At 34.6% G+C, this 65,083-nt stretch overlaps 2 protein-coding genes, 1 long non-coding RNA gene and 2 pseudogenes across 3 annotated transcripts; 3 read left to right on the forward strand and 2 right to left on the reverse strand.

Moving 5' to 3' along the window:
- Positions 1-8,752: 8,752 nt before the first annotated feature.
- LOC147299379 (early nodulin-like protein 18) lies at positions 8,753-11,196 on the forward strand. The gene is made up of 2 exons (XM_086252093.1): positions 8,753-9,117; positions 10,628-11,196. The coding sequence occupies exons 1-2, from the start codon at positions 8,880-8,882 to the stop codon at positions 11,137-11,139; spliced, it is 750 nt and encodes a 249-aa protein (XP_086108219.1). The 5' UTR covers positions 8,753-8,879; the 3' UTR covers positions 11,140-11,196.
- Positions 11,197-17,809: 6,613 nt separating this feature from the next.
- Positions 17,810-21,063, forward strand: LOC147299380 (uncharacterized). Its single transcript, XR_015119958.1, has 4 exons — positions 17,810-17,982; positions 18,950-19,012; positions 19,556-19,638; positions 20,775-21,063. It is a non-coding gene; the product is annotated as an uncharacterized LOC147299380 (long non-coding RNA).
- Positions 21,064-25,397: 4,334 nt separating this feature from the next.
- On the forward strand, positions 25,398-25,823 carry LOC147299381 (feruloyl CoA ortho-hydroxylase F6H1-3 pseudogene; annotated as a pseudogene).
- Positions 25,824-25,957: 134 nt separating this feature from the next.
- Positions 25,958-49,161, reverse strand: LOC147299382 (Rho GTPase activation protein (RhoGAP) with PH domain-containing protein). The gene is made up of 22 exons (XM_086241466.1): positions 48,590-49,161; positions 47,856-47,892; positions 45,466-45,542; positions 41,484-41,554; positions 41,329-41,407; positions 41,064-41,208; positions 40,855-40,974; positions 39,503-39,580; positions 39,243-39,298; positions 39,084-39,153; positions 38,631-38,718; positions 36,579-36,822; positions 34,687-34,908; positions 32,780-33,127; positions 30,005-30,054; positions 29,472-29,532; positions 29,301-29,384; positions 28,510-28,623; positions 28,247-28,416; positions 27,315-27,384; positions 26,734-26,943; positions 25,958-26,471 (listed from the first exon to the last, which is right to left on the reverse strand). Exons 1-22 carry the CDS (start codon positions 48,641-48,643, stop codon positions 26,286-26,288), a joined length of 2,634 nt encoding a protein of 877 aa, XP_086097592.1. The 5' UTR covers positions 48,644-49,161; the 3' UTR covers positions 25,958-26,285.
- A 3,637-nt stretch (positions 49,162-52,798) lies between these two features.
- Positions 52,799-55,148, reverse strand: LOC147299383 (uncharacterized; annotated as a pseudogene).
- Between the last annotated feature and the right edge of the window lie 9,935 nt (positions 55,149-65,083).

The raw sequence follows: 65,083 nt of genomic DNA on the forward strand, positions 1-65,083 counted from the left end.
AGTAATTTTTTGTGTTTTTTTTCGTGTTTTTCATTTTCTGTTCGCGGTTTGTTACGCAAACCAGTACTGAACTTTTCTCAATTGTTCGATAGATATGTACCGAACAAAGTTAAGATATTCACTAGTTACCCACCGAATGAAATTACAAAATAAATTTTTTAAAAATCCATTCGATGACTATTCGCCGAATAAACTTACAAAGTTCAATAATAATCCGCCGAAATATTTCAATATGTTCGGAAGACATCTATCGAATGAATTTTTTTATTTATGTAAAATCAATCTTGTTCGGTATTCAACTGTCGAACTATGGTTATTTGTTCAATAGATTACTACCGAACAGATACATTTTGTTCGGAAACCTTCTACCAAACACACTGTTTTAACATCATTTCCATGTTTTATGTGTAGGACGACGAACAATATGAACAATATGGTGGTGCTTCTACTCGAAACAATAAGATTAAGGACTACATTGGGGCTGAGGTCGAGGTTTTGATCGAATACTCACATGACTATAGTAATGAATTCACAACGAACAAGGAATTCACAACGAACGATGAATTCACAACGAACGAGGAATCTATTTGTTATTTAGAAAATGTATGTTGTATATATAGTTGAAATATGAATAATATAAATTATATGTGCAGATATTTCATTCGAGTGATACATTGGTTAATTGGGCATGTGCAGCAGGGGTGGGGACGCACAACATAGTCATTGTCATTATGAGGTCTAATGCAGCAGGGGTGAGGAAGAAGAAAGCTATAGTGTTCGTTGGTTGAGAACGAAGTGATCGCCATAGGCCATCCAAGTCTGATGTTTATAATTGTATGGTAAAACGTCATAAGGATGGTAGAGACTCTATTATGAAAAGATGTTGATGCCCATTCTCATTAAAGGGTGTGCAAACTAGTAATGAGAATGAATGGAAGCTAAGTGTGGTATGTGGAGTGCATAACCATAGGGTTTTAGTTAGTGGTGAAGGACATTCATTTATGGAGAGATTATATGAAAGAGAAAATTCTTTATTGGCGGATATGTTCAAGAGTCTAGTGAAATTAAAGCAAATTTTGACCATCTTAAAGGAAAGAGATTATTCGAATACAACAACAATCAAAACAATATACAATGTTAGACACCGTCATAGGGTGAAAGAGAAGGCTGGAAAAACCAAAATGCAGTGTTTGCTAAGTAAGTTATCTGAAAACAAATATTTTGAGTGGTATAGATGTTTTGTTGGTGATGATATTGTGACTGATTTGTTTTGGAGCCACCCTGGGTGTGTTGATCTCTTACGTGCATTTCCACATGTATTGATCATGGATTGCACGTATAAAACTAATAGATATCGTTTGTCACTTTTTGAGATTGTTGGGGTCACATCCACAAACATGACTTTCTCAGTTGCATTTACTTACATTAGTTATAAGAAGGAAGACAATTACATTTGAGATTTGACTAAATTGAGGTCGTTACTCAGCGATGATTGTTACAAACCGAGATCTAGCACTCATGAATGCAATCTATGTTGTTTTTGCTAGTACTAGACATTTATTGTGTATGTGGCACATTAGTAAAAATGTTATGACAAATTGCAAAAAAAAGTTTGGAACCAAGGATAATTGGGATAAGTTTTATAGTTCGTGGTATTCCTTGGTAAATTCAACGTCAGAAGATGTGTATTTAAGAGATTTATAGCAAATTGAATCTAAGTTTGGTTGGGTTTCTAGAGTTATTGACTATTTGAAGGACACTTAGTTGATACTTGTCAAGGAGAAGTTTGTGGCTGTATGGACAGACACGTGTATACATTTTGGTAATATAACTTCCAATAAATAAACATTTTCTCATATTTGGCATTATTGATTAATTTTTGTATTGTGTTGCATATAAATTAACTTGACTCTATTAATAGGGCGGAAAGTGTACACGCAAAGCTAAGAAGGGAACTTAGCTCTAGCCAACTTCCCATTGATACTTCTTGGGCACATTTTCACTCATTATTAGTATTACAGCATACACACATTAAGGCATCATTTGAAAAAAGTCGAACGTTTGTTCAAGTCAAAATAAGACAGCAGAAATTGAAAGATTTGATTGGTTATGTATTTATGGCGGCATTGACTATAATTGCTTGTGAGATTGACCGATAATTTGGATACTAAGGATTTGACATTACTATCTTTAACACTTCATTAATGTCATGCTCACTTACTAATTTAATTCTTTTCTTTTTGTAGGGCCGATTCAAATCCGACCAGAACATTACCATGTGATTCCACCATCCGCCAAACACACTGTTTGCCGTGTGCACATAAGATTTTGTCATATAGATGACGTAAGATGCATATTCCACTTGATTCAGTGCAACCCCGTTGGAGAAAGTTGGATACACTTCACAAACCACAAGTCATAGTGTCAAATCCACTGATTCAATCAACACTTGATAGACTAGCAATATGGATGGAAGAACATGTACACATTAAACTATATGGTTTATTTTATTAGATATTTAAATTATCTTTAAGACTCATGTCTAATGCTATTTAATAGGTACACTTAGTACCGGATGTCACCTGTTCCAACTATGTGGACCATGTATGCCACCAAAAGCACAAAAATGTGATATACTAGATACCAACATCGCCTTGAGCAATTCAAAGAACTTGTATGCTATAGTGATCTTTCCACACAAGAACCCGTGTATCTTGATAATGATTAATTATGTTATGGACTTGATGCACTATTCGTATTTACTTATCATAGTCTTGAACTTGATGCACTATTTGTATTTAATTATGATGAAATTATTGTATTATTTAAAGATATATAAATAGGTGAATTTATTCATGGCAGATATATTCAGGGCGTTCGGTAGTGAGCTGTCGAATATATTCGATAGTGAACTGTCGAACAAATTGAATATGTTCAATAGCTGACTGTCGAATAAGTTGAAAACGTTTAGTAGTGTACTGTCGAATGAATTGTTTGACAAAAGATTATTATTATTTTTTTGTGCAATTTGTGCGAAAATTATATAAATTAACTATAGTATTCCACATAAATAAAACCATAATCGAATTATAAATAAAATCATAGTCAACACGCAAAGCTAAAACCGTAGTGGAATGTCAAATTATAAAAAGTTCAAACATAGTCACTCTAACTATCCCGCCATAGTTAAAATCTTAGTCAAGTTACACAAACTACAAAACCATCAACACATAATCATTGGGGGGCACAACGTCTCGAACCGCATTGGTACGTCATAGTATTTTGCAAGTGTGTCCCCTCTAGAGTATATATGTTGCAAACTCTGAACCGACTGATAAAGGTGAGTAGGACGTGTGACAACAACTTCTTCGCCCATGTAAACAATCAGCTGGGTAATCCGTAGCATACGAGTCTTGCGCTTCTAAAAGCCAAAATATGCCAACATTAGCAGATGCAGTCGGACAATAAGGAAATTTAAAATTTAAAATTACGTACCCGGTAGTATGTAATATCCAATGTGACATGTGAGTTAAATACACCTTTACGAGTAGGGTTATGGACAATTGAATGTGATATAACGGTGAACCAATCAATATACCCTCTCATAATATCTGATGGCCGCCTCACCAATATACTGCGAACCTTCTCGAACAATACGTGATTTCCCTATGCCTCCCACATACCAGCCAAATAATTATACATGGGTTTATACGAGTGTGCATTCGAACCTCGAATCCCTTAAAAAACCGCACGTGGTGCAGGAGGATCATTTGTACCCTCCCAAACTGCCTAAATACTCTCTCGGGATAATAAGACTCAACAACATCAAAACACCTTATCATTCTTGTGAAGAATGCTATAGCTGACAATGAGTGTACTTGTCTTTGGGATTTGTATGGTTCCCAAATAACTTGAAAAAAACAATAACACAATAAATTTGAAAACAATAACATAATAGATTTGTAAAATAATAAAATATAATCCTAAATTTATAAAAAAGAATTCTAAATTACAAATATACCTCATCAGCCGACAGAACATCAAGTCGTGTTCGTATTCTCTGAACTACTTCAAGATCACTCCTACTATCCCGTCTTGGAGTCCAGCAAAGCACACGAGGTGAATTCTCAAAATAATTCATGTCGTATGATGGACCAAAAATAGTGTGCATGTGCTCGTACACCCAAACCTCTAAAAGTGTCATATAACTATTAATTTGCTTAACACCAGCTTGAGAGGCAAATCCAAACTGCTTAAATAACCAAGCTAAGCATCCAGCACTCCATGAATAATGGCTAACAGTATCAAAATTAGTAAGCAGTCTGAGATATTAGACTTGTACCCTTGTGCCAGTCTTACAAAAAAAAAAGATACAACCCAATAGATACAACAAATAGACTCGGGCTGCATACTGGATTTCATGCTCAGAGTTGCTATCAGATACACTACTAAAGCACGTACGTAACCACTCTAATCGTATGTACTCACCACCAAAATCCATCAACTGCTCGAATGTCTGATCCCCACTAACTCCTAAAAATGCAGTTAATAGATATTCAGAATCAATGTTATCCTCAACAAGTGTAGCCACTGGTGCACCACCAACAGAAATGTCTAAAATGTTGGCAATGTAATCTAGTGTGATGGTCATCTCACCAACACTTTATCAATTGTACGATAAGAACACTGAACCAATGATATCAACTCAGAATTTATAACATATCCTTTCAACCGGTCGTTATATGTTCTAGCCCACAACTTCCACTCACGGAGCTTGGTAGTTTTGGACATGTACCTTAAAGGATCACGTTCCTAATTCAAACATAACCAAAAAAAGTATGATTGCTGCAAGTTACACAAGCATTTAATACCAACTGTTAAAGATTATACCTCGTCATTCCAAATGGCAGCAGCTACATGAGTTTTATAGCTCCTCAACACGGATGTGTCCATGAGACCTCCATGGAAAGGCTCAACTAGCTCGTTGGGATTATCCTCATCACCAATCTCAACCTTAGCTTCTTCAGAAACCGCTTGACGATTAGCTCGTGCTTCTACTAGCTTTTTTTCTCTCAGAAGTTATGGGTCGTGTTCTTCCAACATCGGCATCATTGGCAACATCGGGGACTTCTCCTCTAGACAAAGATGAAGCATGTTTTCCTCTTCTTATCATACCTATATTTTCAAACAAGAAATTGAAAATTGCTTTTGCAAATATAAGATTTTTCAAAAGCTGAAAAAAAAAAAATTGAAAAACAACATAGGTGGTTCGGCAGATAACCACCGAACCATTGTCCATTGTTCGGTAGATGTCTGTCGAACCATTATCTATTTTTCGACAGATGGCTATCAAATCATTATCTATTGTTCGACAGATGACAGTTGAACCAAAATATAAAAACATAAACTTTGGATTCGTTCGGTAGAGTACTGCCGAACAAATTCATTTTATTCGGCACATGACTGTCATAAACTATGAGATGTCCTTTAGAGTATTTTCCTATTAGGTCAAATGTGTTTTTTCACTTTTTAATGAGAGAGGTGTGTAGAGATCATTTTTTCTCACCACCCTCAAGGGTGGTGAACTCCACTCCAAAGTTGACATGTGCAACATAAGATAAGTATAATTAAGGGTTAAATACATTTTTGATCCACGAACTTTGAGCGGTTTCTCAATTTGGTCCACCAATTTTTAAATATGACAAAAATAACCTCGAATTATCCAATTTGTGTCAATCCAGGATCTTCCGTCCAAAAATCTAACGGAAGCTGACGTGGCCGTTAAACGCTGACGTGACACACTGAATGTGCGCCACATGTCACCTCTTTTATTTTATTTTCGGATTTTTTCTATTTTCTTATTTTTATAAACTTTAAAAATTAATTAAAAATAGCTCCGGACTCATAAAAATACACGGAAAATTCCTACAACCTCGTCTTAACTAGTACTAATTTATTATAGGGCCAAATTACCAATTTGCCCTTTAAGAGTTTCCATAAAATTTGGGAAGTCCAAATTTATTTTATAGAGGAAAATTTATTTTCTTCTAAGACCGAGAGGTCTTTTGGGTAGCAAGTGTTCACGAGAAAGGTAGTGTTAGTTTTTAGAAGACCAACGGTGCAAACTTCATATTTTTTGGAGCTTGGGAGATTATTCTATAAATTTCCAAAGAGTCTAGAGTATTTTAATTTTTTAGAAATAAATTTGGACTTCCCAAATTTTCTGGAAACTCTCAGAGGGCAAATTGGTAATTTAGCCCCATAATAAATTAGTACTAGTCAAGACGAGGTCGTAGGAATTTTTCGTGTATTTTTATGAGTCCGGAGCTATTTTTAATTAATTTTTAAAGTTTATAAAAATAGAAAAATAGAAAAAATCTGAAAATAAAATAAAAGAGGTGACACGTGGCGCACATTCAGTGCGCCACGTCAACGTTTAACAGCCACGTCTGCCTCCGTTAGATATTTGGACGGATGATCCTGAATTGACACAAATTGGATAATTCGAGGTTATTTTTGTCACGTTTTAAAATTGGTGGACCAAATTGAGAAACCGCCCAAAGTTCGTGGATCAAAAATGTATTTAACCCTATAATTAATTATTTCAAATTATAAATTTTTGATAATATAATGAGGAGAGAGAAAAATCATTTAATAATAAAATATTACTTTAAACAACTAAATCACACGAATACCCCTACCCCCATCGTCATCCATCCCTTTCCTCCCAAAGCCATGGCAGCTCTTCTCCTCCTTCCCCATGAATCTCCTTCACGTCTCATCTCTCTCCTTAGTCCTCACCCAAACAAATCTTCAAGAATCAATACATTTCTATTTCATATTTAAAACTCAAAATAATAATCCTAATAAACATTTGTCAAACCCAAAAAAATACATAAATCTCAGTTTCAAAATATGAATGGAGAATGAATCACCTTATTGGTGAAGGCATGCCTCTCCAAATAGGAAAAGGTTCCTGAATTGATTTGTAGAAAAGCAAGCTTAAACTAGTACTTAAAACCTAATATAAGTCGTCAAAGAAGAAAAATAAAAGAACTTAATTAAAAACCTTAAATCACTACCGGTCTTAATCTAAGAAAGCCTCATAAAATGGACTTGGCTCTAAGTCTCTTTTATATTCATGCAGAATGCGTGATCCAATTTCTAGATGACCAATAACAAAGTCAATGACCTAGAAACAATAATGTAATACATAATAGACACAAATTCAGCATCTACAAAGCTCATTTTACACCCTAAAAGGAAAAATACCCTTTAAATAGGGGGAAATATCCTTCCAATTAAGGAATGACTTTATTATGAATTAAAATGATTTTCTTATAAATTAAAAGAACTTTATTATGAATTAAAAAAATTTCTTATAAATTTTAAAACACCCCCGGTCTCTATCTAAAAACTATTTTTCTAAAAGACCTAAGCTTAATTATCTCTTAATATAATATACTAAAATCTTTAACGTAATTTTGAAGTTTCAATTTCTTTTTAACAAAACATGTTGGTCATTTGTTATAAAAATACCAATATCCTAAATTTGTCCTCCCCAACTATCTCCCTCTCATTCCTAATTGCTTCAACTACTTTCTTTTACCACATATAATTTCATATTCATGCGCGCGCAAAGGGTGTATGAGTCTAATTTGATGAATGAATTGGTGCTATTAAACCAAAAGTTGTCCTTTTAATTTTTTAATTTCTTGGAATTTGGGGGATCAGAATCATTACCAATATGGACAATTCTAATCAAAGATATGGAAACTATTATCAATATGAGCTTGTTGTAGATTAAATAGTCTAACCCTAGCAAACTAGTTGCAAAAAAGTATACCTTCATTTCTGCTCTAGAGTCTGAATCGAGAACATCAGCAGAAAGCCCATGCCAAGAGGAGAAGAACGGGACCAGAATCGATTCGATCCGTTGCTGGCCTTTGGAGGCTTGATCCTCTGTAGTGAAACATCGTTTGCACAAGTGAGTGGCACAAAGAGACTCTCCATGGCGAGGGGAATGAAGCCCAAGTGGTTGGGCTTGACGACGTCGTCGAGAACGGCGAGTCAACGCCGATGAACCCACATTGGTCTGAACTTGGTTCTCGGGTTGGCTGGGTTCTGGGGAAAATGAAGGGTATGTGGAGGAAGAGGATGAAGAGACGAAGAATATGGGCCAAAGACGACCCTCATATGCCGCCGGACGCGCCCCCACGCGCTGGAGATAGTAACGTTGAGGGAGATAGACCGAGAGGGAAGAGAGAGACAAAGTGTCAGGGGAGAGAAGAGAGAAGAGAAAAGAGAGAGAAGAGAAAAGAGAGTGAGGAGAGAGAGCAAGTCATCCAAAAAGAAAAGATAACTCATCCAAAAAGCAAGTCAAGGTGAAAGACAAAAAAGGGCACACTAAACCCCACAATTTTACAATGGCAAACAGATGCGGAAAAAAAAAAAAACATGTGAGACAAAACCAAAGAAATGACACAACTATAAAACAAAGGAAAAGACAATGGCAAAAAGTAAGAGACGGTGAATGACCAAAACAGGCCAAACTAACCCCACTAATTACATTGCCAAGCAACTAAAAAAAAGACAAAAGAGGGAGAACACTCCCACTAATTACACTGCCCTAAAAAAAAAAGACAAAAGAGGGAGAACACTGTTCCTAAGCTGCAGTAACACCTCTAAACGCACAGTAACACCTCTCACCGCGTTTAGTATATATAGAATTATAGCTAGACAGGTACGTCCGACAGTAGCTAGCTGGCAGCATTACAGGTGATGCCTTTCATTCCTGACCTGAAGTACTTAATATCCCCTGATCCACATCCACTAAAGTGATCCATCATCCACCATTAGTTTCACACACTTGAAGAACAATGCAAGGCACCAACTACTACCTCTACTACAATTCTTCTTCTTCTTCTTCTTCTTCTTTCATCATCCTCTGTTTTCTTCTTCTGGTTTCATTGTCAACAACAACAACATCTGTTGAAGCTTACAAGAACTACACAGTGGGTGACTCATTGGGTTGGTATGATACCACTGAAAAGCTCAATCTTAGTTACCAGAAATGGGCTTCTTCCATTAACAACTTCAGCTTGGGAGATTTCCTCAGTAAGCAATTAATTGGATCCATCCATCCATCAATTCATTCATTTACTTTTCAGTTTTCATAATATATATTGCTGCCTATACTTATCTTCACTTAATTTCCTGTTTCATTCATGTCAATTTCCATAAAAGAAAATAAAAAGAATTCTTTAAATTAGTGTATGCAACCAAATTTGATATGATAAGTTTGATCTTCTTTTTTTTTTGGGTAGGGTGATCTATCTTAACTTCTGTTCTTTAGTTAATTAGGCTCTAGCTTGTTTATAGTCCTTGAATTAAAATGCTTAATTGATTTACATCCAGAACCATAATTAACTAACTGGACTTCAAGCATGTTCAATTCGGTCGAACTACGCAACTTCCATTTATGCTGCGTTGATTTTCTACATTAATTAATTTTGTCACAGATTATTTTATTAAATTAAGAAAAGACTTTTAGAGCCAGAGCCTTCATATATTAAAGCTTTAAAAATAGATGTGATCATCAAATTATCTTTGATTCTAGTTTTGTTTTCTTGCATGTTACTTTTTGTCTCTACAATTAATAAAATCATTAATATATATATGAGCTAATGATTTCTTGGGCATCCTTTTAGCATCTATTTTGTGGTTTAATTTGTTGAAATTTGGACTGTCTAAACTAAAGAATTTGGGGTGTACAATATTAATTTTTCCTCTTTTTTGGGTTCTTGAAACTATTCTATTCTATGCTGTATGTTGGGTTTGGTAGTTAAATTCAACTTCAAAGTACATAATTCACTTACCCAAAAAAAAAAAAGTACATAATTCACATTATCATGTAATGCTTTTCCCAGAATAGCATAACACTTTAGTGGAAAAAGCTAAGTTCAAAGAGAGAAGCATTAAGAAAGAAAAAAGCACATGTGAGTTAGCTGCACTTACAATCAAAGCACTTTTCTATGAAACCATGTGTACTTCACGTGTAGCCAAAACTACTACCGACACCTACTATTATTTATATAAATACAGCTCATATATAGTCATATGCAACTAATGCAACCACCCTTAATTTTTTTTTGTTTTTTAATTGTCTACCTCATGAATAAAGACACAAATGCATTTGATTTAATTTCTGTCTATATTGTTGTTTTGTTATCTCAGTCAAAGATTGGTTGGTGCCAATCATTTTGGTATATGTGCTTATTTATAATATATTAGTATATACCGTGCAACAATTATCATATTGTAAATATGCCCAAATGACGAAATGAATTTCAATTTAATTGACTCTTTTTTGAAAAGATGAATTTTTTAGTGGGATTTAGAAAATAAATAATTTCGATCTTAGAATATAGTATAGTGCAGAATATAAAAAACATAAAAGAAAATATAGAAATGAGAAACTGAGAAAGCAACTAACGCTCCTCTTTCTCTCTATTATGAATAGTATCCCTGCAACAGCTATTATTTTAATAATTAAGACTAATCTTTGAATTATTAATGTGGTTAGTTTAATTATTATGCATTAATTTGATTGAATTAATGATTGCAGTTTTCAACACTAATACCAACCACTCAGTTGTCCAAACATACAACTTGACAACATACAAGGCATGCGATTACGATGACGCTCAGGAAAAAGACACAATCGAATGGTCGGCAGGAAACCCATCCAACACTGCCCCACTGCCAGTGTCGGTGGCAGTGCCTTTGGTGAAGGAGGGAATGAACTATTTCTTTTCTGGCGACTACGATGGGGACCAATGCAAGAGTGGGCAGCACTTCAAGATCAACGTGACTCATGGGCAAGGCTTGCCCAAGAGTTTACAGAACAATCCCACTCCCGGGATCAACTCACCACCATCTCCAGGCCCGGCAAATAGTCCTGAGTCTGGAGATGGTGATGATTCGATCCCGGACACAATTGTCCCATCCAATTTCAATAATCCCAAAGAGGAGAGTGCTGATGGTGATGATAAAGACCTATCTGGATCGGCTTCGTTGTCAATTTATGTCAACTTTAGGAGTGTCATTTTGTTAGGGCTTGTCTGCTTGTTATCATAAGCAAATATATAGTTATGTCTTTATATCCCATTCTTTTAATTTTTCACTTTTCACTTTCTTTTATTTTGGTTGTGTGGTTTGTTTGTTTAGGCATGAGTTTATTATTTTTATTATAACAAATAATTTATTTGAAAATATTGCTATATTTGTAATTTATGTGTATTAATGCACTTTTCTAGCTTATACTATAGAAAAAAGAATAAGGGGTCAATGATCACATACCAAGTCAATAATGATTGATGAGTTACTTTTTCAATCAGTTATTTTTTCTAGTGATGATAATTTGGATATGGATGAGGATAGTTGGGTGTTGACGTAGCCCAATAACACCACTCAGAAAAAAGAAACAAAATAAACGGGTTTGGTATAATCATATTTTTGTCAGTCCATTAATTTGTGTTTCAACCCGCTTAATTTGAAAATTAATCACACAAATTGACACATTTAATGATTGTATTGTGTTATCAAGTTTAATAATCGTCACTTGGCACGCGTTTAAGTGCATACCCAACAATGTTAGGGAGACTACATTTGGGTATCACATCATGTACCACCTCTTTAATAGAGGTGAGACATACTTATAATGATATGTCACATCTCTATTATAAAGGGGGAACGCATGTGATACTAAAATTTGGTCTCCTTAATATTACTCTGTGCATGCCAATATACTTTTTCTATTGTGCATATATAGGCATCGCAAACATGTATTTTTTATGAAAAATCATACAATTAGCATGATTTTTTTTCTTTCACACTAAAATTGTTTTGTGATGTTGTGGTCACATTTATATGAAAGCTATACTTAAGTAAGAATGAGAGATTCCTATTAAGACATTATAATATATCTTAAAAATTGCATAGAAGTGAGATATTGGGAGAAATTAAATCAAGCGAGGAATTCATTTTTGAATTTTCTTAATAGATTAACATTTGTATCTCTTAGGTTTTTCTAAATTTTATTTATTATTTCATTTGTGTATACCACCTGACTTACTACGCAAGAATTCTAGAACTCGACAAACTTTTAGGGTTTTTTTAGCTACTTGTTCTTGTATATTCCAATTATTTTACTATTGGGTTTCCTATTTCTTGTAGGCTAAGTCATAGACATGACTTGTATAATATTTACATCACATAATTAATGAATTAGTTGAGAATCCTAAATTCTACAATTTGACTATTTTAATTTTATTTTACTAGATTGTTTAATTTGTTGTGATTTTTATTTTAATAGATGGCAATTTCAAGTTACTTTTTATAGCAAATTACAAATAAAACAACAAATAATTTGTAACTTTCATATTAGTTAATACAAAATTTTCTATCCCTTAATAGTCGATTGGATATTATGACAAATTTACATTTTAATCAATAGTTCAACCCACTACCGAATTTACTTGAAATATTGATTGCGTTCATTTACTTTTTTGCCTTTATATTCATTTTAGTCAATTGGATATTATGACAAACTGCATTTTAGTCAATGGCCTAACCCATTACGATTGTACGATTTATTTAGGCCAAACTGCATTTTTGGTCCCTGTACTTTAACGAAGTTTCCACTTTGGTCCTTTCTTTCAATTTTAGAAAATTTAGTCTCGTACTTTCATTACGTTTGCAATTGGGTCTAAATCATTAATTAGGATTAAATTGTTGATGGAAATATGACGCAGCAAAGATATTTTGGACATTTTAAATAACATATGCGTGAAACTCATTTAACCTAGTGACGTTGCCCAATCACATTTGGACACATGTATTTTTTTTCTTAATTATTTAAGTTTTTGTTTTTTTCTTTCTTTCTTAATTATAGTTTATTTAACCTTTTAAATTTTTTATTTAGACCGTATTAATCAAAAAATGTCTAAAATATTCATTCATACTGTTGTCACATCATATTTTCGTCTAAAAAATAAATTGAGTTAACTGTTTGGACCTAATTGCAAATAGAATGAAAGTACGGGACTGAAATTGCTAAAATTGAAAGAACATGAAGCAAAGTGGAAACTTCGTTAAAGTACAGGGACCAAAAATGTACTTTGGCCATTTATTTATGTTTCCTTTTTTGGCAGTTTTTCAGTTGTACCTGGACTCATCTTTCTTTTTTTGGCCTTTGCTCTGGTTTTCCTTTTCAATTTTCCAAACAAGTTCGACTTGATCTATCTGTTTCTTGATTTTTCTTTGAGTTTTATCCAAACAAGTTTGAAATATTGCTCTTTAGTTTTTTTTTTTTTTTAAGTTTTTGCTTTTCAATCTTTGAGCATTGTTCTTCAAATTTCGCTTTTTGATTTTGATTTTCACCTATTTTTTTCCTTTGTTTTGGTGAAATTTGTTTGACATTATGTTCTACAGCTTCTAATTTTAAGTTTTATGTAGTAGATTTAACTGTTGATTTGTTCTTTTAACGTTGATTTACCTGTTTTATTCTATTGGTTTTGATTCTTCTGACATATACAGCTTTGTAGCGTGTTCATTTCCTCTTTTTTAGTTTAGTATTTTTCTTTTAAGTTTTGATTGATTTCATGTCTTTGTTTAGAATTACATTGCTATTATTTTTAATGTATATGTCTATTAGTTACGGTTTCAATTCCTATTATTTCTTTATTTTGTTCTTCTAAATTTTTTTTTGTTTGTCCATTTTTTTTTGTTTTAAGGCTCAATAGGTTTTTTTAAAGATGTTTGTGTTGTTTTTTCTATGTCTGATTGTTCTTTTTATGCTATGTTTTGTCTGTGGTGATATCCTTTTGTTTCAATATCTGTACGACAGTTTCTAATTTTTTGGTACTTTCATTTTACTGACTAAGACTTGTTTTTTGTGAAGTTGATATAATTGCCCATTACACTTACATGTCAGATACAGTGATGTTCCATATCTTGCCCAAAAACTCTTTTATGGATGTATTGAATACAATGTGAAGCTTTACTCTTCGGTATTCTCTTCTTGAATATTCTAGTTGTGTTCTAGATTCTTAAGAAGATTTTGACTTGATGTTGGCTGGTGTGCGTAAATGTAGCTAAGAGCAAGTTTATAGATATTCTAGTTCGCAATATCACTGTTGCAATTGAAGGTATGGTGAACAATGATATTGCTTATGGGGATAAAAGTGGATCTTCTATTGTGAGTTCATCTTCGGGTGATGTCATTGCTGAGAACCAGTGTCTTGGAAGATATAAGAGAGCTGAGCCGAAAACGTTTGTTTCTAATGACTGGGTTTCTTATATAAGTGAAGTAGGTCAAAGATTTGAGGGAAGGGTTGAAGATTTCCATATAATTTGATCAAGTATATATGCTATTGAAAGTGGTTTCAAAATTTTGTATAAAACCAATGATAGGGAGCGTATCATTGCCGTGTGCTTCAAGAGAGAAAATGAAAGTTGTGATTGGCGAGTGTATGCTACTGTTGATAAATCTACTAGTGCTTTTGTTATTAGAAAGCTGAACAATCTTCACAAATGCTCTGATGTAGTTCTTGAGCCTACTAACCAAAGGATGAAGGCCAACCTTGTTTCCTCATTCTTCAAAGACTAACTTCGTGAAAATCCAGGACTTAAACTGAAAGAAATTGTAAAGCAATTCAAGGATTACTATAGTCTTGATGTGACATATCGTAAAACCTTGGTATGGAAAGAATTTGGCTTCACATGAGTTGTATAGTCAAAAATCCTTATCATATGACCATTTACGTTGGTATGCTCACGTTGTTCACTCTACAAACCCTGACTCCATTTTTTTGTTGGAATGTGATCTACGAACACATAGTTTTCAGCGTTTTTTTCTATATCTCTTTTGAGAGTTGTATTGCTGGGTTTAATTTGCTACTTTTTACCACTTATTTACCTCGATGTAACCTTCTTGAAAGGAAAGTACAAAGGACATCTTCTCGGAGCTACTAGAAGGACCGGGAATCAAGGTAATATTAATTTTGAATTCATAATTATGGGAGGACATGTTTCATCAATTTTGTACTGTTAGACAGTGTTAGGTTTATCTAAGAATGGAAATGAGATATTTTTGAACAGTCATGTATTGTACATTTTCAAATAGCAGCGTACCGCTGCACCGCGACACAATAAATAAATAATGCTTCCCATTTATTATTTTATAATTTTTTGTCTCTGTTTAAAAATAGATTGTTATTACAGTTTTTGTATATGTGACTGTGCAACAGTATATGTTTTTCTATTTAGTCTTCCTCTTCTTTTTCTAATCTTTTCTTTATGTTTTCAGTGTTCTATCCACTGGCTTTTGCTATAGTTGATCTTGAGACAGAGGATAATTCAACTTGGTTTGAGAATAAATTGTCTGAGATTATTGTTCCGCAACAAAGGATCATCACCTTTTCTTTCAAATAGGAACAAAGGCTTGTTGGATGCAATATCTAGATTATCCACATGCATATTGTTTTCACCATTCACCCCAGAATTTATCAAAAAAGTTTGGTGGAACTTAGCCACAAGAGAAGGCTCTTCGAGAAAAGGTTTTGAGCTTTTTTACAAAGGTTGCCTATGCACATACTCCCATTGCCTATGAGCCTATCAAAAATTTATGGATGCTCTTCTTGCTATTGGTCGTCTTAAGATTCAATACTTTTTGAAAAATTTTCCTAAAGAGCATTATGCAAGTGCATATTTTGTAGGTAAGCGCTATGGGAAGATGTCTAACAACATTTATGAATCATTCAATTACTGGATTTAGAATTCAGAATGCTGCCGATCCATGAAATGATTGAAGGGATTCGAAGAAATTGATGGTTTTTAATGCTAAATGTAAAATGGAAGGAGAAAGTTGGACTAGTATCGTATGTCCAAACATGTAGAAAGAGTTGAAAGAAAATATAGAGGCTGGAAGACATTGGATGGTTAGACGTTCTGATGAGAATACTTTCGAGGTTCAAGTAAATTTCAGTTTTATGGTGAATTTTTCAATAGGGCATTGTAGTTGATGTCGATCAGTAGTAGTTGAACAGCTTTCCCTGCACACATATAGTGGCTGTGATTCGACAAACTGGAAAATGTGTGTATGATTATATTGAAGACTATTTCAAGGTTAACTATCATAGTTTGACATATACATTTGGAATTAAACCAATACCAGATTTTGAGAAGGATTTGGTTGAGGATAACTCAGAATCATCTGTTATCCTTCCTCAAGTTAGTAAACGGCCTCCAAGAAGCCCAAAAACTTCAGGAGCAAAGTCTTCTGGCGAAGTTATTAAAAGAAAGATGACATGTGGTCGTTGTGGCGAAGTTGGAAGCATTCTTGCACTCGGATTATTCAGAGATATTTGATGTTTTCTAGTGCTTTGTTCAATAGTTGTTAGGTTCTGCCACTTAGTTTTTGGTCATTTGAATTTTTAGAATTGGAATGGTTACTATTGTTTTTTGGGATTCTGGATTTTATTTTGAAATGGTAATGTTTGTTTATTATGAGTCATTTTGGTTGTAAAGTTGCTTTGTTAATGGTTTTGTCCATTACTTGAAAGAGTAGTAACTACTCAACAGTGTCAGATTGCTAAATACTTGAAAGAGCAGCGTGCTGCTACACCGCAAAACACTTTTTGATTTTCTCTAAGACATTCGTTGTTTATTGTATTAAAAGCTTTGCTACTATTTATTTTTATGATTTGTTGCGCCAGTCTAATATTAATTCGTTTTGATTTCAATTCAAAATCAAAACGTACACTGTCCAATAGTCACTGCAACAATTATTATAGTTTTCAGCGGCGATCTACCAAGTAATCTTATATGACATTCTTTTGTAATTAACATTCGGTGGTACCTGGCCGAATAATTTAGTTATGTTTGGTTGTCACCTGCCAAAACTTTGTGGACCATTCAGCTCTAGTCCACCGAATGAAACGCAACCAGCAAAGTGAAGAACATGAAAAAAAAAAATTCAAAGACTGACTATCATACCTCATATGAAAAGGAATAAGAGACGAATGAAGGCTCCATTCATCAAACAAAATATGCTTTTCTACGAATACTATTACTTATATAGAAGAAAGAAAAAATGTTTAAGATTTAGTGTATGAAAGATGAAGGAAGGGAATTATGGGATGAGGGGTTATGGGGTGTGTATAGAGAAATATTTTGTTTCATAACCTATGGGTTGTTTTTAGTCAAATGTACGTGTCATTTCACTATTTAAATGAGGGTGGTGTGTAATAAAAAGGAAAAGGGTGTGCATATAGCAGCCTCTTTTGAATTCTCGATCCCTTTCTTCTACTCCTTTCTGCCTATATGTTCTTTATAGGTGGTATCTTTTTGCACTACAACAAAAACAGGATATGACAACGTCAATAATACAATGCGCGAAATGATTGTTGTTGAAAGCACTCATTAACAACGTGCAATTAAGTATCTGTTGTTGTACACTATTATTAATATTAGTTTCACAACGTGCACAAAATACGTTATTAAAAGCTTATACGACAACACATAGTGCGTGTTGCAAATTTTTTTCACATATGACCACTTATAATTGCTCGTTGTCATTTATTTAAGAAACAACAACGTTCGTTTGTTGTTGTGAAATTCTCTAATAATGACTACGTGCATAAATTGTTGTTATATCCTGAAATTATTGGCGCCCAACCCATCACTGAAAAGAAATATTTGGCGCCTACATTTCAGCTCCAAGCCCAATAAACCAAACTTCAGGATTTTTTTTGTTAAAAAAAAATTAAGCTAACTTTGGGTAAAAAGACCAAGCGTCAGACTTATCTTTTCTCCTTCTTCCAACGTTTTCTCTGTCGATCGTCTCCCTCACTCTTTAGACCATCTCCCTTCCTCTCTTTCTCTGTCAGACCCTATTATCGGCGCATCTACTCTGGCAAGGTGAGCGTCTTCTTCTTTACTTCCTTTTCTCTAGAGTTTTTGTTTCTGGCTTTGATTGAGAAATAAGGATTGGGTCAATTTTTAGGATCTTTCTTTTATACTTAATTTTCTCTAGAGTTTTAGTTTCTGAGTTTAAATTTTGGGTTTTAGTTTCTAGTTTTGATTGAGAAAAAAAGAATAGGTTGATTTTTAGGATCTCTAGTTTAGTTTCTGGTTTGATTGAGATAAAAAGAATGGGTCAATTGTTTTTCTTTTTTAATTGGTTAAATGATAGATTTGGATTAAGTTTAGGGTCTGGATTCATAGGGATTTTAAGAGGAACCATGTCAGTGAAAGTGGATTTTTCTATCTTTCTCTACGATGATTTGGCTCTATATTTGTGTTCTTCCTTATATTGATGACGATTGCTTCTTATTCTTTCCTTTTTTTTTTTTGCTTCTTGTACTGTTGCTTGTTTCTTTTATTTGTTTTTTAAAAAAAGACCCAAATTTTTATAATGATCAAAACAAAAATATAAACTGAAGTCACTGACCTGTCGCAGAATAGAGTATTAATTAGGATCTTCTAGTTGACTAGTAGCCAAAATTTTTGTTATGAAAATTAGAAACATGGTTTTGCTTTATTTTTGTTTGTCTATATGGAAACATGGTGTGTTCTTCTTGTCTGTAAATACTCTTGCATAACATGCAATGTCTGCATATCTGCATGCTATTGAGCAATATATGATGAAGTCGGATTTACACTTTTCACAATTCTTGGCCTTCATCACTTCTCTGCTGGTTTGTTTTCTTTTCAACTAAAGATAATACTTAGAATTGTACGGTCTACATATCAGCCTTCATTTTATGAAATCTGTGCATGTAAAGTTTCAATCATTCATCAATAAAAAAAGTTTAAATATTTTACATTGCAGCCTCTTCATGCCTTCTTAACTAAGAATTTACTATGATATTGTTTTGTTTTCCAGCGTTTCTACCAATTAAGAAAGGAGCTGCTTTAATGGAGATGATCTCATCAGCAAAATATATAGGTATCTAATTTGGTAAATCTATTAATTATGCAATTTATATTATATATCTTTCTGCTTTCCTCTTTCCTCAACATTAACACAACTAACTAATATCATTCTTAACATAGAGTACATGTTTCAGTTTGTGAATGATATGGAGCTTCATGTGTTTACTTTTATGCTCAATTGTTATGAATATTATGGTGCTTTGTCTGTTCGTGGTGTTATGCTAACTTCATTTTGTTTCTAAGAATGATGATTAGCTTCTCTTTTGCTTGGTAAAAACTTGTTAGCTTGATCTAAATTGTGGTAAAGTTAGCTAAGTTGAATGGTCTGGTCCAATAGATTATATAGGACATTCCTATTTTATCTATACTTGACCACTTGTTGATGTCATGTCCAATCAAAGTACCATATGACCAAGTCCTCATTGTCTTACTGGGATGACAAGTGGGACAGCTCCATCTTTACCATATGATTGTTTGTGTTCTTGTCTGTGTATGCTTTTAAAGCAAATACGTCTAATTATAAAGATTCTTATTGTTGATTTCTCAATTTTTCTAGGGCACAATCAACTTTGTTTTGGCTGTGTAGAAGGAATTTGGGGCACTGGGTGGATCTTTTTGAGTGATAAAAAAAGCCAAAAGGTATTTAACTTACTGTAAATGTAGTTTGGTAATGAAGTTACTTGTCAAATTTATCTTTTGTTTGAGTTTCTTGGAATTGGTTGTATTTGTGCTATATGATTATAACTTTTCTTTGATTATAATCATCTTATTCTAATAAAAAAAATTATTATATATGTATTCTTGGGCTATGTTGGTTTATTTGTTAAGCCTTGATCTCTTGTTTTTTCTTAGTTTTCTTTCTGATCTGTTTAGCTTTCCTTTTTCTTTTTTTTTTTCTTTTTTTTTTCCCGGATAGGACAAAGAGCATATAGGATATATATATATATATATTTTCTGCATTACTAGCTGATGAGTTAGAGTCGATTCTTTTTATTTTTTTATTTTTTCAATTATTTCATCACTTCAGTTTGAATATTCATATAGGCTTTAGATATCATGTTACAGCTCCCTAAGTTGCATTTTTAAATCCTCACATTATTTTTTGCATATCATTAGTTTGATGAAGTGAGTTGCTCACAGTGGATAAGGGAAGTGTTCTCAATCCAAGGTTAATTTTCTGACCTTAAAGACACAAAAACCTGATAATTAAGTTACTAGTGCATTTGAAACTAGATTATAAGTTTGATCCTCACAAGAGATATATCTATCTTAGATATTTCCATATTTTTACATAAACATATGATCCTCAATGTCAATTAAACATAAACATCTATCTTAGATATTTCCATATTTTTACTTTTTAAACTCTGTAATGATGACATTGATCTGTGCATGTGCTTGGTGTACATATGTGTATTTTTCTCCACTAATACATGTTTATGTATTTCTATTTTGGACTGTGCTAATTGCTTAATTAAACTAAAATTGAACTTTTCCAATTTGCTTCATCCACACAAGAGATTTAAGAGATCCAGAAATGATTTGTCCAATGAAGTCCCAAGTTATTTTTAGATTGCTTTTGCAGTATGAGAGCCCTTCTATTGAAATGTGACTTCAGAATTAAAAGGAGAACTTGGGAATCACTTGCAAGGCCTTCAACAATTAAAAGGCTAATTTTGCTTGATTGAACAAAAAAATGTGCATCTTTAAAAATTTGTTGACAGTCCACTAAGGCTAACTAGTTGTACATTTTTTTTTATTTATTGAAATGACAGGTTCATGAAAAGGAATTGCTCAAGAACTTGTGAAAATAAGTCTTATTTGGTGATGACAAAGAGTACCTAAGCTTTATTGGAAGAGCAGTATCTTTTTGTATGTGGACTTTTGCTATTTTGAGGTATTGTAAGGTGGAATTTGCTGTTTAGAAATGTCAAAGAGTTTGACACAGTAGGAGCACGTGTTGGATTTTACGTGTTAGATTTTCAAGTAGACATTGAGAGTGTATTTTGTGCTAGTATGTTGATTAACATGGTTGATTTGTGCTAAATAGTTGGTTTTTGTTTTTGACAGTTACTTGGTTGGTTGTATAAATGATATTAGTTCTATTTGGTCTATTTAATGAATGATATTGGTGGCTGGAAGATATGTTAATGATATTTAATTAGAAAATATTGCACCTTGAATGTGTTTATGAACCAGGTTTATGAATTTAAATTTGTTTTATTGAAAAAATGTCAATTTTTATTTAATAACGTTCATATTTATGTGATGCAAAGAACAATGACAACAATAAAAGCATGTTGTCAAATGCAATAAGAATAACAACATGCACAAGATGTTGTGGAAAATACAACAACAACGTTTAAAAAACGCAGTTACAAGATACAACATTTTTTACACGTTGTAGAAAAGTATTTAGCAACGTTCATTAACATTTTAGACAACTTCAAAAACGCGTTGTTGAATGAGCAAAACTTTTAACAACTTCAAGATACGCAACGTGCATGCGAACGTTGTTAAACTGCTTTGACAACATTTCTCGCGCGTTGTCATATTCTGTTTTTCTTGTAGTGTTGTATGCTCCATGTCCTGCCCACTTTTCCTAATTCCTTCTGATGAAATGCACTGACGTATGACTAATTGCAAACCAAGAGCATGTAGAGGCATTCGGCAAATATTTACATATATATCTATAGTCTTGTCTCTCTTTTTTTTGTGGATAAACTACAAAAACGATCTCTTATCATTTCAATTTTAGAAATTTTACCTGTATAATTGTCTAACGTTTTCAATCCAAGAACAAATCCTTATGTCAATTAAGTGGACGAGGTAACCACCTATACCGCACATGTGAGGCATTTAAACCCATACAATTCAAAATATTGATTTAAGATTCAAATGCAACCATGAATTAGACCAATTTTGCAGCACATGATTTGTTCATACTGAAAAAGAAGGGAAAATAAAACCCAAGTCTCAAAAGTTGCTCTCACTAAAAAGCATTGATATCAGTACATGAGTATTGCCAAAGACAGTGATCATAACACCAAGCTAGCCTACAAGAAGGTTCAAGTCATTTTATTTCTAGAGATATTGAGCTAGCTAAGCTAGCTAGGGTTAATTAGGAAGAGGAGCCTGATGAGGGACGCAATTTTTAGTACATTCTTTTTCAATATACCAGCAGTTTTTGCCGCAGCACCAACAAGGCTTATTTTCACACTGCCATGGGTTGCAAATATGTATTTTGATGCCGCTCATAGTGTTCACATGATCACCTCTCACCCTTAAATTGTCAACAACATTCTTGCTGTTGCTAAAACTAGTGCTCTCATTGCCTGTTTAAATTATGTCACATAAAACATAAAATTAAAATACTTGGTTGATTATACAAATTTCAAAATACAAAAAACCAAAGGTTAGCAGGCATACATTGAGTAAGAGCCAAGCGGGTTATGAAGATGATGCAAAAGAGAGCTAACTGCACTTTCATTGCTTTACCAGTCGCCATTGTTGGTGTGTGTGAGAATGAGAATGAGAATGAGAGACAACTTGGTGGTTGTGATGATCATATATATGCAGTAAAATTGGTGGGTATTTATAAGGAAAAAAAAATGATCTTCAATTAATTTTGTGCAACAATCACGTAAGAAATATAACAAAAGTGGTAACCGAATTTTTAAAGATTTGATCTTAAATGTCTCAAAGTAGTAATTGAATTTTTGAGATTTGACTTCAAAAATCTTGCTTCACATTTGGTGGATGGGAATGCACAAGACTAAGCAATGTGTGAGAATGAGACTGAGAAACAACTTGGTGGTGGTGATGATCATATGCAGTCAAATTGGTGGGTATTTATAAGGAACAAAATTTTGTGCAACAATCATGGTAAGAAATATTACAAAAGTAGTAATCAAATTGGTGGGTATTTATAAGGAAAAAAAAAAAAATTTGACCTTCAATTAATTTTGTGCAACAATCATGGTAAGAAACATTACAAAAGTAGTAACCGAATTTTTAGACATTTGATCTCAAATGTCTCAAAGAAGTAATTGAATTTTTGAGATCTGAGTTCAAAAATCTTGCTTCACATAAGCTTAACCCTTTGGTGGACGAGAATGCACAAGACTAAGTAACTAAAAGAGTTAACAGTCCCTTGTCCCTTGTCTAATGTTTGGCGAGCTTAAAAAGATTTTGGATAAAACACTTAAGTTGAACAAAAATCTCAAATAACGTAAGACTACTGACCCAAGCTAAGGGGTGGGCCACCATGGGACACAGACAGCCTCTACATCAAGGAGGGGCAAAATGGTAAATTAGACAGGATTAGTGTGCCCAAGGAGTTTTCTGGGTTTGTCCAATCAGGCTGCTGTATTGAGATTTAATTAAATATTATTAATTAAGATAAGACACATGACAACATTAGATGAGCATGCATGATTTTGATTTTTTAATGCAATTTTGTCAATAGAGGGGTGTAATTATAGTTTTGTATCTATCTATTTCTGTGTATTATAATGTGACTTATTGAGAATGACACCCACATTATACAGTCCACAGGGAGTGTGTTGCAGTTTTGATATGTAATTGTCTAATGGTTTTCCATGGAAAAATTGCTGATTATGAATCTATGATGATAATGACATTGGGGCAATGATTTATTTAATAAAGTTGAGGGGCAAATTTTCAAAAAAAAAAAAAAAAAGTTGAAGGGTTATGCATACGTATGTAACTTGGGGCGGGCTCAACTTGATCCTAGTAGAACTAGCTAGAGAATCTATATATATAAAAAGCTTGAAATGTAGGTTGACTTGTGAGGATTGGTTAGAGCTGCCGATTAAAATGGGTTGACTTCAGATTGATGGTTGGGGCAACTTAATTGATCAATCTAAATATCAAATACGTTTTAGGCTAAATAGACTAATACGTACCAACCTTAATAGCCAGCCCTAGAGCTTTAGGGTTAGGGTTAAATGGATAGTCTAAAATTTTCTTTATATTGAAGGGATTGAATCATAGTTCTATTATTTCATGTATAAATTTAAATATAAAAACAAAAAACAATTTTGGAAAAGAATAAAAAAACGTAATATGCAATATTACTTAATAATTCTTGATATTAAATGGACAGGATCATGTTAATTACAAAGGAGAATATTTAGCTCCTTATACAGTAGGAGTCCTAGCCTTCCGCAGCACAACTTATTTTGACACTAATTAAACAAACTTTCCCACTTTTATTGCATCAAAATATACTATATAAGTATGAAATGATCTTTGAAGGGTGATAAAAAAAATGAATGATTCCGACCATGAAATTACGCAGTAAAACACGTAAGTTTTATTGATTAGTATGAAATTAGCACACAAGGAATTAGTAAAGAATCCAGATCATTAGTGTATGATATTATAGGGTTATATCTACATTAATTATACAGCAAGCCTGCCTCTAGTCTTTGAGTAGCTAGCAACACAAGAAGTGGAGTAGTAATACTCTTATCCCAGACGAAGTTGAGGCTGCTTAAAAGGTTAAGGAGCCTGTTTGCAGTCTTGGTGAGGGCCTGAGGGGATAGCTCACAACACAATGAAGATCAATGAAGAGTAGAGCCAAATATTCTGAGCCTTCCACAAGTCCCATTATCCTTGAGGAATGAGGATGGATATAGAGCATGAAAAAGAACAAAGAAAGTAAAGGCTGACACTCTTTTTTTCAGATCTCTCTATCTGAGTGTTGAGAAGGGAGAATCCAAAGTGTTGGGATATGACACTCTTTTGTTGCTTCTATGTCCTGATTCAAGGATTTGATCCAATTGGATTATGCTATATTTAGTTCAATTCAAAGTTCTAAGTATTTTATTTTATTTAGTTGAGAAAATCTCTTTTCCTAAATCCTATCCCAACTGTGCATTATTGTAGGAAATGAAAAATTTATGTTATGAGCATGAAGCACCCCCCATCACCAACCCCTAAAGCTAGGAGCTTAATTAGGAAGATATATGTGGCTTAATTTGTTGTACTTTTACCATGAAGCACCCACGTTGACCTACCCCAAAGCTTTGGAAGATATTTTATTCTTGATTGTTAGCTTGACATAAGCTTTTGACATACATTAATTGTTTAATATGATATCAGAGCTTTGGTTTCAAAACATCTCGATATGTTTTCTAAAAAGTGGGAGAGCGTGTATATTATTTGTGGAACAGTAAGTATTTGGCACACTTCCAAGGAGGCATGCTAACTGCTAGGTGAGTTGGTGAGTTATTATTATTACAATTAATTGAAATATAAATAGCCCTGCTGCCTCTGCAGGACATGTACATCAATCAATAGACCACTCACCAGTCACCACCACTCGTATAATCCAACTCTGTTCAAGCTCTGTCCACTTCCAACTTGTAGAAATGGCTGCAACCATGACCAAAAGCATCACCGAACCCTCCGATTTCACTGACTTTGTTATAAACAAAGGGAATGGAGTAAAGGGTCTCTCACAAATGGGTCTCAAAAGCCTACCCAAGCAATATATCCAACCGGTTGAAGAAAGGATGAGTAGGAGTGTGGTAATGCCCAAAGAGTCCATTCCCATCGTGGACATGGACGACCCAAAAGTGGCAGAGTGTATTTGCAATGCAGCAGAGAAGTGGGGGTTCTTTCAAGTAGTCAATCATGGGGTGCCCATTGAAGTGCTTGAGCATGTCAAGGAAGCAACTCATCGCTTCTTTGAGTTGCCAGCTGAGGAGAAGACTAAGTATTCAAAAGATAATTCGCCTTCAAACAGTGTCCGCTTTGGTATTTTAAACTACGCACAATTGCTAATATTTTGTTAAAGAAACTAAACCTCTTTAGAGTTGGAGATATAATCTAATTTAAAATTCATAACAATCATAATAAGAAATATATTTATCCTTTCTTAAATAAAAAATGCTTTAAATTAATCTAAATATAAATTATGCACAAAATGTGAGTGCCTTACCCAAAAAGTTTTGCTCACTATAAATATTATTGTTCAATAACATTAGCCCACCTATAGACACAACAACAGAGTGATTTGTTTACAGCGTCCTTGACGACAAAAAAATCAATAAGCAGAACAAAAGGAAAACACCTCTGACGAGAATTCCGTACACATCCTCACAGAAAGAAAAAGAAGAAACTTTGAATATGAAACAAGAATATTAAACAGAGTAGCACATGAGATACAACTATATGCAACATTATCAAAGGATATACAACAACAAGGTGTCTGGCATTCTTCTCCCGACTCATTCGATGAGCATCTTCTTCGCCAGTCAATTCCATGGCGGGGATGATGGTCTATAGACAGAGTCTTGCAAAGATGTTGTGCCGTAATTTAAATCAAGATTATGAAGCTGTTCCATCAGCTGAGAACGTCTTTCCTTAAAGAAATCAAGACGACTTGTTAATTCTACTAAGGCGGAAGATGCTGTTGATGGATGTCTTGGATAATCCATCACCTACAACAATAGTCACAAAGTCAATACATTGCAATCATTTAGATGGCTGGAATCATTCCAGAGTTACAAACAACCAAGCAAAAATAAAGAACTTAGTAGTAATAATTTGCAGATGTGATCATACAAGTTAAAGATTTCAAAGAAACAGACAAGCATTATTTTAAAAGACTATAGCTCTAATAAATAAGATAAAATATCAGGAAAAAAAAAAAAAATGGAAACTTAAACTTGACACAAATTCTTGGCAAAAATGAACACTTGCCTCTGCTGCTCTTGAAGTGGATGGCATGGAAGAAGCAGAATCAACAGCACAAAGCTCATCAACAGACAAACTTGTGGATGCATCAGTACTTTTCGATTCGCTCATGCTAGCTGGATCCATGAATTGCTTCCTAGAAGGCTGCCTTGTACTGCTGCCAGACGCTAAAATTTGTCCTTTAATATTCCTCCAATCTGCACCCAACAAACTCTCCTGTAGACAGTTAAGGAGTGTTAGATTGGTGAGAACAGAAACATTGAAATTAAAATAGGGCAAATCACAAAGAAATGAAACAATTCAAAGAGCAAACAACACTTTAAAAAGTTTAAATAAATGTGTGTTGAAATCAGTCATATTTCGTGAAAGCATCAGATATGTTGGAATGGGAGGCCAAGACCATTCTTTGACCGATAATTGAGGAATATATGTAGTATTACCATATGGAATGAAAAGCAAACAAAGAAAGAACAAAATTTAGTAAATAAATGAAAAAAAAAAAAGAAAAGGAAAAGATAATGAAAAAAAAATCCAAGTAAGAATGATGCCTAGTTTAGAGTATTAATTAAGATAGAAAAACATAACACCTCATTCCTCTGTTTCCTTTCATTATTACAATATGCCAGGGTTGCATCAAAATCTTGCTGAAGAAACCTCCTGCAGAATTCAAACAAAATTTTAAATTAAAAGAAGGCTGAAAGTAAATCACCATTCTTTCCAACCAAATTGCAAGAACCATCGGTGTTCAGTCTTATAGATAGATGTAACATCATCTACACCACCCCATTTTAATGACTAGAATGTCAATTTTGCACGACTTGCAGCTGAGAACCACTACAGAACTCTGCATACTCAAAAGTCCATCACATTTACTAGTTTCATATTTCTTTTTCAAAAAAATACTATTACTGATTTATTTATTTATTTTTTAATTACCCATTAAAGTCATACCTTAAATGCATTTATGCAACAAGTACCATGACTCCATCCCTGCTGCCCAGGTGGAAAAATAAAAACATAAAGTACCCTAGAGAAAACGAAAAGGATACATATATTTTGGGATTTCTTAAAAGAAAGTTGCTCATATAGAACATTGCTATCACTCCCCCTTGGAGAATTCTTACAGAAAATTCCTCAAAAGAAAGCTGCCCATAAATAAAAGAAATCTATAGCTCTAGATTCAACAGGGAGTGATAGCTCTATAGCTCTATAGCTCTATTATGGCTACAAATGATCCATGTCATATTTATACTGCTATAACATCATTATTATTATTATAGGTCCTACAAATTGCATGGAAGAAAAGCCCAAACACGTAGGAATCTAGTTTAGAAAAACCCAAACACTATATCAGGGTATTAGGTTTATGAAGATTAAATAGCCTTCAAAGTGACGTATCATAATTACTGCAACTGAGAACAGTCGCTTTGATATCAGGCACATTTTCTGTTCGTACATAATGCACTTGACACCACGAGAGAAAAAAATTCAAAAAGATAACATGGTTCTGCACACTCACTGTTGAGAACTATGATTTTGAACATTTTGGAAACGGTCACATGCATCAGAGAGAGAACCATAGTGATGCTGCCGTTGCTGATTAAGTTGATGATGGAGTTCTGCAACTTTTTGCTTCAACCTGGCCACATCTGCTTCAGCAAGAGCTATCTCCTCTAGCTCAGCCCTTGTCTTCACATCAGTTTTGAGTCATACAAATTTGCATTACACAAGGATATGAGCAAAAAAACTTAAATTAGAAGCAAATCCTTACAATCTACAAACCTTAGAATCCATGCCACGTGAACTGGCTATCTGTCCAGAAGACATGCTCAAGCCCACCTCCAATGCTGCTCTAAGATCTCGTTCAGCTTGTAGCTGCTCTTGCAATCTTGAAACCTGTATCATAATGTACAGATTAGATAAAAAAAAAAAAGAAAAAAAAGAAAAGAAAGGAGAAGTACGCAGGTTTTAAGATCTTATAAACTCTTAACAAGCAAAAGAGAGAATACTTTTAGATCTACGTGTGTGCGTGTTAAAAATGTCATTAGATACTACACATATGCTACAAACAATAGATCTAGCTCCCACATTCACAACCTACAATTAATAATAGGGGAGACAGTAGACAGGTTTTAGTATCAAATATAATTGTATCAAGTGACTTCTTTACTTATAAAATATCAAAATGAAAAAGAAAAAAACTAATAAAATATCCAAATCACAAAGAAAAAAATGTGTATCTTATTCAATTACTAATAATTTAGTGCAGAGTTCATGTTAGCTAGTCGCCTAAGCAACTGACAGCACCAGCACAATTGCTTGTCTTTGGCAACTATAGACTAGAGGTGCACTAATTGGCATCATTACCACTGCCAAAGCCCATTCAGATAAGAAACTCCAGAAAGATTAATGTTGCTTGCTTCTCTTGCACTGTTGTAAAGGAAGTTTGAACAGTTAACCCTCCCAGTGTCAAACTGAAGATTAAACCCAGACCTTCTGATGTAGACATCAAGAATATACAAAAATACCAGGGCGAAGAGGGGGAATTAGGTACATATTTTCATTGAACATACATCTTGCTCCAGTGCCAAGCGCCTCTCATGTAAAGCTTGCTTCCTTCTCTCCAAGCTAGCTTGTAAAATTGCATTTCCTCTAGCCTATAATAGAAGGTGACTGATTCTGTTAGTAACAGCACCAGTTTCTATGATTTGACATTTTAATAATTTATGCAGCAGTATAGCTACCTCTTTCGCAATCCTGTGCTGCAAGTCATTTTTGGCAATCTCAAGCCTCTGAATAGAGAGCCTAAAACCAAAACGAAAAAACAATTAATTCACTCATTGGAAAATAGTAGAAAAGCAAATTACAGCACAGATTAGATTTTCTCTGAAGAGCTAAAACTTAAAGGCAAATTGTAAAGTTCAAAATGAAACGTAGCATGTCTATCCAAGAACATATAAGGACTTAAATGTGAAGAACGTTAAACTGATAAGCAGATGCTGAGCATTTGACATGTCGCTACAACAAATAAGACCAAAAGCTAAGATCCAGAACATCTTTTGAAGGCAATGGTAACATTCAGTTACAAAATTTATCCTTCAAATAATGATACAAACAGGAACAGTATGCACTGAACTGCTTCCAAGCCATAAATGGCATGACTCTTCAAAACAGTGCCTGAACCATAAACACTAAAACATGGAGCTAAATGCAAAGGTAAAGTGAAAGGTATGCATGCCATATAGCAAAGTACAAATACATTTAATGAGTTTCTTACTCTTCCTCCCCAGACGAATCGACTGATTCCATTGACGGTGTCTTTCTTGCCTGTACAAAATTAATAAAGAATATCAGATGTCATTGCATTTTAAAACAAAAACTGCAAAAGCCAGACTATCTTTTAGCATGTGTTCACATTATATGTCTGCTTCATTGTCTCCTCCAGAACAAGGAATATCTTCACATTTTATGTTTGACAATCTTTTAGCAGGATCTTGATTGATTCTATTGGTTTTCTGATTTTTTATCCTTTCCATCAGATCTGGAAAGCAAAAGTTCCTTCTAAGGTTAAGATTCTTGCATGGACCATGGTGCATGGAAAGGTAAACACTTGCAATATGCTTCAAAGGAGAAGACCAGGTACTTGCTTGTTCCAAATTGTTGCATAATGTATCAAAAAAAGGGAGAAAACTGTGGATCATGTTTTTCTGCATTGCCCAAGTGCTCTAAGTCTATGGTTGGAATTATTTAGGGAGCTGAACGTAAGCTGGGTTGTACCAAATTGGTGTCTTACTTTGTTAACTGAAAAGGCAAAGTTTTAGGGGGGTGGGAAGAAGGCTAAAGTTCTGTGGGGATGCTTGGTGTTATTTGGATGGAAACGAATAAAAGAATCTTTGAAGACCAGTTTGGCAATGGGCAGGAGGATTATGGGACAGAGTTAAATTTTCGGCTTCACTTTGAGCATCAGTCACTTCAGAATTCCTGGACCTCTCATTTTCCACTATTTTTCTTGATTGGAAGGCTGCAGCGTGTGAATATGTTTAGGATTTAAGGCTGTTGTGTAATGGTTTGGCTTGTTTGTAACCCTCGACTATGGTTGCTGTATGATTGTTTTAAGCTCTTCTGGATGTATATCTGAAAGTGGACTTCTTGTCCACTGCTGTGTAATCCCTTTTTACATAGCAATAAAATCTGTTTCTTCTCAAAAGATAAAATATCGCATAATAAAGATTAAAAAAAAAAAAACAAAAAGAACCTATACTAGAAATGCACATTAACAAACAAACACACACACACACACACACACACACACACAAAAGGACCATAAAATCAATGAATTAGAAAAATAAGATTAAAGCTTTGTGATATTTAAAAAATCTAATTTATAGGAGGCATCCAATAAATCTTTATCAATAGTCTATAAGAAGAATTAAACCTAGAAAAATAAATAAATCTATTCCAAATTATGGTTAATTTTAAAGTATGGTACTCAATTTCTTACCATCCTTTTTTTCGTCCCCCTCCAATCGCAGTTTAATGCAAAGCATTGGAGACCAATGGAACCCACACATCCCCCAGCCATACTCACATAACTCCACTTGCACCTCTGACTCACTCACTTTCATATATGAAAGTTTTCCTCAACTTTCCTACCAACCAAATATGTTCAGTCATCACTCTTCCCTCTCCCATACTATTTCATTGATCTTAATGAACATCACTCTAATGCTCATAGAATCATGGTCATCATAAATAACTCTAAATGAATTTATATTTTCTAGGTTTAAATATTTCCTTTTATATGTTTTTAAATATGAATTATAAAATGGGGATAAGGTAACTATTTGAATGCTATATTCTTAACCAATAATTTTTTATTGTGCACTGCATCATTAATTTTTTTCTAGTATGTGTCACATTGAACCTCCCAGTCTAGATTGATTTACAATTCTAGTTATGAGATGGCATATATTTAAGTTATAAAAGATCTAAACTATTAAAGGAAAAAGAAACCTATTTGATGGATGTGAAAGTAGATGAAAAAGGCAACCCTCAAGACCATGGAAACTACATAAAAACCATCAACAGAGTTCACAGAATAGTTATTATAACAGAAGCATCAGTTGCAGTATTAGTATTACTACTAGTGGTACTAAAAAGAATGAGGCAGTCAAGATAAGTTACAATGAGTAATGGCAAAGTGGTGAAAGATAAGAAGCGCATGCATAGAGTTAATTAGACTTTAGGGAAAAGAAGAACCAGATTGAAATGATATTAACAATCAAAATGCATATACAAATGTTCAAAATATTGCACATAAAAGGTAGAGGGACAAAAGCATGAAATAATTGCTAGAATATACAATTAATGTTGGTCCACATCCTAATAGCTTATGCTTTGGGGAATAATGGTAATCCAACAAACTTTCTCATGGTATTAGAGCAGGAGATCCTGAGTTCGAATCCCTGCAATTCTATCCTCCAAATAAAAGTTGAATTCCGTATGTTGGACTCTAATGTTGGAGAGAGACCCACATGTGAGGGGGAGTGTTAGAATATAGAATCAATGTTGGCCCACATCCTAACAGCTTAAGCTTTGAGGAACAGTAATAATCCGACAAACTTTATCAATAATAAGGCTTCAAACACCCTATATAGTTTCAGAAAAGGTCTTTGAATCATTTTTTATCTTTTACATAAATTGAAGATCTATCTAGACTGTGTTATGCTTGACAATGTATTTTGATTTACTTGCTCATCAGATTAGTGCGGTTTGGTTTTATCTTGAGGTTAGCTTTTTCTGTTTGTTTACTGTTTTACTGGACTACTTATTCACTTTCCAGTAGCAATTCTTTAACTATATATACAAATTATCAGTTTCCTATTAAAAATAATAATAACAGAAAGAAGATCTATCTAGACTGAAATTAAGTAGATTATTGGAGATCAGAAAAATGAACAGAAATCACCTATCCTTCAAATGTGGCATGCTAACTGGGTTAACCCCCACAATCAACTTAAGATAAAAGATATATCAACAAATGAGAACTTACATTGTTTCTTCCCCAAAATGCCGATCGCTTTGTATTATGATTGGAGCCTGTAACTTTACCCACTGCCTTCACAGCTCCTGATTCAAGTCCAGAAACCGGTAACGGATGCCCTGGATCCATTGCTGACAGAATCTCTCCCATTGATCTGTAAGAATCTCCAGCAGGTGATGCGCTTGGTGTGTCCACCTCACTAATTGAATTTTCATTTTCTTTTTTCTGTTTTCCTCCTCTTTCTGTCACTTCAGCATTTGGATCTCTGATCTGTTGTGGAACACATAAATTTGAGCTCTCAGCTGAAGCATGATTTCCTTTAGGTGATCCAACATCAGAATCATCACCCCCAAATGCCTGAATGAGCACATCAAGGTACATATCAACCAAAATGATTATAACTCATGTAGGTGAACATTTCAATAGAAAAAACAAAAAAACCAATAGAAATGATAAGGAATTTGCATGCAAAGATAAAAAATAAAAACACCACAGAGATAATCAAGGAATGAACAAAAAATAAACAAAACAGCCAACATCTTGTAAGAAAAAAATAGATCTTTTTATCAATCTTGTCAGAAAATCAACACAATGTAGCAAACAAGTTGCACTGCCATCAAATTTCCCAAGTGTTTAATCAAGTTAATGCAATACAATTAAGAATCAAAAGGCTAACACTGGATGATGAAGTCAACGTGGTTTGGGGAGGAGAGGAGGCTTTTAAAATTTGTTTCCCAAGGTTGTATAATTTGTCAGATCATCACGGTTTATCAGTGGCAGAAATGGCAGGGGGAGTTAATTTTCAACCAAATTGGAACCTGGGTTTTCGAAGGAATTTAAATGACTTAGAAGTAGAGGAGTTGTCATCCATACTCTTAGTGCTTGAGAAAGTTCATTTGTCGTCCACTAGAGATTCAATAGTTTGGAAATTGGACTCTAAAGGGTATTTCTCTTCAAAGTCTTTTTTTACTTTTCTATGTGGGCATGGCGATGGTAGTCTTTTTCTACCGGCAGGCTTGATTTGGAAAGAAAAAGTTCCTCCAAAAGTCAGAGTTTTGGCTTGGTTAGCTCTTGGAAAGATAAATACTTGTGATATTCTACAAAAAAGAATGCTAAATGTTTGTTTATCTCCAAGCAGGTGTGTTAAGTGTAACATTCAAGGGGAGAGTGTTGATCATATTTTCCTTCAGTGTTCTGTAGCAGCAAAGCTGTGGTCAAATTTATTCAAAGATGCAAGGGTAATGTGGGTAACGCCAGAAGGGTGCTATTCTTTGTTGAGTGAAAAGTTCTTTGATTTTGGTGGGGTTAAGAAGGCCAAGGTGTTTTGGAATTGCAGAATGATGGCCATTTTTTGGGTTATTTGGATGGAGAGGAATCGAAGAATTTTTGAGGATTATAGAGGAGCAGATGTTGAAGAATTGTGGGATTGAGTAGTTTTTTGGTCTTCCCTTTGGGCATCTGTTACTAGTGACTTCAGGGGTGTATATTTATTCAATATAATTTTAGATTGGAGGGCAGCACTTAGATAAATGGATTCTGCTTTATGAGGCTTAACTCTATGTTTTTCTTTTTGATCTTTTCTCTTAAATAATGGACATCTTGTCCATTGCGTGTATTGCTTTGAGTTTTGATCAATAAAAATTTTCTTTCTTCTCAAAAAAAACAAAAAAAACAAAAGTCAACGCAATCAACAGCATTGGAAGGCATCACGCATTGTTGTTTCACCGGAGAAAAAGACTATAAATCGTTAAGCAGAATATAAGATTAAAAAATAAAATAATTAATTAATTCAAACTGACCATTAATATATAATAAACATAAAGATTAAAACCATAAATGTAATAGAGCAAGACACACACACGGTGGAGGGAGTTGATATATATATATATATATATAGAGAGAGAGAGAGAGAGAACCTTATAATCATAGAGGTCGCTTCCAGCATAACCACTACTTTCACTCAATTTCCCACTATGTACACGATCAGGGTCATCTTCTGTTTCCGGATCAACTTCATTTTCTGCATCATGGTAACCGTTGTCTTTTGTGTCTAGATTTTCTTCGTCAGATGAATCCTCACTCCCACTGTTCTCAATTCGAGAATCAGCAGAGATAGAACACCTTAGTAGATTATCATCCTGAAAAAATAGTCCAATAAGTAAAAACCACCTGGAATTAGAAACTGAACTGCTTGAGAGTTACAGCCGTTGTCAATAGCATGTAAAAGATAGACCATAAAAATCAGTGTCACCAAAATTTTCTTTCAGGAATGAAGCGTTTTATTTAAGTTCATAAAGCAGAATCCATTTAATAGTGACACCCCCTGAGGTTTATTGTGTTTTCACATACACCCCCTGGAGTTTTAATAATTACACATACACCCCTTGAGGTTTCAAAACTGTTGCATATAACCCCCTATAGTGAGCAAAAAATGATGAGAAATTATGTAAAAAGGCATGCTAAGGGGTTAAATGGCCTAATAAGATTACTCAAGGTATAAAGTCCAACCTCAATACAAATATTTTCTTTTTTGTTTATTTATTTTTTTCGCTTGTAGGGGGTTATATGCAATAGTTTTGAAACCTCAATGGTGTATGTGTAATTTTTTAAACTCCAGGGGGTGTATGTGAAAAGACGATAAACTTCAGGGGGTGTAAGTGTAATTAACTCTTTATTTGATATTATATTAAAGTTACTAGAGATGCCATGACAAATCTTCCAATGCAGGTCATAGAAAGTAGCCACAGAAAAAAGAAAAAGAAAGAAAATGGGTTCAAACAATTAACTAAGATGAAGTAAAGTCTCCTATCATAACTGGGAAATGCAAGAACAGCAAAGTCTTAACTTTGAAGTTCAGCTCTCATGGCCCTATCATCAATAGAACACATAGCCTGCATGGGTAAGTTATCTGTGTCGGGCAAGTTGCCAGAATCTCAAATAACCAATTATCTCTAACTTATACAGAACTTTCGACAAAAGAGAATTTCTTTTTGACAGGAAACAAGAACCGTGATAAAAGAGAGAAAACCAAATACAAAAGGAAGACGTCTATCAGAACCAAGCAAAAACACACTAAGACCTAAACACCCAGAGCAAACAAGATACTTACTGCAAAACTCCAGACCAGTCAAGATTGATTACACTAAAGGGAATATCCTAAAATGCTTAGACAATTAGCCCTACAAAGAAGTAGAACATCTGATTTTGTCCCAAATGAAATCCAAACTCTTCTTCCTTATCTTTGAAGATTCTTCTATTACTTTCCCACTACATTACACAGATAAAGGCGACCTGATGCCACATGACTAGAATACCGACCTGACCTTCCACACAAAGGCAACCCAACCCAATTTTTAAACCAAACACCCCACAAATTTTCTACCAACCTTCTATCAATGTTCTCAGGCTTTCTTTCCTGAAGAACTAAATCTGGGTTTTCCATAACCAACATTACCTTAATGACCCTCCTTTTGTTTCTAACCTAATCCTCTAATATTTTATTCAGAAATTCCTACTGTTTGTATGACCGCATCCCTCTGACTGGGACCACTGCCAAATTCATCTTCTTCATTAGTTCAACCAATTTTCACTGCATGCTGCCCCCTCCCTCAACAACAGAAAATATGAAACGGGGATGCAAGAGCCTGACATGTTTCAACATATATTATGGGTATGTTGGATTCAACTTCCGAGTCTATGCTATACAGCTTGAAACAAAAAGATTTATAATTCCAGGATCCACCGTATGAATAGGAAGAGCATAGAACAAACCCACTATTCCTTAAGTAATAGACTGAAAGAATCTTACGTCAAAAATGTTTTCATACTCCTCCAAAAGAGTTGTAATGATTGCTTGAGCATTATTAGCAGCATTTGCAGCAGCAATAAGCTGGGCAGAATTATCGCCATTTATATCAAAGTCATCATCCAACTCACATTCACCAGCTAATAGAGGGCGTAAGAGCAAGGGTGCCATGCAAGCAGCAACTGCAGATGGAGTCATCCGATTCTCATGAGAGTGAGAAGAGATGGTATGCATCATCTTCAAAATTCTGCAAAAAAGCAAAAAGGAAAAAATAAGTTCATAGATCTACATAATTTTTTAGCATAATTGGATACAGAATGCATATTCAGGGGGAAATACATTAAGTAATAATTGTGTCTTTGTCTGTTACTTAAAATACACAAGTGTAAGAAAGAGAGCTGGGCCCTTTTTGTCCTAACAGTGGGATGGGTTTTATTGCAATTTATAGATATAACCCATTCATGTTACTTAAAATACACAAACATAAGAAAGAGCTGGGCTCTTTTTTGTTAACCGTGGGATGGGCTTTGTTGGAAACTAGATGCATATACTACTTCAATAATCAAACAAAAGCAACCAGTACCGAAATGTTAATACATGTGCAGCAACATTATAGTCAAATTTCTCTCTAATATACTGTTCAGTCCACATCATAGTCATTTCTTTTACAGTTACATTCTAAAATTCCATAGTCCAGAATTATATTGTTAATTTAATATAGATAGTAGCAAATATATTTGATAATCATAATCAATGAATAACAAAAAAGACTTAATATAAATCTAATATCAAATATATAAGTTAAATTTTTTCCAGAAATGCACATTCGTAGCGCAGGCAGTTTAAATTTTACATGTCATATATTTTATCATGCATATTCTATTATCCATTTTTTTTATAAGAAACAAAATTTTATTAATATAAACAACAGGTACAAGACAGTGAATAAGGTATTTACTAAACTTAAGGAGCTAAAGCTTATATCAAAGACTAAACCAGCTAAATATCAAAACAACAGATACACAAGACAGCACACAACTAAACAGCTGCACTCCAATCTAACTGTAAAACAGAAAAAGAGATATCCCTAAAAACGGAAGAAGATGAAGCCCAAAGAGATGCCCAAAAACAAACCCTCTCCCAAAGAAGACCACAATCCTCCCCAATCACTCCATCGAAAATTCTCCTAAGATTTGAGGAGTTAGTGTACAAGGAGGAAGTAATGTGGCGACAAATGGCGAAGGTGGTTTGGGCAAGAGAAGGAGATGGGAACACAAAAATGTTCCCAGCTCCTTTCCTTTTTCCTTCCACCAAAGAACTGATAATTCTTACATAATAAAGTAACACAATCAACCGGAATAACCCAACACAGCTTGGTCTCCCTAAACAACCTTAGGCAGAGAGATGAAGCTACTGGACAATGCAAAAACAAATGATTGACACATTCAGCATCTTTTTTACACATCACACACCATTGAGGTGAAAGAGACACAGATGGTCTTCTCCTATGAACCATATCACATAATCTTCCCATAGGCAATCATCCAACCTAACAGGCGTACTCCCATATTACAAAAGAGGGACTGAATATAGAAAGAGAAGGGTTGTCAGTTATGAATATTCTATTATCCAATTTACATGTTTAATTTATGCATTATTAATTATTTTAACAGTTCCTAATGTTTCATTCAAAATTTCCAAGTATTAAAATAAGTATCTATCGTTTCTCTAATGTTTACTGATATTTTCATTAATCCAAAATATCGATATTTCAATAGACACCGACGTGTTCATCCTTGCTTATATATTTTTTATATGCATCATCTTTCAACTATAACGCATCCCTTCATTACCAGCATATAAGATAATTAGTTCCCATAAAACTCATACATTATTTGTATGCGCATTACAGAAAATAAAATCTATTTGTATGCGCATTACAGAAAATAAAATCTCAAGCATACAGTGTAGGAATCAAAAAGCAGCAAACATTGTCTACGCAAAAGACGAAAGAAGGGATCTCAAATCACATAAGAGATGAATATACAGGGTTACCTCTGTAATAAACGGCGGTTTGGTTCAGGAAATGTCTCTAATATTGAAGAACGCATTGCATTAATCCGAGCTTCCTTTCGATCAATTTCTTGTCAAACAGAACACAAACAATAGTACAAAACATTAATTGCATTAAATAATATATGCTCATCATTTTGCACAAAAAAATTCAGAAACTTGAGGAAACTATCAGTGGACAGAAACATTAATGTTGAGACTTATTGCGAATCTCTGCATCATGCATAGAGTATTAACTAATATATCGATAACTACACATGAGACTGAAGGCCAATCTTTTATCTACAAAGGACAATTATATAACCTTATAAATGTGGTTGTACAAACTCACAGAATAATTCCTATTACTTAATTTCTACAGAACCCGATCAAAACAGCTTATTATTTATATCCAATCAAATAAAAGACGAGACATAACTACAGAGCTAAGCTTACTATAAGCCTCTAGCAATGCAGTGCAGCAAGATGCTGGTACTGGAGACGAGGGCAGCTCTCTCAGAACATGCTGCAGACCAAACAGCTTTAGTAAATACTGACATACATCCATTTCTCATATTTGTCAACAAATGGCATCTCGTAGTTACAGTAAAGTACCTTGACACAATCACCAACGACATGAGCATCCTCATCAGGATCAAATTCAGTCTTGCCTTAAAACATGAAAAAACTGATTTAGGATAACCACAGTTTGAAATGCATGCTTCCAAAAAAATTGAGAGCATAAGCTGAAATAAATGAAACAATCGACTGATTGATAATAAAATCTATTATGTTTTCACCATCCACCAAAGATATTCAAAAGCAATTACCAACTTGAATAAAGCAGATACTGTCGACTTTAATAAAACAGGTACCTTGTTCATATTCTTGTACTCTATGTTCTACCTCCTCAACATCCGCAGACTGTCGCAAAATTCCTTCAACTTTAGTACCTATTGGACAATTATATAACAGATTATAAAACTGTATATTGTACTGCTTAATTTTACACGCTATTTTTTATCTCTTAGATTGAGTTAATTCCCAAACTTGTGTCTCCAAATAGTTTCATAGGCAATTAGAGTTAATAGTTCGCACTAATGATGTCTCCACTCTGTAGTAAACTAAGAATATCTTGACTTCTGCATATCCAATATCTGAAAGGAGATATCAACAATGCTATGCTTTGTGGACGAAGACATGAGTGAAATACATTAACACAGACACAAGGTGTCCAACACATCAATTCCCAAAACTCCAGACATGAAAAAACACCAACATATATGTACACCTTTTCATTACAGTCATCTATATATACATGAGCATCTATAAAGCACAGATACACCAAAATATCACGTATGGAGTATCCAATACCGATGCACCCCCAAAACACCTCAACACAATGCTAATTGTTCCACAATGAAGAGATCTATTGTGAAAGACACATGTCTTTTGGTATGGGGGAGAAGGGCAAATATTTTATGAAATTGTGGGGTACCAGCTGTATTTTCGGTGATTTGGATGGAGAGGAAGAGGAGGATTTTCAAGGACTAGTGTGGATGGGGTGGAGGCCTCTTGGGATATAGTCTGGTTCTGGGCATCATTGTGGGCTTCGGTGTCTCCAGCTTTTAGAGATCTGTCTTTCTCGGTTATTCTGTTAGATTGGAGAGTTGATGTTATAAAGGGTTGGAAACTTTTGTATTCACTGAAATAAACAAATCTGTAGTCTGTTTTGTGGGTGATAGTGTTTTAGTGTTAGATGTTTCAGGTTGAAGTTGGATTGTATTTTATTTATTTTTTGAGTTTTCATAAATCTTGCTTCTAATGAGAGAAAAAAAAAAACCGCTTGACACATATCAGATACTTCAATTAGTATCCAGTTAACTCTTTGGCAAGTATGACTTTTGGATGCACGAGAGAAACATGATAGATAAGCAAGGGATACAAGATGCATGCAGGAGGAGTTATTTTGTAAGTTTGTTTGGAAAAAAAAGGGGTCTGAGGGCCATTTTCAAAATTTCTGGAGTTATTGTATTATAATACAAGGATAACTTCACAAGGGGGATCCCTTATATAGGGAATGTGAGGGAATAACATTGTGGGGTCCACCCACAATGCTGTCCAATGATCAGAACCGTCCAATTTTATAAGTTCCCAATCGAGGATCATCCTTACAATTTTATCCTTCAATTGAAACTTTGTTAGTATTAATGAGATCAGAACGTACCAAACTTTTCAAGGAACCGAAGAGCTTTCTCAAGGAAGGACGGACCTCCATCAATATCCTCTAGCGCAAGCAGAATTGGTCTTCCAACAACCAAAGACTTAACAGGACGCTTATCCCTCCCTGAAAGCCCAAAACTATGCATAAATAAACAAGCTCAACAGAGATAAAATCATGAAGCATTAAATGTGAAATGCTGGAAAAGTACAAACATTGATTGAAAGACCCTTCGATTGTTTCATTTGTGTCATTTCGAAAAATTCCATTGTGTCCCATGACAAGAGCAGCACTTGGAGCTTGTGCAAGGGCGTGTTCAAGGGCTGTCTTCCACTCATACAAGTCTTCTGACGTTTCAGCCTGTGATTTGGAGAAACAGAGAATGTTTTGTCATTTGTGCAAAAATATTAGCAGAAATAATGCAATTGTACTTTATATTCAAATAAGACTTCGAAAAACAAGATAATATAAAACAGTCACCTTAAGAGTGAAGGCCCGCCCATCACGTCCATCAGGAAATAAAACAGTCAGCAGCTTTTTATCTTCTCTAACAACAACACTACAAGAAACCAGTTGCACTTATTAGGCAGACTGCATAGAATTATACAACAAACAGTTATAATGGCCATGCATACCTCCCAGAATTGTTCAAGTCAATGCCCCCCAAAGTCAAATTTACTTCACCACCTCTTTGTGGCAGTGCACTCTGCACAAAAATTAGACCAATAAATATTCATTTCTATTAACAATTGATTTATGAACAAAATTTGGTGTATGGTTTAATATAATATTAATCAGTTAATTACAGATTGCCAAGCATCAAAATACTTGACTAAAATGTGACTCAGAAATAGGAAACCACTTAACACAACCATATAGCCAATAAAAAGACAACCACTTCAACATCTATTCTGGTCATTAATTCCTAAGAAAGGTATCTTGATATAGTTTGCAGTCATGTTTGATGCAAGCAAATACAGGTGAATAATGAAGCCAGACGGCATACACACTAGCAAAGACAAAATATTTAAGAAGCATGCAATCATATCAGCACTGAGTTTCAGAGTTCTTCAACTGCTGTGCATGTATATATAAATATATATATATTGGAGTCTGTGTGTGAGAGAGAGAGAATGTGACAGACAGAGACAGACAGACAGACACACACACACACACACACACACACTTTTCCTGATTAAAAGATAGATCCCCCAACTGTTCATTTTCTTTCCCACAACTTTAATGATGTGAAAAGACTTATCAAAAAGTGAAAAAGAAAATAATAATAATATTAATAATGTGAAGAGATGCAGAACAGTTGAATCTATCTATCATCCTCCTATAAAAGTACTCAGCTATCCATACAAATACGTACACTCACAAAAAAACCAATAAAGCACTGCTCTGTTTTCATGATTTTCGCATGGAAAATCATCTAACAGCTTGCAGATTGTCCTGAAACTCCAACACACAACAATCCAGTAACACTCGTGAAATATAGATCCTTTAAATGGAAATTAATGTTTCCAATGTGACATGTCCATCAAGGAACGATGGGATGCCGATCATTTTGTTAGATTTTGACCTTAAAAACCATAACATATGCAACTCAACTACAATATTTTTGGCAGATTATAAAGGACGTGATATGAAGGTCTTAAGAGGGATACATCCCATTTCATGAGGCAAAGGAAGAAGTTCCAATATCTCTTGACATAGTTGAATACTGAGTGTACTTCAAAATGATCCATGGAACATTAGGTGTGAACCTTTTATCCCAACAAATAAATCAACAAACTGTAATGGGCAGTAACAATGTGGGGGGAGAAGGAATAGCCACCGGACAGTAAAAATGTCAAGGAAGTATTCATTTTCTGGTATTCATCCAATGAGGTACTTAATCAACATGGCAGTGGTTTGTGACAAGGGATCAATGACAACAATACATATCCTCTCAGAAAGTTTGTTATGCAGATGAGACTGTATCCAGATATTTGCAGTGGAAGGCTGGAGACTGATGAATTGCTAACATCAGCTGTGTCTTCAGAGTTTAGAGACAACACCATTTTCTTCTTGCTTGGCTGATTGGAAAGAAGCGGTTTTTTAAGGGTTCACTGTTGTGTTGGTTTTCAATTATCGTTAGAAACAATTCTGTTTTCATGTAGTTGATGTAGTTGATCAGTTACTATTGAATTGTTGTGACGGACTGCTTGGCCACAATGAGTGTCATTAGTTTGGTATTAATAAATTTTCTGTATCTTATCAAAAAAATGGAGTGAACTGAACAAAATTAGTTGACCTTCCACATCTAGATTTTATCACTCAAATATTTCACATATTTTTCCCTGCAGACAGGGAATGCTTCTAAGAGGTCTAGCTAGGTGCCCTAGAGATACCTAAGTTTTGTATGCCTCATATATTGACCTCTAACAGGTGATGCACAAGAAGGCATTCCTATTGGTTTGAAAATTCAGTGTTCCTTAACCAAAGGTTTCTTCCATGGATTTACACTAGCCCCTTGGCACACGCTCACGAGTGTGCCAATTGGCTTTCTTTGAGTGCTTATATTCCCACCCCCCCTGTTTTATTTCCCCACCCACCTTATTTTTACACCCACAATTAAATTTGAAAAAAAATATAAAACGCTATTCCCACCTCCCATTATTCCTATAATACCCTTTGATATATCAACTCAAACACCCCTATAAACACTCTTCCCACCCCCCCTTAACTCATCCCACCCGCCCATCTTTTTCCATAAACCCTAATTCTACCCTGTCACCAAAACTTAAAATCGAGAATACTATTTTGTTGATGCCCATATACATCTATTAAAATGTATGATTATTCTCTACCCTAACCCTTATTATTTATTTATTTATAATTTTAGATCAAGAATTCATTCAATTTTAATGTTTCTTTTGATTTAGAAATTGAATATTAATTTTAGGGATTTAATTTGGAATTTAGGAATGAATTGTCGGATGGGTATAAGATTCTTTTTCTACTATTTGGAAAAAAGATGGGTGGGTGGAATGATAGTTAAAAGGGGGGTGGGAAGAGTGTTTAGTAGGTGGGTGTTTGAGTTGGTATATCAAAGGGTATAATAGGCAAAATGGGGGGTGGGAAGAATGTTTTTATATTTTTTTCAAATTTAATGGTGGATGTAAAAATCAGGTGGGTGGGAAAATAGGACAGGGGGTGGGAATATAAGCACTCCTTTCTTTATACATATATTAATTTATTAAAACAAAAAAAAAATTCAATGAAAAAATATAGCAGAGTAAAAAAAAACAAAATATGAAAAGGAAAATGAAACTGGGGAGAAACTGCTTTCCCCTCTCTCCCACTAACTACTTAATAGGTGGGGTCCGTTGTTTATACATTTCATTTTCAATTTTTTTTTCTTTAACATATTATGTTTTTCCTATTTTGTCTTTAATTAATTAAATTGTCTTTGTTATGAATTTTAACTATCCAAGGACACATTTGGGTTTTTGAAAATTTAACCATAAGGCCTTCTGGCTTTATATATATAGATAGATAACAGCAAAATACTTTTCACAGGCATGGCTACAAAAACAACATTAATTCCTAGTAGGATATTTTTCTTGTTAGCTGGGTTTTGCATGGTTAGTTTATTATATTATTCTTCAGGTTTTTTCTCAAGCTTTCTTTAGTTATTAAAAATAAATATTTCTTTCCCAAATAGGGATCTATCATTTTTATTTATAGCATTACTATTTAAGTTCCAAAAAAACTAGTAGTATACAAAAATCATAACTATGATTAGGAAATTTTCAACAAGCTTTCACTTTAATGGTAATACTCCACTAAAATTCTTCTAGGTGAGAATCCTAGAAGGCTCTAGCGAAGTTCAAAGGTATATATTTTCTTCTTATTCTTCTCGTTCTTCTAAATTTCTGCATTTTATATTTACGAGGCCATCATCAAACCTGGTTTCAGCAATATCAACTTTTAAAAATTAAGCTCTAGGAAGCCCAGAAAAGTCCAATAGCAACAAGCATAAAGCTCAAAAATCTAAATGTCAGACTTTTCTACAACTTAGACAACCTAATTGATTCTTGGAAGCTCCAACCACTAATGTAAGAGCTGTTCTAACTAAGTTGATCGTCACATCACTATAGGATGGACCAAGTACAAATTGTCACTGCAATTACATCTGCATGCATTGTATGCACCCCAACAATAAAGATACGACATTGAAACAAAAAAATCATAGTTATTTCTTTTCTACCGAAAATCAACTTCAAAAGCCACATATAATTTACTATTAAATCATTCCAAAGGATAAGAAATTAATTATATATTTTTGTAAGTAAGAATGCTCAGAAAGCAGAGCATTAATAAAAACACATATCTAAAACCTTTGTCCAAGATCAAAACAAAAAATTCTGTGTCTCAAATCCACCATTTTTAAGGCCAATGCAACTAACTCACACATCAATTCAGTGACCAACCAATATTGTACAACAAATACATTGAATCATGCAGAACAATGCCGCTAATTATAAAAAGGAAATGGAAATCAAAAGAAAACATAAACATATTAGTATGGTCAAAAACAAAGTAAAGAGATTACTGATTGATACTAACAGGGTCATTTTTAAAGAAAACCAAAGAAGTCCGCGTGAGGATAAACCACCGCTTCTTCCAAGACTTCCAGCCTATTCCTGCAAAGTCAATAGATAAGAACTGAAGTTATTAATCAAATTTGTTTATTAGATCAGTGGACATTTTGTCCTCTGTGTTGTACCTTTCTTTTTTATTAATAAAAGATTGTTTCTCATCAAAAATAAAAAAAAGAACTGAAGATATAATTAATGAATGGAGGAAAGGTGATTATGATAAAACTACGAAATGCATGATACGAAAATAAAAAAATATATATATATCAAAATCAAAATCTAGTTGATAAAATTAAACACTGAAACCAGATACTCTTAACATATCAGTTTTGAGGACAGGCGCAACATAGTCAGTTGTTCCCATGACCTATGAGACATAGGCTGCAATATCAACTTGGTTGGAAGATTTGCAATAGAAAACATTAAACAAGGATGAGAGATCATAAAAGCGAAGAAAGCCTATTGTGCGCCCACGATCATCTGATCTTAATTCATCTAATTACATATGATAGAATGAAAATTTCAACGATGCCCTAAGTAACCATATAACAGACTGAAAGTAATGCCCTGCTCTCCAAGTTTATGAATTTTTTAATGAGAAATCCCATTCTTTTGTATGCAATCAGAATGTAATGAGCTTAAGAGACTCTGGTGCAAGAGTGCAAATAACTTAAAGGTCAAGAAACAAATAGAGATGGAGCAAGTTAATGACCAAAGAAGCAGTTCACTTGTTTTCTGATAATGCCTAATTTTGTTCCATCATGAGTTAAGATCTAATGTGGCGTGTTGCAGATTGGACAGATCTTTAATTTCAACCAAGTGGGAGTAGGTTTTCCCTCAATTAGACAAGAGGCACTCGTATTGGACCACTGTCCCATTACATTGGACAACAACCATTTGAAATGGGCTGCAGTGCCATTTCAATTTGAAAATATGTGGTTGGAACATCACAAGATTAGGAAGAGTACAGATTTGTGAAGAAGCTGGAATTGTAAAGAGAAAACTAAAGGTCAGGAATCAGGAGGTTTTGGGGGAAATTAAAAAGAAAAAAAGGGAAAAATGGGACAAAGGCACGAATAATGGACTTGGATAAAGTCGAAGAGGAAGGGAGATAAGATGATGCATTGAGTGAAAGATCAAGACTAACGACAGAGATTTAAGGAACTGGTCTTGAGAGTAAAAAAATTTTGGAAACAAATGCAAGGGTTGCAAGGGCAAAGGAAAGGATAGTAATTTGAGATTGTATCATTGCATGGTAACCCAAAGGAGGAAATGAAGTATGATGAATGAAACAAGCAAACAGTTCATTGGATTGTATCAGTGGAGTTTGTATTTCTCTTTTTTCTTTGTTTTTTACCTTGGCATAACTCCTTGTCCTCTTCTATGCTTTCTATTATTTATAATGTATTATAATTTTTTAATAATTAAAAAAGAAAAGAGAAAAAACAGTTCATTTCTCGTCAGACAGTAAAAGTCCACAAACAAACAGTTTTGAGAAAATATTCTAACAGCTATCATGTGGTTTATATGTATTACGCAGACCCTTATTGCTCACTCAGGGAATATCCGTAGAACGTTGAACGTGTGTAGGTAAGGTTGCAGAAACTTACGAAACTAGTAATCAAAAAGAAAGATGTTTAATAGTTATATGCCCTTGAGTGTTTCTTTTAGGAGTGTTATTTGTCGAATACTATTACTCTTCAAAAGATGTGTTAAATACTATTAGATTTAGCACCGTTTCTCTCCAGTCATTACAGTTGTATTATTTTGTATTATGTTTCTCATCAATCTTCTTAAAGTCCTAAAAATAGAATAATTCAATTACTTGACCCAAAAAAATATAGAATAATTCAATTACTTAAACAAAAATATATAGAATAACTCAATCTTATGAAACTTTCAAGAGCACTTATAGTTCCTACATTACCTTCGTACAGCACCATCCATTATAGGAAACAGTAGTGAATATTAAATCACGTTTTCCATGTGAAATTCATATTAACATTAGTATAAAAATAAACTAACAAACAGCAACTAATGGATTCAACCAATTAATATACTTATACATCTAATAAAGAAAAACTTGTGCGAGGATCTAAGCAACTAATGGATTCAACAAATTAATAAAATTATGAATGTGGTAAACAATATCATTCTAAGTAAGATAACATTCTGAAAGCAAATTTTCCATTCCAGATTGACTAAATTGTTCTTCCAAAATTGGCGTAATCACATAAAAGGCAAGTGATTGTAACAAAAAAATATATGTATCTAAATAAATAAACAAGTTGGGAAACCCAAACAAAACTGTTATAAAAAAATAAAAAAGGAACAGGAGAAGGAAAAATGTTTACTAACCTTTCGATGAAATGAAAAGTGGGCCACTCTTGAAGACCTGCTAGATCATCTCATGTGTTAATAGCATGAATATTTACCACCCACCAAGCACTATGTGAAATTAATTCGAAAATTAAGCACCAAAAGATGATCAGGTTATATTGATAATTAACAAACTGTGATTGTGACAAACTGCCAATTAAGACTTCCCAGCGCTGACAATTAAGAACTCATTCAAATAATCAAAAATGGATAAATACATTGATTTCTCTTTAAGCATCAAAGCCTTCGTCAATTCCCTCCAAACTTGGGAAAGTTTGGGTTTTGTTCGAATAAAGGAAACAGCATTGCAGTTACCATTCCAAATCCGTATCTACATTAGTTGAAAACAGTAAATTGGACTACGCCTAACGCAACTTCAATCATTTCAACAAGTGCATTGCTACCAATAAGTAAAATTTAACCATACATTGCATTTCTTGTACCTATTATTTTCCTTTTTATATTTTCCTCAGCAATCAGAAGAGAAAAAATAAAACAAATTAATCAAATGCAACACAAATAAAATAACCAAATTGTATTTAAAAAAGAAATACATTCGCTTTAGTTTTGGGGCCTTCCAAAAATAGCCAACAAACACTAAGTTTTAAAATAAAAACAATAAAAATAATAAGATCCTCCCACGGCACTGCATCCAATTCTACTTATTTTCCCAGTAACCAAGCAAAGAAGAGAAGCAAAGAAGAAAACGATACCGTATTAGAACCCCCGGGTCTTGGGCGCTCAAATGCTGCTAAAGAAGCCGCCATTATCGCCGATTAACATCGAAATCGTGCTCAACAAGAAGCAGCATTTCAACAACGCGAATCGGCCGAGCCGCCCATTGAATCAACCCGGGCGAGAGCGAGTAGATCGGCGGGCGGGCGAGCGAGCTAAGCTAAGCTAAGCTAAGCTAAGCTATGGCCCCGATCTGAAAGGTAGAGTAAGAGAGGGGATTCGCACAGAGAGGCCCTTAAGAAGCAGCTTTTAGGGTTTTAGATTGGACAGATGGTTGGAATTAAACGAAGCAACAACCCGAATTACTACTGTGTCTGTCTGATTTTCTCTCTCACTTTCTCGCTCATCAAACAAGAAAGAGGCAAGTAAAAAGGTTAGCTCTAAATTTGCTGGAATTGATTTTTTTAATTGGATTAGGTAGAGTGCAGCAGAGGTTCTCGTAGTAATGCGGCAATGACCAATGAGTAAAGAGAGAGAGAGAGAGAGAGAGAGTGAGTGAGTGAGTGTATGTGTGTTTGCTTTTCACCTACTTTGAACTTGAAGGAGGGACAAGGGGAGGGTGCGGTCGTGTGCAGTCAAGGTTCAGTCTTAGAGGAGAATTTTCACCAATGGGAAGAAACCAAGCTGGCAATGGAGAAGAGAAGATCTAGAGTTACTGTCGCTTCTTCACGCGCCCTGCTGCCGATCTCAACTCCACACCAGTTGTACTTGTGTGTGCTTTGGTATTTTGAGTTACTTTTCTAATATGGTAATGCTAAGGAATCATGTCACATTTGTGCTATCAGATGATGTGGCTTCTTAGCTTTTCTCTTCCTCTCTCTAGCAAGGGTGGCTAGGAAGCCACATCATGTAGTACCACAAATGTGGTACAATGACATGATCCCCCTAGCATTATCCATTTTAATATGAAAATTTTTCTCGTAGGATAAAAAAAATTGGGAAATAAACATCCGTAACATTTTTTCATGAAGCGTTTACGATTCTAGAACCCAACAATAATCTATACAAAAATAGCATTTTTTTGACAAGAAAAGTCTCAAATGCCCCTTGCAATCAAATCAAATTTCCATTCAAACCCCACCCATCTGCATTTAATTTTCTTTAATAAAAAATTATCTTTTACACTTAATTCAAATTGATAAACCAAAACTCCCACCAAGCCTATGATTTCTTCCTTCCACCTACCCACAGTCACAGTGTCCAAACCACCCACCACTGTGTCGCCGACCACTTCCTCTTCTTCCTCCTCTCTCTCCTTACCATGGTCAAAGAGGGGCTCTACAAGCTTGGTAATTGACATCACAGAGGCATTCATGATGTTCATCCAAAGATCAAATTTTTAATGGGTCACCCAAATAAATCAACAAAATTTTAGACTTTTAACGTTTCCAGAAAAACTTTTTCGTCGACCACTTCCTCCTCTTCCTCTCTCTCTATCTCTCTTTCATGCCGCGCAGCAAAATACCTTGTTCCTCTCCATCCCGACCTTCATCCTCTCAAACCCACCACCATCCTCAGCCCAACAACAACAACAAAACCCTTGTAAGATGCCTTGACGTCAACTATATGGACAGTTGACGTCGACTATATGCGACAGTCGACATCGACCATATGAACAGTCGAAAATATATTATGGTCGACAAAGACCAATATATTATGGTCAACGTCGACCATATGTGACCCTAAACTCATAAACCAAAACCAGACAAACAGACCACCATCAGCCGACGTCCACAAATCTGCAATATTGAGAACATTAGCTTGGATTAATAAAAAAGTTGGGGCTAAAAAAGATATGCAATAGCTGGGTGGGCAATTTGTAAGTGACATAAAAAAGTTGGGATTAAGTTGTTTGATGATGAAAGATAGTTTGACGATGATGGTGGGCAATACTGAGAAAATTTAATTAATTTTAGCCCACCCACAAATCTGCAATACTTAAAAAATTTGAGAGAGGATGGTGGGCAAGGGGTTTGCTGTTATTGTTGGGTTGAGGATGGTGGTAGATCTGCAATACTGAGAAAATTTTAGAAAATTAAATATGTGGGGAATCTGCAATACTGAGAAAATTTGAGATGAAATGGCATTGTGGTGATTTGGGGAGAGATAAAAGGGCATTTGAGACTTTTTATGACCAAAAAGTGCTATTTGTGCAAAGATTATTGTTGGGTGCTAGAATCGTAAACGCTTCATGAAAAAATGCTACTAACATCTATTTCCCAAAAAATTTATATAAGGAGGCCGGGGTGCTAAAAAATAAAAGAAAAATTTTCAAATAGGACACCTACTTTGGGGTCAATCTTAGTTTAGGATACCAGTTTGGGTTTGTGTTAGTTTAGTACACATATTTAGGATTTGTATTAATATGAGACAATCAGTCAACTTTGTTAAAAAAATTTAAAAAACTATAAATAAAAAAATAAAAAAAAAAACTAAAAAGTTACTACTAAAAATAAATCAAAATATTTAAAACTAATTTTATAATTTGTGAACTCTCATCTCTCACCTCTCTCGATCCAATCTCCACCCAACTTCGGTGCTCCTCCTATCCCCGAACTCACCTTCTCAGCCTCATCTCCCTCTCTCCCAGCCCTATCTTGTGCACACCCCATCCTCTCTTCTTTTTCTTCTTCTTCTTCCCCCCACCCCGAGCCCCTCTATCTTTTTCCTTCTCCTCCCTCCCTTTCTCTCCAACAGGCGCAGGCGCCCCCTCCCCTCTCCTCCCGTCGCGGGCCCTTCCCCCCCATCCCACCGAAACCCACCCCCTCACTTCTTTCTCTGCCTCACTTTCTCTCCCCACCCATTTCCACTCACCCTCTGCCACCAGCACCACCGAAACTCAAACCCCACAAATCCCACCTGAAACCCAGAACCCACAAACCCACCTGAAACCAAGAACCCAAAACCCACTCTTCTCTCTTCCCCCCTTCCTCCCCACCATGATCCCCTCCCAGCTGAATGGATTGTAAAAACTTCTCCAAGATGAAAAATCTTCAAATATTTATAAATTGCAATGGGCGATTACTTGGAGATGTTGATTATCTCCCCAATTAATGAGTTAGGATTGATTAATTGGTCTGAATATCCATTACAATCTTTGCCATTCAATTTTAATCCTAAAAAGCTTATTGAGTTCAGTATGTCGCACAGTCGCATCTTACAACTTGGTGAGAAATTCAAGGTATCTCATTTCAAATTATTTTCGATCCACTGTATTTGGTTTGCTTAAGATTTTTTTTTATTATTATTATAAGTTCTTTATAGCTTAATCTAATCCTCTCTCTCTCTCTGTGTTGTCTCACAACGTTTTTAAAATTTGAAATCTATAAATTTGAAAGGCTGTAAATTCCTAACAGAAACCCCCAATCTCATATCTCTTCCCCCCTTTCTCCCCACCCCGATCCCTTCCCAGCAGCAAGCCCAGCCCAATTTGGCTTTAGGTAATTTCTTTTTTTTCCTTTTTTGATTTTTTGTCTTTATGTAATTTTCTATTTTTGTAGGTTTTTAGTCTTAATCTTTGTGAAATGTTAACTTTCTTTAGTTTTACACTTTTTAATAATTTTTTTAGTAGTAAAAAACATTTTATAGTTTTTTTATTATTATTTTTTGTTTTTAAAATATAAAATGACCAAATTATCCTTCATTTTAACGGAAATCTTAACAGAGTTGACTGATTGTCCCACATTAATACAAATCCTAAATATGTGTCATAAACTAGCACAAACTCAAACTAGTGTCCTAAACTAAGATTGACCCCAAAGTAGGTGTCCTGTTTAAAAATTTTTCCCAAAAAATAATACAGGTCGATCAACTTTTAAGTTTTTTCGTCGAGCGTTTGACCGTTCAATGATAGTGTTCGAATGCTAAGCTTCTAGAATCAATTACAACTCATTATTATGTTAAAAAAAAATCATTCAAATAGTTTATTTTTACATGTTATTTGTGGAATATTAATGAGAAATTTGGAAAATTAACTTAAATTTAAATTAATTAAAGACTGTTAATATCTTTTAAAATTTTAAAAAATTTGACCTTCGAGTAGTGCTTTATCCAGTGACGGATCCATGAATTTGATTCCAGAGGGTCATAGTGTACACTATGCATGCCATAACTTGTTTTTACGAAAATAACACTAAAAAATTAAATGATAGTTATTTCATTTATAATTCATAATAAAAACATACAAGTTACAGTTGTCCACGACGAGTTTTCATATTCTGAAAACGCGCCATTATTGCTTCATTATCAATGCAATCAAAAACATCTTTCTCAATGTAAACAATCAAGCTATCGCTCAGCCATTGATCTCTCATTTTGTTGCGGAGTGGACCCTTAATAATATTCATGGCGGAAAATGCCCTCTCCACTGAAGCAGTTGCAACCGGTAAAACCAAAGCCAATGTAATAAGCAAATACACATAAGTATATGTCTGATCCAACCCTTTCTCCACCAATTTTTTCGCAAGATCACCAATCCCTTTCAATTCTAAAAAATCACTACTTGAACGCATATGATGAATATAAATCCTAAGTTGATCTTCAAGTGTCAATAGATCTCGATCCGAAAAAATCTTGAGGATAAAATTGAGCAAGACGAAATAACTTTTGTATGTCAAAAGCTAAAGAATTATCCGGACTCAAACATGTCAAGCAAATAAGTAACGCAGTATTTACCTCATTGAAGCGATCCTCCAATTCCACAAGTTGCTCATCAATGACATAAACAAAGAGCTCCACACGATAATGATGATGATATGTTTTTATTGGAGCATTGCGCCGTGATCTCTCTCGAGCTACATATGTCTCATCCATGTTAAGAACCTCAATATGATTTTTAGCATAAAAAGAAGCTACTTGATCAACCAAAAGATCAAACTCATTATTTCTCATATGGTGTAGTCTTTCTTTACATGCTTTGACTAAAGCCATTGCACTCACAATCTCTTGATCTTTCTTTTGTAATGCTTTTGACAAAGCATTTGTGATTCCCAATATAGATCTTATTAAAAATAGATGAAACACAAACTAAAAAGATAGCATTTCTCCCAATAATCTATTTGCTTCACCCATACTATCATTGTAGCGATCATCAACAATCAATTCAAGCACCTTCACAATCGATGCAAACATAGAAATCAAACTAATCAACGTACCATAATGGGAGTTCCAACGTGTATCACCGGCACGTTTGAGACTAGATTCTTGATTTAAGCCTCGACCCGTTTGAAGACAATCATTTTCAAAGGCTTCCATAAGCTCTTTTTGGAGTTGCTCTCTCAATACATCACGACGCTTACAAGATGCTCCAACAATATTAACCACACTATTACAAGATGTGAAAAAAGTGGCAATGTCGGCATTTTTCTTTGCAATGGCAACAAGAGCTAGTTGAAGTTGATTAGCAAAGCAATGAACATAAAATGCACAAGGTTGTTCTCTCAAAATCTTTGTTTTAAGGCCATTGAACTCACCTCTCATATTACTAGCTCCATCATAACCTTGCTCTCGTATCTTGGAAAAGCTCAATTTGTTGAAAGAAAAGAATGCATCAATGACATCTTTTAGTGCACTAAAAGTGGTTTCGGCAACATGTTGGACCCCCACAAACCTTTCAATTACTTGCCCTTTGTCGTTCACATAGCGCAACACCATAGTCATTTGCTCCTTTATTGAAATATCACGTGAATCATCCACCAATATAGAAAAGAGTCGATCTTTCATATCATTCATGATAACCCCAATGGTTTCCATGGCACATGCATTAACAAGATCTTTTTGAATTGAAGGAGCTACTAACTTGAGATTCCCTGGGGCATTCTTCAACACAACGGCCTTAACTTTCTCATCATGATCTATAAGAAATTGCAAAAGCTCCAAATAATTCCCCCAATTGCTTGAAGTGGCACTTTCATCATTGCCACAAAAAGAAAGTCTTTGTCGTAACAAAAACTTTGTGCAATCAATTGATGCATTCAAGCAAGTGCGATAAGCAATACGAGCTTTGTCTGACTGTTTTTGCACAACTGTTTCTATATGTGAATTTTGGTTTATTAGATTCATAGCAGCTTCTCTAGATCGATTGTGAACACTGTCAATCGGCCCAACATGCGTGCTAAACTTTTTTCTCCTTTTCTTCCAATTCCTAAAGCCTACCCCAGTAAAAACGTCACTACCCGCTTGTGAAAAATTGGATTTAAATAGATAGCAATAAAGGCAAAATGCGGCATCCTTAGATTGACTATACTCCAACCAATCAAACTTATCAAACCATTGGGTAATGAAGCGACGATCAATTCCCGATTGATTAATTTGTGGGAATATATGATCTCTAGGTTGACAAGGTCTCTTTTGTAGATATGCTCTTCGGATCTCATCTCAAATATTATGGCTATAATCCGCCATTTGAGTTCTTAGTCCAGGGTCTGCTTGAAGATTAGCCAAAATATCATCTAACCCACTTAAAGTCGAACCAAAACTTGAATTAACCGAATTATTTGAACTACCCGTTGGACATTTTCTCTTATAATATCGTTCCATAATTCTACACATGTAAACCAATTTCCAATAATCAATTAAAGTCCAATAATCAATTTATCAAATTTATTAAAGTAATAACAATAATCAACCAAAATCCAATAATCAACTTAATATAATAAAAACTCATAATCAATTAATCAAATTATCAAAGTAATAACAATAATCAACAACAATCCAATAAATCAATAATCATATTAATACAATAAAAACTCATAATCAATTAATCAACCAATAATTAAATCAACATCAAGAAACCACTAATTAGTCTAATTTCATTACAATAATCATATCAATTAATTAAAAAACAACATATATTATAAATTTAAAGTGAATTGAGAATTAGGAATTATGGTTTGAAACTTTAAACTTACTTGAAAAAATAAAATTGGAACTTCAAACTTGAGTTTTGAAGGGCACTGGGCAGCAGCCAGCAGGGGCGACTGCCGGCAGCAGGGGCGACGGCGTCACAGATTCACGGCTGGCTGGGTTGGGCACTTGGGCTCTGTCTGTGTGTGGGTTTTACTGTTAATGAATTAAGGGATTTGATTTCGGGAAGAGGCTGAAACTTGAAAGAGCACACAGCCACTGACAGCCAGCAGCAGGGGCAACGGCGTCACAGACTCACGGCTGGCTGGGTTGGGCACTTGGGCTCTGTCTGTGTGTGGGTTTTACTGTTAATGAATGAAGGGATTTGATCTCGGGAAGAGGCTGAAACTTGAAAGAGCACACAGCCACTGAGCCACACACACAACACGGGTCACTGCCTCACTGGGTAGTCTTTCCTTTTTTTTTTTTTTTAAATTTCTAGCTCAAAACGACGTCGTTTTGAGTAGGAACTTAAAAATAAAAAATAAACAACCCGCAGCCTACTAGCCCAGCCCCCTCTTCAGCTCTGCTACCTTGTTTCTCTTTTCTCTTTCTCTGTATCTCAGGAACACTTTCGTTTCATCACCTGCTGCCCTGCTGGCTGCTGGAAGGCTGGAGGCTGGAGCCCTGGAGGTCGCCTTCTTCACGTCGGGCCGTCGGGGTCGGGGGGCCGCTGGTGTCACCGTGGACGGGTCTAAGCCTGCGTGCTCCGCCGTTCGGGGGGTCGTCCGACCCCCAAAGCTTGGTTGTGCGTCCGTCCCTGGCTTTATCTCTCTTCGAGAAGTACTTGAACACCCTTCGAGCACTACTTGATAAGGTTCAAGCACTACTCAAGGGGGATTCGAGCACAGCTCGAGTACTACTCGAGGGTCAAAATTCTAAAAACTTTAAAAAATGGTTAAAAGTCTTTTATAAAAATCAACATACGTTTGTTTTCCAAATTTCTTGGTTTTTTTTTTGACAATAATCTACCTAAACATCAGGTAACTTGTTTATTTACTCACGTGAACATCACATGACTTGTAAAAAAATCAATCCATTAATGGAGCACTCCACTAGAGGGGTGGGCAAAAAACCGAGTTTCGAACCGAACCGAACCAAAGCAACTGATTTGGTTTAGTCTGGTTTTTTTTTATTTTATTGTGGTTAAAAAATTGAACCAAACCGATAAAGACTGGTTCAGTTTTGGTTTTCATTTATGAAATTCTCGATTTAAATCGAACCAAACCAGCTATTATAATTATATTAGTTTATATATATATTAATTAGTTCATACATGATTTTAATACCGATTATGAACTTGATCAAATCCCCTCTTATAGTTTATATATGTTTTTCATAGTTTATAAGTTTAGTGATTTAGTCTATAGTTCATAGTTTATATTTACTATAAACTATACTATTATAGGGTTTTAGGGTATTTATATATTAAAACTATTATAGTTATAGGGTATATGGTATAGAGTATAGGGTTTAGGCCTTCACTACAACATTTTCTAGTAAAGGTCACCAATCTTTTTTGTTAGCTATTGAGTCAATTGCCACTAAATTTGGTTTGGATTGCCAATTGTCACCTTGCAGTCACTATAATCATGTTGGAGGTACAAGATGAGGTGACAAGGAAGTTAAGGACACCCAAATGTAGGAAGGGTGGAAGATTAAGACAAAAACTGTCATGATAGTCATTCAGTCTTGCTCCTCACTTATGTTGCAGGAGTTGGTTCTTTCCCTTCACCATATCTTATTAGGTTGTTGTAAGTGTAGATGATTGATATTATTAAAAATTGACATGTCATAGATTCAAGGACTATCTTGTTAAAAGTGGATTACCTAGCTCACTAATTGTGAGGCCCTGAAAAATTTTGGTGTTTGATTTTCAAAGGTTTGGAGAACAAATGTTGGTTGTGAGCCAATATGAAGTTTGTATTTGTTTTTACGAGTACGTAGTATTTTTCTGGTCCCGGAGTGTTTTTGGTTAATTTTCGAAGTTAAAGGTATTTCAGCCATTGATCTATTTTGATCAAATAGCTAGGATGGTGACATATGGCAGCAGCTGGTGGCAAAATGAGACGCCACGCGAAGGCTAGAGAAAAAAAGAGAAATCGGTGGAAGCTTATGGAATTTCTCAACGAGGGCTCGGCAGCCCTCACCGATCGCTCGGCGTGGCAGCGAGCGCTCGGCGAACCATGCTGAGGGCTCGGAAGGGCCGGCGAGAACTCGGTGGCTTTTCTATATATAGCCTCTCAGTTTTATCTTTTATTTCATTTTCTGCATTCGTAGCTCTCTCTCTCACTTTCTCTTTGTTTTCTCTCTTCGTTGAGAGTTTAGTTTTGGTTTTCCTTCGCCCGCGGAGGTGGTGAGGTGGTGAAGTACTCGTGGTATTTAGGATGCACGGAATCCATGTGGGTGGACTTTGTGTATTTATTTTGTGGGTGATCCCTTATCTTGGTCTTGTTATTTGTTTTGTGGTATTTAACTGTGTTTTTTCAGTTAATTGCTTGTGTGCTAGAATTTGGTATAATTTTAGGATTGGAATCCTGTTTGTGATTCGAGGATGATTTTAAACCTATATGATTAATTGATTTTTATATTACGAACTATTGAGGTTAATAGTTGTGATTATGCATTTAATTTGCCAGATAAATTGATTGATGTTATTAGATTATCCTGTGATTCGAAGATAGATTGTTGGGCTAGATAGGCTAATTGTGATTTAAGAATATCTTAGAATGACCAGGTTAACTGGATTTGAGATTATTGTACCGGTTGGTCAAGATATTGTAGTTTGACACGACCTAAGAGTAACAAGTGAATTTGGTAGGTTGAGATACTAGTGTGATTGTATGATGTGGCATGTAGCTCATACATTACTGTGGGCCATTGTACGTGGTTGTTGCCAGATCGTACAAATGTGCATGAAGTTTATGTAGCAAGTGGCCAGGTTTACAATCAAAGATTGTCACTCTTTCTACCAGTTCATTTTTATGTTGGATCGATCGTGAGATTGTTGACGTTGGTGATTGGCCAATTTAGATAAGCCATTGTGTTGATTTGGTGGTTAGTGCTTTGTTAAGCACATGAACGTTTTAGTAAGCGTGATTGTTGGAGATGCTTGTTATCGGCTTAGTTCTTACTCTAGCTGAGTTGGTGGTAAGTACGTGTTGATACTTCGTTGAGTATAGGAACACTTAGAGATGCCTGTTTGTGTGTGATTTGTAGTCACAATCTGTTTTTGGTTGTGGGTTGTGAGTCGTTTCACCCATACGAGTTTGCGAAAGCTTACCGGTTGTTCTTTAACCCGATGCACCATTTAACAGTGCATCAGTTGGTTTTGCAGGTTAAGTAAGACTGAGGAAGCAGCGTGGAGGAGATGTGGCAATTGGTGATCCAGAAATGGTTTTTTTTTTTTTTTTTTTTGGTAAAGAGTGATTTGTATTTACTTCGGCTCATTAATATTCGAAACAGTTGTACAAGGTTACTATTTATTTATGTAATCTTGGGGGTTGGTTTTTAATCAGAGTATTTAATTAATTTATTCCGCTGTGTAATTTGCATTCTGATCCAACCCTGTATTTTGTTTTTAAACTCAGCTTTACATTGATTGTTCGGTTCTAGATACGAGTTGCCGAGCTTAGTAATTTCATCTAGGGCTGAATGGTTAGTATGGTGCTGTGGCACATCCGAATCTTCCAGCATGGAGGTTTGGGGCATCACACTAATGCTAACAGCTTCTTGCTGCATTCCCACTATTTCTGAATTGGTTTCTTATTTGATTTTCAGTAATGAAATGTGACACCCCAAACCTCCATGCTGGAAGATTCGGTGCATCACAGTGTCATACTAACCATTCAGCCTTAAATGGAATTATCAAGCTCGGCAACTCGCATCTAGAACCGAACAATCAATGTACTGTTGAGTTTAAAAACAAAATACAGGAATGTACTGTTGAGTTTAAAAACAAAATACAGGAATGGATCAGGGGCAAATTACACAGCGGAATAAATCAATCAAATACTTTGATTAAAAACCAACCCCCAAAATTAAATAAATAAATAATAACATTGTACAACTGTTTCGAATATTAATGAGCTGAAGTAAATACAAACAACTTTTTACAAAATAAAAGAGAAAACCATTCTTGGATTACCAATTGCCATATCTCCTCCATGCTGCTTCCTCAGTCTTACTTAACCTGCAAAACTAACTGATGCACTGTTGAATGGTGTACCGAGTTAAAGAACAAACCCGGTAAGCTTTCGCAAGCTCGTATGAGTGAAACGACTCACACCTACAACAAAAAACAGACTGTGACTACAAGTCACACACAAACAGGCATCTCCAAGTGTTCTTCACTACAACAATGAAGTTAATAGACAACAGTAAAAAACCGTTGTCTTTTTGCCCAAAATTTCGTCGTCTAGGCGAGTGACATCTATAGTATATTTAGACAATGGTAAAAAACTGTTGTCTTAATGTATTAATACAACAGTTATAATTTAAAACTGTTGTCTAGTATCCACCAAAATGCATGATATTCATCTTAAACGGTTGTGTTGAAACCCAATACACAACGTTTACAGATACAAAACTATTGTATTAGTGATGATTAGACAATACTTATGTGCTATAAATGTTGTCCAAAGTATTATTACACATCCGTTTTAAGAAACATCGTTGCATAATTAAGTATAAAACTAGTATGAATGTTTGTACATAAGAAACTCAACAACAGTTTTTACTAAAACACGTTATTTTAATTACTTATACATATCATTTTATATCTTAAAACCGTTGGGTAATCATATTTTCCACAACTTCTTTTAACTATATGTGATGTTAAGTTATGCGTATGACAAGTAATTTTTTTTCAAAAATGTTGTATAGATAGATGATACACATCAATTTTTTGGTTAATAAACGTTTTAACTGTTATTAGTAGGTGTATTATACAATGGTTATTTAACTAAAACCGTTGTCTAGGATTAATTAACACAATTTTTTTAAATTAAAAACTGTTGTTTGTTTGATTCACATTTTTATATCCCTGCTTGCATCCAATTGAATCCCCATTAATTCCCTGCTTGCATATCCAATTGGAATTAAATCCCACTAAATCTCTGCTTGTTGCATCCAAAATAATCCACAAATATTGATAACTCAAAAAGATCCATGAATTCATTAAATTGGAATTGGAGTTTACAAAGTCGATCATGATAACAAACCCATTCACACATCTCTTGCCAATTAATGTATAGCCCAAAAAATTATAAGTAACTTGATAACTACAAAAAGTACTTGTTGATTACAAAAACTATAAAGCTAGGGATGGCATGGTCTAACCTAAGTAATCGTGCAAAGTCAGCCATATACATACCAAAATATCTGACTTTGTCAGATTAGCTAGTCAATGAACTGCTCCCATCATAATATTGCATGTCTACACAGCCTAGCTAGTTAGCTATACAAAATATTTACCAAAAAATGCTTGTTAAACCCAGCCGGCGGACTTAGGGAAGTGAGGAATACGTATTGGATCTACATATAGTGCACCAGAAAGCCCGCCCATTCAGCGCATACTTCATCAATCTGGTCCTATGAGTAGGTGTTATCCTTTCTCCTTTCCCACTGAAATTAACCATGGAGTAACAAAGGGATTAACATAAGGAAATACACCAATAAGAAATTCAACGTTTTTGTTTAATTAACCTTTTTTTTTTTAGTAATTGAATGAATCAATCAAAAAAAAAAAGAGCAGAGGAAACCCCTGAACCAAAGAACAAACATACAAAGCAAGAACAAACCATCAAACTAATGATCTAAGTGACTTAAAAAACAATTAACCTGCCATAACCATCAAGTTAATCATCAACCATCAAATTAATGATCTAATTGACTTAAAAAACAATTAACCTGTCATAACCATCAAGTTAATCCATCATCATCATAATTAACAAGGGTTTTTACACAATTGATCCAAAGCACATTTTAAACAAAATGAAACATGTCCTCAAAGGGGAAGTCCGGTCCTCAATCTTCAAAACCATTTCTTGTCCTACATCAAATTATTAGCTACTAAGACTAGATATTTCGCAACAATAAATGCAATAAAATTAGCTACTGTCTCAACAGAACCTTGTCCTAACACATGGCAGGAACTTAGACTTCCAAATACAAAGAACAAGAAAAAGCTTCACAAAAAGTAGGATGTTAAGAGAACAATGTTAAGATACATTCCCAAGTTTAAGAAATTCCAATAGAAAGATACGAAATAGTAGGAAGCTAATCTGCAGTGAGTCATATGGCATGCATGTATCAATTCTGTTTAAGAAGATTAGAGGATTGAAAAGCAGTATGTAATTACCATATCTAATTTGGCATATAATACTCTTTTACATGCACAATCATACTTACAAATGCATGCTTGTTTAAGCAATAATTAATAAATCTCAACATGCTTACAAAAGTCATCAATGGTGGCAAGCAGAACTTAGTCCCTCTCCTGCTCCCACTTTCCTTTTACGATTTCAAGAATGACTTTTTGTAGTGATGCTCACTTCACTGCAACCTGAAATCATACAAAAAGAAAAGTTACAAGTTGAAATTTTCAAGGGACACTTGGGAAAAACCTTGTTACATATATTATACTGATAAAAAACAGACACAACCAACCGTCTATATGTTCATTTAAAACTTATTTTAGGAAACAATACTGTAATTACAAGAGCCTTGTAGCTAAAAATCAGACAGGGCAACCAATATAAACCGTTTAATACTATCTTTTCCCTTCTTAATTTCTTCTTCCTTTGCTTTGACTTTTTCTTGTCATTCCTCTTCCTTTCCCTTTTCAAGAGTGCTTGAAGAGAGATGGGCTGGCAATAAGATAATTTATTAAGATTATAAGAAAATGAGATTTCACTAGAACCTCATTTTAAGATATCACTTACTGCATCAAGTATGTGGCCATACAAAGGTAAGATGCACATTCCAATGCTCTCTTTGAATATGATGTTGCAGTCTGCAGAAAATGTACTCTCATCAGTAAGTAATTAAAATAACAAAAAAAAATAGGTGCTAACAACTCATGAAATCACAGTACTTCTATATGGCTATTTAGCAAGGAAACATCATCGTTTAGTACTTGGCTTTGACCAAAATTTAGACTTCTAAGCTGTACTCTATTATTTTAAATTTACTATAAAAAAAATTCAATAGGATTCCTTTTCCTTTCATAATATGAAGTATGAAAATACTTGGGAACCGGATTTAGAACTTTGATGATAGAAGTAGGCTTCCTTGACCTTATGTTTTAATAAACCTGCAAAGAATTAAAAAGAAAAAAAGAAAGCAAAGTAGGTTGATTGAAACCAAAAGATCAAGCTAAAAAAGTTCTAACTAAAAATGCTGAGACAAAATAAAAAATTCTAGGTTCTAGTTTTGCAGAAGTCATTTAACCATATCTACAAGATCTATCAATTTACCTACCAATAAACAAGTTAATTTTGAGTGGTTCTCTTGCATATCGAGTTATAAATTATACATCTCCAGTCCAATTTATTGCAAATCATCATAAGTGAAAATATTCATTTGTCGTCCTAACCATCCATCAATACCCAAACCATTCAGCTAATGTAAGATACAAAAAATTCACTCAAGTACATATTGGCTATGAAGTTAACCCAAAGACCATTAAAAAAATAAAACCATAGTTAGCGAAAAATTGTTTCATGCACAACTTTTATTCACAAGTATACATTGATAGATGTCCAATTTCCTGTAAAGTTAAAAGAGCACACATGGCCCATCAATTTTATCATTCTTAACCTCCACTAAAGAAATTTCACACCCAGTCCTCTTAGCCTATATCTCCAGCTAGTCATAGGCAGTTGCTCGAAATGTATCCCCTGCTGCCATCAGTACCTGGCACAATTCCGAATCACAAGGCAATTCAAATAACAAAAGCCACTGAGGAATACACATGCTTTTCTTGGATGTATAGATACATATATATATATATATGGAGGTCTGACCTTTCACTTTAAATTCCAAAGGAGATATGGCTTGCTTCGGCACCTTTCCTGCAGGAAAATAACACAAGCTAGTCTTGTGATTTGCTAAAAGAAAAAAAAATAAAAAAGGGATTGCAGCCATCAAGATAAAAGAGGAGTGACTCATTTTCTTTGTGTCTTAAGTCTTGATTTTGTAGTGGCTTGCTGCAAGATGAAAGAGCAGGTTTTCAACAAAGTCATATGAAAAAAAAAAAAATAGCAAAACAAAAAAGAGGCAGTCGGCACCGGGAGAAATAAATCAAGAACATGGTCTCTTCTCTTCCCTCCCTGCCAAAAAAAAAAAGCATGTATTAGAGAATGGGAAAAAAGACACCAAGAAAAAAATGGATGGAGAAATTATGTCCATTATAAAGAAAAGGAACCTCACTCTTTGAAGTCTCACATGAAGGACTATGGGGGTATTGAATTCCTTTTCAATTAGTTGACACCTGCAAATTAATAAAAAGGGTCAGCTACTGTTGGTATAAGACAAAGGAAAAGTATGGAAATCCAAAGTCAGCAAAAAGAGGCCAGCTATGACATGTGAAAGGGATTAAACTACCAAAGAAATAAACAAATTATTTCTCTTGCTCCAAGCCCCACGTAGCAATGTTTGCTGCAAGTTTTCTTAGGTGCTGCAAAGTCTACAAATACACATGGCAAACAAGTTCAAGTCAGCCCAAAAGTAGATACAAGATCAAGTTAAACCCAAAAGAAAATAGTCTAGCTTGCACATGAGACAACTAGTAAGTGGTTGCTTTCACCAAATATTTATTTTCTGAACAAAGAGATAAGAGAGATCAAAAAGATGCAAAAATAGACATGCGTAAAGTGATCTTGTCTACGCCGATTGCTTTGTTATTTTTCTTTGCCTCTAGTCAAAAGGAATTGGCTTGCTTTCAAAATTAGAGGAGAGGGGTTCTTGCTGCTTCCAATTTGCAACCATGTTCTTCTTAACCTTTATTTAACCCATTATTTTATTATAATTTATTTATCACCATCTAGCTAGTCCTCCATATTCCAACCCCTGCTTTCAAATTTCAATCATGAAGTCTCCTTATCTCTTCATCTATCTCTCTTTCTCTCCCCCTCTTTTATCTCTTTATCTCTCTTTTTTCTCTGCTACATTAGTGTCCAATTTCCCAACCTTTAAACCTCCCCACTCTGCTATATTAGTTGTAACATTAATTCTGCAAAATGCAGGCCATTCAAAATAAGGGCCAAGACAAAACAAACCCAAGTATACAAGTTAAATTTTTACTACAAATTACTAGATCCATCAGATTTGGAAATCAAAAACAATGATTTGGAGCTATGTAGAACTATTGAGGGTCCCTAATCTAAGTAAGTATGCCCAGTTACAACAATGCCTTACTTATGAACTCAGTTCTCTGACTTGTTATTTTGTAAAGACTCCCCAGCCAGGAAAAATAAATAAATTAAAACTCCTCTACTTCCTGTAACATAAGGCTTTTTTCTTCCATCTCCCTTTCTTAGAAGGTATAAAACAAAAAGATTTGCCAA

The sequence above is a fragment of the Dryas octopetala genome, chromosome 1, assembly GCF_963921425.1.
Source record: "Dryas octopetala chromosome 1, drDryOcto1.1, whole genome shotgun sequence".
In the NCBI taxonomy this organism is placed as follows: Eukaryota; Viridiplantae; Streptophyta; class Magnoliopsida; order Rosales; family Rosaceae; genus Dryas; species Dryas octopetala.

Coding starts and splice junctions, on each gene's coding strand:
- LOC147299379 (XM_086252093.1), top strand. CDS start 8,880: ATGCAAGGCACCAACTACTACCTCTACTACAATTCTTCTTCTTCTTCT. Junction 9,118..10,627: donor CAGCTTGGGAGATTTCCTCA/GTAAGCAATTAA, acceptor TAATGATTGCAG/TTTTCAACACTAATACCAAC.
- LOC147299382 (XM_086241466.1), bottom strand. CDS start 48,643: ATGGCGGCTTCTTTAGCAGCATTTGAGCGCCCAAGACCCGGGGGTTCT. Junction 41,408..41,483: donor GACTTGAACAATTCTGGGAG/GTATGCATGGCC, acceptor GGTTTCTTGTAG/TGTTGTTGTTAGAGAAGATA. Junction 39,154..39,242: donor TCGTTGGTGATTGTGTCAAG/GTACTTTACTGT, acceptor TTTGGTCTGCAG/CATGTTCTGAGAGAGCTGCC.